This window comes from Manihot esculenta, chromosome 5 (assembly GCF_001659605.2).
Source record: "Manihot esculenta cultivar AM560-2 chromosome 5, M.esculenta_v8, whole genome shotgun sequence".
In the NCBI taxonomy this organism is placed as follows: Eukaryota; Viridiplantae; Streptophyta; class Magnoliopsida; order Malpighiales; family Euphorbiaceae; genus Manihot; species Manihot esculenta.
The window spans coordinates 9,330,958-9,388,277 of NC_035165.2; the positions used below are offsets into that span (position 1 = coordinate 9,330,958).

Genomic DNA, 57,320 nt, shown 5'->3' on the forward strand with positions numbered 1-57,320 from the left:
CCCCCTGAGGTATTACCAAATGTAAAAGACCTATTGTATTTTAAAGCATGATAATAAAACAGACGTTGATTATCGTCCTCATTCATTATTTGTCTCTACTAACATTACTTTCACGAAAGAAAGAAGAAAAAGAAAAATGAAACAGGCATAAATACCCGAGACCTCAAGGAGGTAGAAGACCGGGATCCCCAAGATCTCCTGGAGTAACAAGTCCAGGATCCCCAAGATCTCCTGGCATCACAAGCCGACCTGAGACATAGAGACCTCAGGGAGGTAGAAGACCGGGATCCCCAAGATCTCCCGGCACCAATACCAAACTGAGACATAGAGACCTCAGGGAGGTGGAAGACCGAGATCCCCAAGATCTCCCGACACCAACACCAAACTGAGACATAGAGACCTCAGGGAGGTGGAAGACCGGGATCCCCAAGATCTCCCGGCATCAACATACACCAAACTGAGATATAGAGACCTCAGGGAGGTAGAAGACTGGGATCCCCAAGATCTCCCGGCATCAACAACAAACCGAACTGAGACATCGAGACCTCAGGGAGGTAGAAGACCAGGATCCTCAAGATCTCCTGGCACAACAAATTGACCTGAGACATCGAGACCTCAGGGAGGTAGAAGACTGGGATCCCCAAGATCTCCCAGTGCAGGAAGCCGAGCTAAGAAGACAAAGGCAACAAGAGGCCAAAAGTGCCGACCTGAAAACAGGAACTCGGAAAGCCAAGCAAGAGAGAACCGAGCTCAAAAAGCTCAAAAACAAACTGAAGACAACAAACCTCCTATAAACTAAAAGGAAATCCAATGGCGTGAGCAGATAAGGCCCCAACTTCAATTCTCGTTAGAACAGAACTAAAAAACAAGAAGACCAGCCCTACTCATCACTTTAAAGGGTACGTGATACATTTCCCTTTGGTTATAAAGGCTATACGCCTAAGCTCGTATATATGAAATAATGGAAAGAAAATGAAAGATGTTGAGTCAGCTGTTAAAAACCGAGCTCGGGGGAAAGACCTAATGAGGTCAAAATCTATGAAAGAGTACAGCTTAAAAATTTTTTACCCTTAAAGTAAATCCAGCTCGGAAAAAGCCTGCAGATAAGAATACCCTTGTGAAATTGGAAAGTTATTAAGTCAGAGACTAAGTCTCTTGCTAAGTTTTAGCCCTGATTAACTGAGGGGCAAGGAATGAAAGGCGATTTAGTCAATTCCTTACAAAGTTTATTAGGCACAGCTTAAGTGTTTTATTCTCAAGTCTTTAAAATTAAACAAGTTAGACTGTTTTAACAGAATAAGTAGCCCGGTGAGTAGGGCTGAGCACTATTCGGTTTAAACCGAAATAACCGACCGAACCGAACCGAACTAAAAATTTGGTTCGGTTTTATTTTTAATTCGGTTCGGTTCGGGTTTAATTTTTTGAAAAATCGGTGATTTCGGTTCGGTTCGGTTTTAGATTCAAAAATTTCGATCAGACCGAACCGAACCGAAATCACTAAACTACGTCGGTTTTAGCTCTTCCCCGCTCTTCCAGCTCCCCGCTCCCCGCTCCCCGCCCCCGCCCCCGCCCCCGCCCCCGCCCCCGTCCCCTTCCCCGTCCCCGTCCCCGTCCCCCGTCCCCAGTCCCCAGTCCCCAGTCCCCAGTCCCCGTCCCCAGTCCCCGCTCCCCGCTCCCCGCCCCCGCTCCCCGCCCCCGTCCCCGTCCCCATCCCCGTCCCCAGTCCCAGGTCCCCAGTCCCCATTCCCCGTCCCCGTCCCCAGTCCCCGCTCCCCGTCCCCATCCCCTTCCCCAGTCCCCGTCCCCGTCCCCGTCCCCGTCCCCGTCCCCGTCCCCGTCCCCAGTCCCAGTATTGATTTTTTATTTATAAAAATTAAAATTAAAATATTTTAATTGGATTTTAGAATGAATGTGAAAAAAAAATTTTAAAAATCGAATCGAACCGATCGAACCGACCGAACCGAACCGAACCAAATCGGTTCGGTTCGATTCGGTTATTCCTCTTATTCGGTTCGGTTCGGTTTGTGTAAAATTCTGCAATTCGGTTTTCGGTTATTTCGGTTCGGTTCGGTTTTGAACCAAACCGACCGAATGCTCACCCCTACCGGTGAGGATGGAAGAACAAGCAGAGGTAAGAACAGCTCAAATATGAATGAAGCCAGAGAAATAAATAACAATCAAAATAACTCAAAATACCAACACAGTTCGAAAATTAAATTTCATTAAAAAGAAAAGTAATTACAGCCTACTTTACAGTCTACTCTACTGAAGGAAAAACAGTCCTTAAAGGACTTACATACCTAGGGGCATTATCATCTAGACTAGCATCTACATTATCCCCTGCACTATCTACAGTTATATTATTTACATTACTGTCTATGGGAGGCCCGACACCTTCTGGCTTAGACTCCCCAATGCCCACAAAAGGCACGATCTCCTGCCCTTGAGGCCCAGCATCTTCATTCCCCAGCTCGGCGCCTGCCTCAGAAGGCCTAGCTGCAGTACGAGGAGCCCCTTTGGGCAAAGGCCTATCGTCCTCCCCGTAAAGCACGTCCTCGCCATCAGAGTCTTCCTCTGCAGCTCGGAGTTCAGCCAACGGGGTAGAAGGAGCGTATCTGGCTGTCCTTAGGCCCCGGTTGTATCTAGAGACGAACATGCGAAAGCCCTTGTTCCATATGGCTATCTTCATTTCATCAGAAGCTTTAAACTCCGCAAGTCGCTTCTCGCAGGCCTCAGCAACCTCGGCTTTAAAATCAGAAGAACTCTTGAAATTCTGGAGGCGAGCTTCACAGGCCTGCTCGATCTCTTTCTTCAACTCGGGAGACTCCTTATATTCCATCAAACGCCTCTCACACTCCAGTTGGACCCTGTTTTCAGCAAGCCTGGCATCCTCGAGCAGGGCTGAGCATCTATGCTCCAAAGTCCTGACCTCATGGCAGAGCTTTTGATTATGAAGCTTAGACTCCTCTGCCGCTGAAGTCAGGTATCTGATACGATCAGAACTGTAATACCCGGCTAGACTCCGGTATCGGAATTCCTACCGTCCGGTGGAATCTCGGATGCCGGAGACCTCTAGAAGGGTAGAACCATGTTTTATAAAAAATGTTTTAATGTGTTTTATGGTTTTAAGTATGAAATTAAATGAGTTTTTGCATGAAAAGTCCTTGGAGGAAAACCCAGGTTCGGCCGCCGAAAGTCAAGTTCGGCCGCCGAACATGCATGCGTTTTGGAGGCACGTTAGGCCCCCGAAAGCATGAGTTAGGGAAGTCCAGTTTCGGCCGCCGAAAGTCAAGTTCGGCCGTCGAACATTGCATGGATGCGGGAGCGCATTCGGCCCCTGAACGTGGCCTGGCCAGCCACCTATAAAAGGGGCACTTAGCCGAAATGGGTGAGTTTTCTCCCATTTTCGGCCACAGCAAGCTTCCGACCTTCCTCTTGCAAATCTTGTGATCTTCCTCCAAATCTCTTCCATTTTTCTTGAGTTTTAAACTCACATTGCAAGTTTTGAGCATTTAAACCAAGTTTTGGAGCTTTGGGAACTCAGGAGCTCATTTTCTTGGATCTCCAAGTTTAGGTCGTCTCTCTCTCGATCTTCAAGAGGTAAGAGCCGATCTTAAGCTCCTTATGTGTTTTAAGTAAGTTTTATGCAAGATCTACGGGTAGGAATGCATGTTAGGTTATATGTTGAGTTATGGGTTAATATTGATGTTTTGAACAATGTGTGTTGATTGTGTGTGTTTGAAGTGTTGTAGTTGGGGTATATGACTTTTTGAGACCCCTAGGAACTTGTATGCATGTCTTGGTTGAGATTTATGCATGATTTGAGGTTTTGGGAGGCAAGGGGTTCATGTGAACCAAGTTTCTGCCCTTCTGGCGGAAACCAGGTTCGGCCGCCGAAGGGAGTTTCGGCCGCCGAACCCCCTTTGTGGAGGCAGCATTCGGCTGCCGAAGATGCCCCCGAAAAGAGACTTTCGTCTCTGTCTGGGACTTTCGGCCGCCGAAGGTGCCGCCGAAAGTGCCCTGTTCAGCCATTTCATGCATATCTCTATGTGATATTTTCAGGATGTTTTAGGGGGTTTTTGGGGAGTAGTTTAGAGTTATGTTCAAGTATGTTTGGTCCCTCATTTGAGTCCACCTGTGTAGGTTCGGACCCGAGGAACCGAGGACCCCAGCAGTGAGTTCAGCTGCTTCGGTGTTGTCAGAGTCAGCCAGAGGTGAGTGGAACTAAACTCAATCTTTTAAATTAAATGGTTTATCATGTTTCATGCATCATGATTATGCAATAGGATGATTGCATTAGTTTTCACGAATATGCCGCATTGCATAAATGGTTGTTGTTGTGGGTGAATGTCGGATGACCCAGTTAGTCCATGACAGGAAGACCAGGCCCTATGCTACAGGCCTGGCACAGAGTAAGAAAGACCAGGCCCCATTCTACAGGCCTGGCACAGAGTAAGGAAAGACCAGGATCCCATCCTATGGTCTAGCACGGTTACGGGACTCGAAGACCAGGAGCTCAGAGGAGGCCCTGGGAAAATGGTAAGTAAAGTATGTTCTGACAGGAAAGACCAGGACCCCATTCTACAGGCCTGGCACAGAGTTAACTTGGACTAATTGGTGACAAGTTCACCCAACCCTTATGTGAATTGTTTGTGTTATGATGCATTTCATAGAGCATAGTGTTAATGTGTTTTAATAGTTCAGCTCACTGGGCTTTTAGCTCACCCCTCTCCCTTTACCCCCAGGTTTGCAGGTACAGGATAGAAGAGGAGGTCGGTTAGAGTAAAGATTGCTTATGTAATAGCTAGTTATGGACATGATCAAATTGTAATATAAAGTCTTAATCAGTATAGTTATGTAATGAGATGAGGTTTATGGATGTTAGTGTGTGCTTGACCATAGAATGTTGTATCCCTTTTATACATGATCTTAGAGATTTTGATGATGTTTATGTAAACAAACTCAACGTATGTTATATCACCCATTGGGGGTACAGATGAGATCCCACAGAGGGATCAATGTTATGTTTATGTTATGCACAGGTTGAGTTTGGTTGATGTTCATGTAAAGAAAAGTTTTAATTTTTATGTATGTTGTGGATCATGTTTGGGATTATACAGGTTTACAGGTTTTATGTCAGGCTTGCTACGGGTCTCGGCGGCCTTAAGCCGATCTGGATCCTAGCGCCGGTAGCGGTCCGATTTTCGGGTCGTTACAAGAACTCTTACTCAGCTCCTGCTCGAGAACCTCCACCCGAGCTAGTGCTTCCTCTTTTTGAATCTTCACCTTATATTGGTGAGCCTGAGCTCCTTCAAAATTAGCCTTCAGGGCCTCATACTGACGCCGGACCTCGTCCCTCTGACTCACAGCCTCATCCCTTTCACGAAGGGTCTCCACTATAAAGGACAGCTGCTTCAAGACTTCTTCATAGCAGACCTCAGCTGCAGCTGCCCTCTCGTCAGATTCCTCAAGAACCCTTCGGGTGTGAGACAACTCTGCTTCCAGGGACTTGACATGCTCCTGTGCCTCAGCCGTCTTCCCGTCAGTCCTTTTTAAGGCCTCCAGTGCTGTGTGCAGCTCTATCTGGAGGGACCTAGAATGCTCTCGAGCTGCCGCAAGGTTGCTCCTGGCATCACTGGTTGTAGACAGGTTCTCCTCCAGACGCGCCTCCTCAATCTGACGATCAACAGATTCTCGGAGAGAGAGGTCATGAGCGTCCACCTCCATAGAGAGGCCCATCACCTAGTACAAGAAAGAAAACAACCGTAAGGGTAAAGAAATCAAGGAAATTAAAATGAAAACAAAAGGGATAACTTACCATCAGGAGCATCTCCCTGATCCTATCTCCGAGCTCCCCTCGAGGTAGAGACTGGAATGCTGCCTGCTCTCATGTGAAGCCAGCCAAATGGCCGGTCAAAGCAAGCAGACGAGAGTCCGAAGCCTCCGTGATTCCCCCGAACATCCGCTCCCGCAAGATCTCCACTACAACGCTCGCCGGAGTTTGATAAGTGATGTCCTCCGCATTCAAAATGTCGTTGTCAGGAGCAGACAACAGGGGTATCACGGGGACATCCTTCTTCTTTTCAAGAGAAGGGAGAGCTGGAGCTGATCCCTTGGAAGCTTCCTTTTTATTTCCAATAGGAGGGAGAGCTGGAGCTGATCCCTTGGAAGCCCTGGATTTCTTCCGAGCAGGAGCTGGGGCGGACATTTCAGGGGGGGCAGGACGCTTGTCCCCAGCCTTCTCTGTGACACCTCCGTCATTAACAGGGCCGGATCCAACCTCCTCAGGAGCAGGGGCATCTCCGGTAGGGGCCTCCTGGACATCTTCTTCCACAAGAAAAGCCTCCATTCTTTTCCCTGGAGCTTCCTCTTCAGTAATGGGGCCTCGAGCCTCACCTCGAGGACCTCCTCCTCAGCAACAGCGGAGACCTCAAGCCCCACATCAGAAGCGTCCACAGGAGGAAGGACAGGATCCGTCCTCGCCAGCCCGGCATCCTCAGCCACTTCAGAAATAACTCTTGGAGCCTCTCCCATCCTCTCAATAGAAGCACGTCAAGGCCGGGGGGCTTGAGAGGACTGGTGAGCCGAGCCCGACCTGCTGCGGATGGAGGGACGAGATGACTTGCTACGTCGAGAGCTCGGTCTAGGAGCCTGAGAGGAGACCGGAGGAGGAGGAGGAGGTCGGATAGCCGACCTGGAAGAGATAGCTTCGGCCACCCTTTGAGTAGCCTCCCTCACGGATTGCCCAGCCAGGAGGGCATCCAGAGCAGCGTCCATGCTCTCCCGAGACAGCACGAGATTCTTGGGGGGCTTAATCTAGTCCATTTTCACTGAAGAAGCTGCAAGAGCCACAAAAGTAAGACAGGTTAGGACCATTTTCAGCAAAACGTCATAAAGACAAAATTAACGCAGGCAGATAAAATAAGGTACCCGTGTCCTTAATATCCCGAAGGTTGGACACGAACAAGCACTTTTCGACGTCATACTTCTTCTCCACAGGAGTCAGTCGAAGGTATCCGAACTGGTCGGAAAGGCTCAGCTGGGGCAGGTCATTGCAACCTAGAGAGACATCCTCCCAGGAGAGATCAAACTCTCAAGCCAACCCCATCTCCTTCTTCAACTCTACCACCAAAAACCCCTCTACCCAGCCTTTGATAGAGTCCTTATAGCCTGTGAAGATGGACAGTCCTCCTCGAGGGGCAAAGTAGTAAAATTTTTGGCTCGCTTTGACCAACCTGAAGAAGCTGACGAACAGATGAACCGTGGGTGTGAACCCCCAGCTCAGACACACAGATTCGAAGGAAGACATGAAAAGAATGGAGTTAGGGGTTAGCATTCGAGGAGTGATCTTGAAATACCGGAAGACCTCTTTGAAGAACGGAGAAAAGGGGAAAGACAAACCATACTCCCTCTGCTTGAGGAAGAAGACTAGACTGACGTCCCTTTGAGGGTCGACTAGGCCAGGGGGAGAAGGATCAGGGAGAATGATCCTCTCATTCCGGTAAGGAGCCCGGATGTGAAAAAGAGGGGTATCAAGGTACTCCCTGGAGATGAAACTCCTAATGTTGGACGGAGTGATGCTACACTCTAGGTTGACGACATCGGGGAGGCTAGAGCTATCCATGGCAAAAGAAGAGGCGTACCTGGAGAATAAAGATAGGGAGGCAAAGACAGCAATGTGCTTGGGGAACATAGGAATGCAAGAATTTGGAGAAGACAGAGGAAATTTGAAATCTGAAATGACAATAAGGTGAAAGGGTGTTCTGAGGCAAATCGTACGTAGACGGTGCGGTCATAATGATTCTCGGTATTTACTCCCTCGCCAGTCGGGCAATAACTGGCGAAAAGGTAAAGGGGCAATTGATGACCGCTGGACTTCTTCACCCCGGTCTGGGGCCAGGCCCAGGGTACCAGTCTATTATTTGGAGGCCTTCAAGTCTCCCGCATGAACCAGGTCCGGTCCGCTCAGCTTTAAGACCGGACTCCAGTTATCTTCCTCAATCGGGCCGACCCAGTCCATACGGCCCATTAAACAAATTCTATCTGGGCTCAGCTTTAATCCTATCTTCAGGCCCAGTTCGACATTGGGAAGGGGATCAACCCATCTGTCTTGTGGGTCCATCCGCATGCGCGCCCGGAGAGAATCAGAGGCCGTTACGTATGGGACAGGGATCTGATATTCTCGTACGTCCGAATCAACATGGCAGGGACAGGTGGCCCAATGAGAGACAGTTTGTTATACGTCACTAACAGACAGAAGAAAACAGATAAAAGGAGAAACACTCTCCTCAGAGAGGGGGCTTTTTGGCTAATTTTATAGAACCCTTGTAAAATTCTATTTTCTAGATCTCAGATCATCACCTTTAAATTAATTCTTTTAGTTATATCAAAATTAACATATATATTTTAATTTTTAAAATTAATGATTTTTAATTATGTATTTAATTTTATTAATATAAAAGCTACCTGTTTCTAAATATAGAAAGAAGATGAATGTTTAATTTGATGAAATTAAAATAGAGCTACATATGTACCAAATATGAATAACTCAAGTGTAAAAAAAAATTTACAATTTAATTTTTATAGTATATAAAAATCCACCGATTAATCTCTCTAACTTTAAAAAATATATTAAAATATTTTTAAAATATTTTTAATATTTTAAAAAATTTACTAATTAGTCTATTATTAATTTTTTTATTAAATATTTTATTATTTTTTCTCTATAATTTTAAAAAATTTATTAATTAATTTTTCATATTATTAAAATATTTACTAATTAATCATTTTGTATTGACTTATTTTGAATTTTTTATAATATTTAATAATTATAATTTAATAAAAAAATTTAATTAATAGACTTTTTAAAATATTAGAAATGTTTTAATACAATATTTTAGTAATTTTTAAAAAAATATATATAAATTATGTGTTGGAAATGCAGCAGAGTTTTTAATTTTTTTTTTTAGACTGATATTGGGTTTTCATATTAAGAAAGGCCTTTTGGCCCATAGTACAACAATTACAGCTTAAAATAAAAGGCTATTATGGCCCAGCTTAGAAATTACAAGGACGACCAAGGCTTTACATCTAAAATTTCTATAGCTAGCTTCCGAGAGAAAAATGATATGCAAGCTTAAAAATCAAAGTTCTACATATATTCATATGCATCATCTGTGGCTTCCTTTTTCCGTAAAACTATTCAAATGATTCTGTGGTTTATTTTTATTTATTTATTTGTTTGTTTGGAGCATATTTCAATTGGAAGTGCCTTATTTCTTAATATCAATTAAAATTTCAAATTTATGTAATTTGAACGTCAAGGGGATGTAGCTCAGATGGTAGAGCGCTCGCTTAGCATGCGAGAGGTACGGGGATCGATACCCCGCTTCTCCAATCTTTTCCTTTTCTCCTTTTCATGTTCATCTTTCGATTTCTTTTTTCTCAATTTTTTCCACTAATTAACAACTTCATCCTTCGATTTTTATTTTTATCACTAATTAACAGTTCTCCTTTTCATGTTCATCTTTCGATTTTTTTTCTCAAATTTTCTCACTAATTAACAAGAACATACTGTAATTTGAAAACAAATAATCAAATTAATAAGCTGTTGATAGCTAAACTTAAAGAAACCACTTCCACACTTTTAAACACAGTCAATTACCTACCAATTAACAACTTATATAATTTTTTTTAAATAATGAGAATTTCATTATTGTAAGTCTAAAGAAAAAAATTTTAAATAAAAAGAGAGGGCACTGTGATGTGATCCCAAAGCAAACAATCAAATTAACAAGCTGTTGATAGCCAGACTTAAAGAAGACCAGCAAATAAAAAGAGGGGCACTGATCCCAAAGCAAATAATCTAATTAGAAAGAACATATAAGAGAACCACAATGTCTTAAATCATATTATGAAACTTCAATATAAAGGAAAAAATTAACTAACTAAACCAACAAGCTGCTGCAGCCAGACTTGAAGAACGTCACTGAAAATCTAATCGCAAGCTCTTTAACAATGAAGGCTGAAGGCTCAATAAGAATACTTGAACCTCGTTTAATTTTAAGAGATTACTTTTTAAAAAATTTAGTTTTCAAAAAATAACTGAAATAGAAAAAAAAAAACTTATTTCTTATATATTAAAAAAATTTTAACTTTTCAAAAAATTAATAAAAAATTATTAATTAAATAAATAAAATTTTAATATTTTCTAAAAATTTTAAATTTTTTATTTAAGTTATCTCCACCGCCTAGCGCCAGTGGCTGCCAGCCATGCCAAAGTGTGGGAGACTGGTTTTCGTTTTCTATAAAAATAAGTGAAAATATGAAAATTGTGTTGATTTATTAATAATAATAAATGTTTTTAGATTTAAAATAATAAAAAAATATTAATAATTTTCATAATTAAAAATAAATTATTTAAAACTTAATTAGTGTTACTTTTAAATTTTTTTTAACTTAATTAGTTTTACTACTAATTTTTTTTCGGTTAAAGAAGTGTTGTTTTGTATTTAAAAAATAATTAAAAATAAAATTTTTATTACGATAAATTACACTTTAGTCTCTGAATTTTAACGTAATTAATAGATCGATTCCTACATTTTTAAAATCGAACGCTTATATTTTTCTATAATCAATTTGTTCAAATTAAAAATCTTTTCATCTATAATTAAATTAGTCAACAGATTAAAAAAAAATTTTAAAAATCTAAACCGATATTATAAACACTTAAATATTTTTATCGATGTAGATGAAATATTTTATATTATATAAACTACTTTGATTCTTATATTTTAATATAATTAATAAATCGGTTTTTATTTTTTAAAATTAATTTTTTAAATTTTTTATATTTAATTCGTTTAAAATTACTGTTTGTTATTTATTATAAATATTAGTTTAAAATTAGTGGATGATGAAATATTTAAAAATATAATTTCTTTTTGTAATACTTTTTGTAAAATTTATAATCTATTTAAAAATAAAAATTATTTGGTATTACTTAAAAATAAAATTATTTGATATCACTTAAAAATAATTGAAATTGTAAATATTTTTTAAAAATTTTAAAATTACCAAATATTAAAGTATTTTAATAAATGAAAATTGAAAAATAAAAATATTAAAAATTAGTTGAATGGAATAATATGAATAAAAGTTAATGAGATTTAAGTGTTTTTTTAAATAAAAAATAAAAAATTTAAATATTAATAAATAAAAAAATAGATATAATCCTAATTTTTTAATATTTTTAATTTATTTTAATTTAGAAAGACACAATAAAAATATTTTAATTCCAAAAATGAATAAAAAGATTAGAATTTAAACTAATTATAAAAGAGTTTAAATATATAATTTTAAAAATATATAAATTTATCAATTAATTATATTATAATTTAATAATATATTTTATCTATTTAAAAAATAATAAAAATATTTTTATAATAATAAAAATAAATGAAAGAATCTCTTATTTGACCAGGGTAATTATAAAAAAATTTAAGTGTTAAATTTTAAAATATATGAATTGATAATTAATTAAATTTAAATTCATAAATGAAACTGTAATTTTTTCTTTTTATTATAAAGAAAAATTATGGGAAACATTTTAAAACTGTTTTCTGAATCATAGTTAAATTCATATTAACATATGTATAAGTATGTATTTATACCTTTTAAAAATGGTTGATATTTAAGTAATATTTTAAAAGAATTTTTCCTACATTAATTTTTTTTTTTAAATGTGTTTATAAATTTCAGAGGCAAATCGTTTATTAAATTAAAAACTTATTATATTCAAAATTAATAAGCAAACTTAACTATTTAAAATAATAATTAAGAGAAAAAGATTATTTGAAATATTAAAATTGAGATTTACAAATATCTATGATTACAATAATAATATTTAAAATGTAGTCTTCATTAATTTTTTATAACTACTATATATTATTATCAAAATCAATAAAATAAAAATAAAAAATGCAAAATCAGAAAGTTTTAAACATGATAAAAAAAAAATCAATTGTAAGTCTAAAGTGATTCCACCCCTTAAATTAATTTCACATATTTATTTATAATTATTAAATTTAAATACATATTTCATTAAATTTTAATTTGATAATGTAATGGGGACACAATAATCAATGATATTCCTTCAACGAATTTGCTAGAAATTTAATTTGGACTGAAAATTAAAAATAAAAAGCATGTGAATATGAAGATGAAGAAAAGTTAAATAAATGAGTTAAATAAGTCAACGATATATAATTCACACAAACAAAATGAGTTTTTTTCACCTCTATTTTTTAAAATTATTATATAAATTTTTATTGAAAGTAATAATCAAAATATAATTTAATATCAGATTTCTTTCTAAATACTTATAGATTTAATTTGGTGATAAATACATTTGAATAAATCTGAAAAATCTCAAATTCTACCCTTTCAATTTCTGAATTTCATTTCAAAAAAAAAAAGATTTATTGAAAGTAATAATTAAAAACAACTTAATATCAGATTTTTTTTTAAGTACTCATAAATTTAATATGGTGATAAATGTATCTGAATAAATCTGAAAAGTCTCAAATTCGATTTTTTCAATTTCTCAATCCCATTTCAATAAAAATATTTCTTTTTAAATATAAAAACGGCAGAGCATTTGCCTTCATGCCCGGCTTCACTCGATTGGTTTACATCTACATAAGCAATAGAGTATGGTAATATAAGATATTCTCCTAATTGCTCTAGGTGGTGGGCTCATGGTGGAGTTGACTAGAAATTGAAGTAGTGATTGATACTTAATGAGGAAATAGAAAAACATGAAATACTCTTTTGTTTCTATTGTAAGACGGACCACCATTCTTTTGGTAGAACATGAAACACTATCCTCTAGCAAAAACCTGAAACTCTCTTTTGATACTTAAGGTCAGTTTCATCCTTTTTGCTTTAAATAAATTAAAACTTTAAAGCAATGAGATATCTAATGTCTAAATTTTAGCAAGCATAAAACTCTCCCTGTGCCAATCACTCCAAGTTGCAGCCTACACACAAACAGCTAACCATCACATGCACCACCAGAGCCACTAAAGAGATCAATACAATTATTGTCTTCTTAAGCTGGCTCAGCAAGAATCTCTACAATGGAAACACTGAAACAATCCTAGAAAGCTCTGCTATTTCTTCAGTTGTTTAAAAGCTTTTAACGCTAGAGAGGCGAAGAGGTATAACGGTAAAAGCAGGATGTAACACAAATTTTAACTTTATTTAATTTTTATAATTATTTACGGACCATTCTGACCTTTTTATAAGATATATATGTGAAATGTAACCATTACAGTAATAGGATTAAAAGTAAACAGCAAAAAAAAAGGGAAATTTAAAAAAAGAAGAGATAAGCAAAAACAAATTCCTAGCTTCATCTTCTAACAAACGGCATCCAAAATCCAGCGAAAAAGCCCAAATCCCACAGCTCTGCCTCTTTTCAACATTCTCAATCATCCGCCTATACTGCTTCTGCACCTACACCTACACCTACAAACATTTTTTTTTATTTACTTAATTAATTAATTAATTTTTTCTTTCTTCTTCCTCTTTTTTTTTTACCCTCTTAATAATACTATATTTTTAGGCCCCATGCTTCATTAACTGATTTGATATTTTCTTCTCTCTTCTTTAATACTATCCCCCTTCCCCCCCTCCCTCCTCTTCCGTAAAACCACCTGTTTCAAACCCTAATATTCCGTCCACACGCCACCTTCCCGCTCAATCTAACGGCCTCCGGCTTGCATCTCATTTCGATTAACGTCTTCTCATCGCTTGCCTTTTTGTGGTTCGTTGATCATTCGATCATCGCCGTTGGAACAATCCTTTCGGTTTCGTTTGTTGTGGAATTTGAGGGGGAGATCGAGGTTTAGGTTTCGGATTCGGATCAGAGGGGAAAATTATGAGTAATCAGAAGAAGAGAAACTTTCAGATAGAAGCGTTTAAGCACCGGGTCGTTGTGGATCCGAAATATGCTGATAAGACCTGGAAGATTCTGGAGCATGCTATCCATGAGATTTATAATCACAACGCTAGTGGCCTTAGTTTTGAAGAGCTTTATAGGTTTACCTCTTCAATCTTGTCCTTTTTGTTTTGGCTTTGAGCTTAATTCTTTAGATTTTTTCATGTCTGTTAGATTATTTGAGATTAACGATGATTTGAAGCTCTCTTCGTCTTGTAGAAAGATGGCTGATTAGATTAACTTTTAAGCTTCAAATTTTTGTTGGTCGATAATTATTTGGTTATTATATATGTAACTGTAGTAAATATCGTGTTTGGTTTCCTTTTTTTTTTTTGCTTGTTTCATATTTTTTAAAACTTTAATCTTTTCTAGGTGTAGCTTGTGATTGCTTTTTGAGGGCTTTGATAGCCTTGGTGCTTAATTGGTGAAAAACTTATTAATAAGTTAATTTACCAATATATGTGAAGGATTTGATTGGATAAGATTATATGAGAAATTGATGTTGTAGTTTGTCAATTATGCTCGTCCTGAAATTTTTAGGGAATCATCTTAGTTAGTGGTTCTGAAATTTATCAGGAATCAGCTTACTTAGCAGATGACACACGTCTGGGGAAGATAGATAACTGATTGCTTGTTAAGAAAATTTCATGTGGCAGCAGACTTTAGGATGGATGATATGCAGGAAATGTACTGAATTCTTAAAAGCGAAAACAATATCAATCTAGAACAACCTTAAGAATTCTATTGAAGTGCAGTAAATATGGATTATGGGAGAACTAACTGTTGAAGTTCTATTATCTTATGCATTTTTTCCTCCCTTCCCCTTCTTCTCTGTATTCCTTCTCGTCTTTTTTTCAGATAAATATTTTGGTTAATGTGTGCACTAGGTTTAGACCGTTTCTTCCTAACTAAGTCATTGTTAGTACTGAAAAAAGACAACTTTCTCAATCCTCTTATGTTTGCAGGCACAAACTTTGTGATCGAGTTATCTGTGAAGTTTTTGTTTTTTTCTTTTTAATAATATTTTACACGCTTGAAGAGAAAGAGAGATATGGAAGTATTATAGTTCTGTCTCTATTCTTTAGCAAGCATTTTGATTGGGTTTTTAGGGTACTTAAGTTTATGTGTCTGCTTTTAATTTGCATGCTTATCTAGAATCGTCTAGTGTCTGGTTATTGTCTGACTTGCTGATTTTTTCTTCTTCACAAATCTATCTCTCCTCTATCCAAAACCATGAAAAAGAGAGGGGAAGGAGCAAAAGTACACAGAATTCAAGTGGTCGTGTGTCTAATGTTACAGTTTTGGCATAATTTCAGGAATGCCTATAATATGGTGCTGCACAAATTTGGTGAAAAGTTGTATTCTGGTCTGGTTTCAACGATGACATCGCATCTCAAAGAAATATCAAAATCTATTGAGGCTGCTCAGGGTGATTCGTTTTTGGAGGAGCTGAACAGGAAATGGAATGACCATAACAAAGCATTGCAAATGATTAGGGATATATTGATGTACATGGACCGGACTTATATTCCAAGCACCCATAAAACTCCTGTTCATGAGCTTGGATTGAACTTGTGGAGGGATAACATCATACACTCAAGCAAAATTCAGACAAGGCTTCTAAATACACTGCTTGCACTAGTTCATAGAGAACGGACTGGTGAAGTTATAGACCGAGGATTGATGAGGAACATAATCAAGATGCTTATGGATTTAGGTTCATTGGTTTACCAAGAGGACTTTGAGAAGCCATTTCTTGAGGTTTCAGCTGAGTTCTATAAGGTTGAATCACAGGAGTTCATTGAATGCTGTGATTGTGGTGAGTATTTGAAGAAAGCTGAGAAACGTTTGAATGAAGAGATAGAGCGAGTGACTCACTACTTGGATTCAAAGAGTGAAGTCAAGATAACTAACGTAGTTGAGAAGGAAATGATTGCTAACCATATGCTGAGCCTAGTCCACATGGAGAATTCAGGCCTGGTAAATATGCTTCTTGATGATAAATATGAAGACTTGGGAAGAATGTATAATTTGTTCCGTCGGGTTCCTAATGGTCTTCTCACAATACGAGAAGTGATGACTTCTCACCTTAGGGAGACTGGTAAGCAACTAGTTACTGATCCAGAAAGGTTGAAGGATCCGGTAGAATTTGTTCAGCGTTTGCTGGATGAGAAAGATAAATATGATAGCATCATAAGTCTGGCATTCAGCAATGACAAAACATTCCAGAATGCTTTGAATTCCTCCTTTGAGTATTTTATTAATTTGAATGCTCGCTCTCCTGAATTCATTTCATTATTCGTGGATGACAAGCTTAGAAAAGGTCTAAAGGGCGTTAGCGAGGAGGATGTGGAGGTTATTCTTGACAAGGTGATGATGCTGTTTCGTTACTTGCAGGAGAAAGATGTATTTGAGAAGTATTATAAACAGCATTTGGCTAAGAGGCTGTTATCAGGAAAAACGGTCTCTGATGATGCAGAGAGAAGTTTGATAGTCAAACTTAAGACTGAATGTGGATATCAATTCACCTCGAAATTAGAAGGCATGTTCACTGACATGAAGACCTCCCAGGATACCATGCAAGGGTTTTATGCAAGCCACCCTGAGCTAGGAGATGGGCCTACACTTGTTGTCCAGGTCTTGACGACAGGATCTTGGCCAACTCAGCCTAGTGTTACTTGCAACTTACCTGCTGAAATGTCAGTGCTATGTGAAAAGTTCAGGTCATATTACCTTGGGACTCATACTGGTCGGAGACTGTCCTGGCAAACTAACATGGGCACAGCAGACATCAAAGCGACGTTTGGGAAGGGCCAGAAACATGAGTTGAATGTATCTACATTCCAAATGTGTGTTCTCATGCTGTTTAACAATGCTGATCGGCTTAGCTACAAGGAGATTGAGCAGGCTACGGAGATTCCTGCTTCAGAGCTGAAGAGGTGCCTGCAATCAATGGCATGTGTAAAAGGGAAAAATGTACTTAGGAAGGAGCCCATGAGTAAAGATATTGGCGAGGAAGATGCCTTTTTCGTGAATGACAAGTTCACAAGCAAATTCTACAAGGTGAAGATAGGAACTGTAGTTGCTCAAAAGGAATCAGAACCAGAAAAGCAAGAGACTCGGCAGAGAGTGGAGGAGGACAGAAAGCCTCAGATAGAAGCAGCAATAGTTAGGATCATGAAATCAAGGAGGGTTTTGGATCATAACAATATAATTACTGAGGTCACAAAGCAGTTGCAGTCCCGATTTCTTGCAAACCCGACTGAGATTAAGAAACGTATTGAATCTCTTATTGAACGAGATTTCTTGGAGAGAGATAGTGTGGATAGAAAATTGTACCGGTATCTTGCTTGAAGGGATAGATTGAGCAGGTTACTCTCTTTTCTTCTTGTGGGTGGTTTAAGCATTACCAGTTGGACTTGTACCTTGGTAAGTGGAATATTGTTATAGTTCCGCAAGTTTATTGGATTTTAATGAATACCATTTTTCTGCTTTCATTAGTGCCTGCAATACTGTAACTGGTCTGAAAATTTTGGCCAAATTTATTCAGTTTCACCCTTGTCAATTTTCATAATTTAAAAGGATGTCAATAATTAGATTATTGCAGTCAGGGGTTATAGGCTTATAGTATTAGTACTGGAGGTAGAAGGGACTGTCCATTCTTTCTCGGCTCAAATAAACATTGGCAGAAGCAATTTTTTATGCTCATTATCGTTTAGTAATGTTCATGGAAGAAATGTATTAGATTTCTTATTGGCTACAATGAGAGGCAGTGTCTTCGACTTGGCCCTCAAGGGAACGTTATATATACCGGTGTTCCATATGCTAGGCAAATTTTGAAGCCTTGCTTCTGTGTCCTAGGAGCAGGAATTACATGTGTAAATTTTGTACGGGTATTACTTGTGCCTGAATTTTGTAAGCTTTGTATTTCAGAATGTGTTCGAAGTGATTAATATTGGTGTGTTGGATTCCAGTATTGCTTATTTCTTAGCTGCTTCATCCAGCAGATGGCAAAGAAGTATTAAGTGATTGTGGACCTTGTGGATCCTGTATCTTTAGCAAAAAGGGTGGTTGTGGACCTTCTGGTGAAATAGTTTCATTCTTGCTCAGCATGAAGAGTACTAGAGTTATTTTCACATACGTGATTGTGTGATGATTTTGGACCATCATCGATTGAAGTTGAAGGGCGGCCTGTGGCAATTGTTGGAGATGATATTGTGGGAAGTGCGAGTAAAGGAATTTGGAATCTGTCAGTTAGAAATGTCCCACGATCATTGATGGTGCGATAGACTCTGGCCATGGAGATACCAAGTACAGTCGTTTAACAATGGCCGCTTCATTGCCCAAGGCATCTCCCTTTAATTTCTTCTTTTTTCCTTTTTTCTTTTCCTTTGTCGACTTTGGTGGTCTCTTTTTCATCTCAATTGTATGACTCGGATGGAATCTCGATGTGTGTGTGTGTGTGTGTGTGTGTGTAAATACAGGATGTTAAATCTCTAACATTTCCCCAAGTTCAAATAAGAATGCGAATTTCGAGCAGGTTCATTGACAATGTTATTGCCAGTGACATCCGAACAAAAATCCAGTAATTCATAATACAGCAACAAGAATTAACGGGAAATTTTTATCACAGCTCAACTGTTTCCCCCTTCTCTTTGGGATGCATCTCCAATATGCCAATCTTTCGAGGGGTCTCTCCCACAGTTCATTTATTTATTTATATTTAATCAATGCTATAAAAAATTCTTAAAGAGATCTCAACTCTTACAACTTCAATCATACATGCTACCCGAAATATATCCTAGAATGTCACTAAGAACTGTTGGCACCTAATCACGTAGGAGCTATCATACAATGGCAAGGATGCGATTTTGTATATCTGTGAATGTCTTGACATCTTCTCCCCATAACCTGTTTATTCAGATACTAGCAACTGTTACTGTCCATATTCGAGGTTCTTCAGAAAGCTTATAAACCAAAGCGGAAAAATATCTATCATATTGACTTGTTTGAACTAATGTATATGGAATCATATATCAAAAAGAAAATCTCTGATATAACGTCTGATTGACACTAGGAATAAAAAAGCAAAGCTTGAATTACGTGAGTAAAGACATTCCACAGCAAGTGATTGATAAAAGAGCATAAGCTGCACTCACCAGCAATCAATCCCAATTGCATTGGCTCCATCCTTATCTGCCTTGAGATCATCTCCAACATGTACTGCCTTGCTAGCTTCCACATTTACTTGATCTAAAATAACCAAATATTCCAAGGAACATTTCATTAGGTTTTGCAGCATAAGATATTATGGGAGTTGGTGCTAAATTTATCTATTCTTTCAAAAGGATGAAGATGTAGCTCCAGTCCCTCCCCCATAGATAAAAAGAATGATTCAATATATTAACAACTGTTGAGCATCATGAAAGAACTATTTCATAACAAGCATGCCATTTAAACTTCAGCAGTATGGAAGATGAAATTGCTTTAGACATTCTGAGAGTTATCCACATAGACGGGATGTGTACACAGCCGATTGAATGAGTTGACTTCTTATATTACAGGTGCCTCCCTTCCCTGCCCCTCCCCACTATGTGAATAAGAACTGATAGCATGATATTTCATACCTAAAGCAGCTTTAAATATATTTGGATCTGGTTTTTCATACCCAACTTCTGAAGATATGATTAAAGCATCAAACCTGGAAAAAGTGCCAAAAAAAAAATCAGATCTTAAAGCGAATAAACACATCTGACTGCCTCATAATCATCTTTGATTTCCTAAATGAGTTTAGGTACATCAAGAACCTCCAGAAAGGGAAGAGGAAAGTATAAAATTTCAAATTTCAAAGTACTCTTTTAGACAAGTGAAGAGTATGATACTTATATATATTGTAGACATGGACAAATATGAAAGGACAATTACTTTAGACCTTATTAAGAGTTCAGCCAATGATGAACAGCACATTCAAGATCCATAAAGGAAGCTGTTCATTGGATAAATGTGAGAAAGCCAGTCACAAAAGGCAAAATAGACACACAGTGAGAATAAAAGGTTTGATGCTTACAAATCTATAACATTTAGGTCCTCTAATAGCTTCCTTAAGCGGGTGTCAAAATTGGATACAACAGCCAGCTTAACTGTGTCATTACTCACCAAGTTAAGAAAAGCAAGAAACAACTAATTTCAAGACAAGGGTTGTTGCTGGAATCAGTCCATGTAAAAAGGAGAAAACTTGATGAGTATAACCTCCATTATCTTTGAGTAAGAATAATGTTTCATAAGCCCCATCTGGAAGGCGCCATGCATCGCCATTTGCATAGTACTGCATAAATCAACCATTGGTATTTGAGACAAAAGCCTCCAAACATAGAAGTAATAATTAGAGTAATTTCACTTTTTGGTTTCTGCATATAATAAGAACTAGAGATATATGCGTTCAGTAAATCTATTAAAATACTAAAATTCCATTAGAGAGAGGAATGTTACCTTATAGACTTCTTCAAAATAATCATCATTAGTGCAACCAGTGGCTTCAGAAACAACAAGCTTCCAAAATGGCCTCCCATCTCCCTGTCAATGGTAGAAGAAACACAAAATGGACTGGACTTAGAGCTTCCAATTTACAAAAGATATTGCTGTTAAGTTTAAGAAAAACACCTGGCAAGCAACAAAGAATAAAAGGAGCAATATCAAATTTTACAGAAAATTATAAGAGCACAAATCAAGAGTTTTCAACAGTAGGATAAATGTCATCCAAGCCAGGTTGGGAAAAACTTCAGCATTTCTAATTAATAAACTTCTTTACTGTTACAGAATCACAACACTTAAAAAAAAATTATTGAAGAAATTTTAGCTTCTAACAAATCAGACCTTAAGCATCCTAAGCCTTTGATGGCTGCTTTTCATGAGGAAGGGCTTAGTGTTCCCTTCAATTCGTAGATTGTAATTGACAAATTGCCACAGATGTCAGCATAATACATAGTGTGAAATTGAAGATTGCTTCACAGAAATTCAGGAAAGTTATTTGATCTGTTATTTTACAATAGGAAGCACCAGTTGTGCTTTCTTGACCAAGCAAGAGGGTGGATCCGTTAGTTACCCATAAAAACGTATTGCCTATCTGTACATCTACCTCTTTCTAAGGTGAACTCTAGCAAGCACAAGAATTATCTAGTAATTCTTTTTTTTTTTTTTCTATTTTAAGTAATATGACTATTGAAGGTCAACAAGATAGTATCAATCATTTGGCGACCAAACTTATCCTCATAAACTTGCTTGAGATAGGAGAATCACGCAAGAAACCTATAAGATTAGTAAAAATGTGGGAATGGATAACCTTTGGAGTAAGATAGAGATAAATTTTGAAAATGAGGCATATACCTCAAGGAGAAAAGAAAGTTCCCCTTCAGAACTAAATGAAATCAAATTATGTAAGTTTTCTCTATTTGAAACTACAAAGGCAATGCAGAACATCAATGACCTGGTAACGTAGCTTTTCAGGCCATGGGGCAGCAAAAGCTCTTTTAAATCCCTTCTTTATTTCGACTGAAGTTGCAGTCAAACCTGGAACCATAACCAATAATAGTTTACAAATTAATTGCCAAAGCAGACTAATTTGGTTCACATGAACACGAATTACTTAAACAACCAGTGCAAAATTTACACAATTCACTCTAAAAATTGATCGTCAGCATGGTAACAATTTTGAGTCTTGTGAATGAAATATATAACAAGTGGAAAGTGTTCCCACCCAAAGCAAATCTACCACTTAAAAACAGAATAGCTGCAGATTACCAGAAAAGAAAGGGAAAAAGAGGAAAAATGAAACAAACCATATTTGGTGCCAATAGAAGCATAGGTTTCGTCAACGGGCTTTACCAATTGCAAAAGGGTTCCTCCAGCATCCAACAATAAAGCATCATATGCCTTTACAAGGGACTTTGTTCCTCCTACAACATGGGATGAAAAGAAAAAAAAAAAAGGATCTTTGGTGAGAGGATGAAATGCCCACACTAATGTAATAGGCGGAGACTCACCGGAAAGGATGGGCATGGAATAGCAGCGGCACGGAGGATTTGAGATTCTCAAATTGAGAGGTTTTAGAGCTCTGAGAAAAGCATTTCCATTACAGCACCTGGTCAAGCAAGCTTCCATTTCAACAAGCCAATGTTGGTTTCGACGGCTAACTCTGGCTTGTTTTTGGCAATTTAATCATCGTACAATTTGGTACTCCAGTATTAAAACACATCGATTGTTTGATTTTGTTAAGAAGTAAATTACAATTTAGTTTCTGAATTTTAATATAATTAATAAATTAATATTATTTTTTAAAATCGAAGACTTAAACTCTTATATTTTTATTTTTTTAAAATTGGAGGACCTTTCAATTTAAAATCTGTTAAAAAATATAAAAAAATATTTTAAATTTTTAAAATTGAAGGCCCTTCCATTCTAAAATCTGTTAAAATCTAGTGCTATACATTTATTTTTTTCTTATGCATTGCTGAAGCGGGACCTGGTTGCCAGGCCCGCGTATCATCATGAGTTCTCTTTATTGAAACTATCGTGGGCTTGGAAACCTACATATAGTTCAAGAGCTAAAGGATTTAATATGTATAAAGCAACTCAAATTTGTGTTTCTCATGGAAATATTGGTTCAACGAAGTAGAGTAGATCAGTTTTGAATATCTATTGGTTTTGTGGAATCTTTTGTTGTCAATCCAGTGGATAGGAGTGGTGGTATTTCTTTGCTATGGAAAAATTCAAATTTCGTTCAATTGTTGGGTTATTCATCAAATCATATTGATGTCTTTGTTCACCTACATAGTTTTGCTCCTTATCGCTTAACTCGTTATTACGGGTATTCGGAACATTATCGTCGTCGTTTGTCCCAGAATTTTCTTCGCACTCTCTCTCAATCATCTAATCTCCCATGGTATGTCTTGAGGAATTTTAATGATATTTTTAATAGCAGCTGAGAAGTATGAAGGTCGATTACAACCAAGGTGGCTTTTTACTGGTTTTCGTGATGCTATTTAAGATTGTGCATTAACTGACTTGAGTTTTAATGTCGTCCTTATACATGGGAAAAGGGACGTGCATAAGTACAGGAAAGGTTAGATCGTGTTTTTGGAAATTCTATATAGGGTGCGTTATTTTCAGCAGCATGTGTGTTGCATTTGGCATCCATTTCTTCATATCATATTCCTATTTTTGAGAACGCATGGTTATTATACCCAGGTTGTTGACAAGTGATATTGACAAGTTGCACTTCTTTTTCCTCTAGGTCTTTTGAATTTTATTAAATGGTTGTTGCACTGCATTGGACTCTTGGAGTCGTAACTTTAAACAATCCTTCCATATGCGAAAGGCTGCTTGTCGTCACAACATGAGTGTTTATACAGTGCTCGCAGTGCAAATTCACAAATGCAATATGCTGAAACCTATGTTCAATATAATATATTATTAGCTTAAGAGGAGTTATATTGGAAGCAGAGGTCTAAACAACATTGGTTGGATCATAGGGATTCTAATTCTTTTTATTTTCATTGCATGGTGAGTCGCTTGAAGAGAAAAAACTCATTTATTTAGTTAAAGAATGAATCTGATGCATAGGTTGATTGGGAATGTGGCCTATCTGATATTATTGTTAGATATTCTCAGTCTGTGTTCAGTTTCTCGGTGGGTGAAATGGATGAACTATTGAATTGTGTGGAACGTAAAGTGACTCCGATCATAATTTTTTACTCACCTGTCCTTATGCCCCTAATGAGGTGAAGGGTGCGATTTTTGCTATGCATTCGGATAAGTCACCTAGACCAGATGGCTTAACCTCGGGGTTTTATCAACATTTTTGGGATGTAATTAGTCCTGATGTTACTGCTGCATGCTTATAATTTTTATATTATGGTGGTGTACCTTTAGGTATGAATCAAACTTTTATTGTTCTAATTTTGAAGAAACAAAAGCTTGAATTTGTTTTTGATCTGCGACTAATTTCTTTGTGTAATATGATTGATAAAATTGTAACTAAAGTAATCGGTAATAGATTAAAATTGGTTTTGGGTGATGTTATTTTGGAAATACAAAGTGCTTTTGTCCCACATCATTTGATATCTGATAATTTTCTCATTGCCTATGAAGTGCATCACTATTTGCATCGTAAAACACAGGGTAGGGTGGGTTATGCAGCTATTAAAGCGGATATGAGTAAAGCTTATGACCGAGTTGAATGGCATTTTCTACATCAATTAATGCTATGGTTGGGTTTTGATGAACATTGGGTGCATTCTTTCATGTCTTTTATTACTTCAGCTCAATATTCAGTTTCTCATAACGGATTTTCTTATGGACACATTATCCCATCCCGTGGTCTACGATAAGGTGATTCATTATCTCCATATCTGTTTATTTTATATGCTGAAGGATTGAGTGCTTTATTGCATAATTGGCTTAGTAGGGACTTTTACATGGTGTTTGGGTGGCTCGTGGGGCTCCAATGGTAACTCATTTATTTTTTGCGAAGGATAGCTATTTCTTTTGTAAAGCCACTGTTGCCAAATTGCATGAAATTATAAAATGTTTGAGAATCTATGAAATGGGTTCTAGATAAAAGGTTAATTTGAATAAGTCATCAATGTGTTTTAGGCGTAAAATTGCCTCAGTTGAGCAGATGTTTTTATCCTCTTGTCTTGCTATTCTTGTTCAACAACAATCCTCTACATATCTTGGCTTGCCTTCCTTTGTTAGTCGTAATAAATAGGAGATTTTTCAATTTATATTGGATAAAGTACGAAAACAAGTACACAGTTGGGATCGTCAATTTTTATCACGTGCAGGAAAGGAGATATTGCTTAAGTCTGTTACACAGGCAATTCCATCTTATGTGATGAGTGTTTTCTTGTTACCTAAGGATCTAGTTCCAAAATTGAATGTCTTTTAAACAAATTTTGGTGATGTAATAAATCAAATACAGGTGGTGTTAGTTGGATGAGTTGGGAGGATTTATGTACATGCAAAGATGCTGGTAGTTTGAGTTTCCAAAAAATTCGTTTGTTCAATATTGCTATGTTTGCAAAACAAGGGTGGCATTTCATGACAAACTCTATATCATTAGTTTCCCAAATTTTTAAGGCTCATTACTATCCACATTGTTCTTTTTTGGAGTCTGAATTGAGAAATAATCCAAATTTCACTTGGTGCAGTATCTGGCAAGCTGGGTCCCTTTTGAAAATTGGATCACATTGCCGAATTGGAGATGGCTGTTCAACGTTAATATGGCATGATTCTTGATTACCGTCGACTGAGGATCCATATATTCATTCACCATATGTTCTAAGTGTAGCTGATATGCCTGTTAGTTTTCTTATTGATGCTCCAAGACGTTGCTGGAAGTTAGATGTTCTTCATGAGTTATTTGATGATATGGATGTAAGACTAATTTTGCAAATTCCTTTGCGATTGTCTATGCAATCTGATTTGTGGTATTGGTCTGCTTCACGTTCAGGTTCATATTCTGTTAAAAGTGGATATTATATATGGCTTGATCAATAAGGTGGGACATCTACAATGCCTTCTCTTTCTACTTGTTTATGGCATAAATTTTGGGCTGTTAAGGTGCTTAAGAAGGTGAAATTGGTAGTTTGGCGACTGTGTCGTGATCTATTGCCTGATACTTCAAAGTTGGTGATGCGTCATGTGGATATTCCTATTTCATGTCCAGTTTGTAATGGTGCACCAGAAACAAGATTGCATCTTTTCTTTCACTGTCCTCTTGCCTATCAGGTGTGGTCTCTCGATGTTTTCTTTATTTCGAATTCGATTCACTCAATTGATAATTGGTTAGTCTTTATTTTTAATTCGTGCCATATGGATGTTATCTCTTGCATTTTTATGTTAATATGGGGAACATGATGGAATCAAAATAATATGGTATAAGATTCAAAAAGTGCAGTGCACAACAAATTAATTCTTTTACTACTAATTATTACGAGGAATGGAGTGCATCACAACAATGTTTACATGTTTCTCGATCTACCATTACTTTGTCATATTCAAATAGTTGGGTAGCTCTTCCTGCAAATTATTTGAAGGGTAATGTGGATGTTGTTGTGCCTTTGAATGGAGACAGAATTGAATGTAAATGGATATTACGAGATCATTTTGGACAATATTTGCATGCAAGTATGAGTTGTTATGACATGGAGCAACTAGTCTTGGATTTTACAGCAGACTTGGACTGGGGCTAACTTTTGTATTTTAATTATTATTTTTGGATATTTTGAGTATTTTCATAATTTTGCACATTAGGGTTTTGTTTCTATTATAAATAGCCTCCCTTGGCTATTAGAAAATAACTTTTCAATCTTTGAGGAATTTCAATAAGACTTTTAGTCTTTCATCCTATCTTTTCTCTTATTTCGTCTTAGCCAAATGATATTGGTTGAAACTCCTGACGGAGTCTAAATAGTCCTTTATCATATTGGTATCAGAGCAAAGTTCGGCCATGGCAGATAACCAAGAGGCGCGACTTGCTACGATTGAGACATCCTTGGCAGAATTGAGGGAGATGATCGGACAGCTGACCCTGCAGCAGGGAATCCACCAACCCGCCGCCGCCGCACATCCCCATGTGGCCGCCAATCCTGTGGCCGCCAATCCTGAGGTCACCTATGTGGTGAAGAAAATCTTATGTTCAACAAAACAGGAAGATGAGACGCAAAGGAGGAAGATTTTCCAAGCAAAGTGTCGAGTAGGAGAGGCAATTTGCAGGCTAATCATAGATAGCTGCAGTTGTGAGAATCTGACAGCTAAGCAATTGGTGGAGAAATTGCAGTTTCCTACACAGCCGCACCCTTCGCCATACAAAGTCGGATGGATTAAGGAAGGTCCGACAATTGAGGTCAACAAAATCTGCAGCTGTAATACCCGGCTAGATTCCGGCATCGGAATTCCTACCTTCCGGCGGAATCTCCGTTGGAATCTGGAATTTCTGAAGAATGCCAAAGGCTTCTAGAGGGGTAAAATGTGTTTTCTAAAATGTTTTCACATGATTTCATGGTTTTAAATGAAAATGAATTGAGTTTGAAAAGAAAAGACCAATGAGGCGTTGCCAGGTTCGGCCGCCGAAAGTGAAGTTCGGCCGCCGAACATGGAAAGGTTTTGGGAGCGCTTTAGGCCTCCGAAAGTCTTGTTTGAACGAGCCAAGGTTCGGCTGCCGAAAGTCAAGTTCGGCCGCCGAACATGCATGAGTTTAGAGGGCACGTTAGGCTGCCGAAGGTCTTTGACCAGGCCACCTATAAAGGGCCCTCAGATCGGAAATGGGCGAGTTTTCTCCCCATTCTCGAGCTTAGGTGAGTTTTTGTCCTCCCTTGGCCGTTTTCATGTTTTTCTTCATCTCCTTCATGTTTTCATGAGTTCTATGGCGGTTTTGAAGAGTTTTCAAGCTTGGATCAAGGTTTGGAGAGCTTGAAGACTTTAAGAGTTTGGGTTCTCCACACCTCAAGCTTTGGGTCGCACCAACCCTCGATCTTCAAGAGGTAAGTGTGGATCTATGCTTTCTTTTACGATTCATGAAGTTTTAAGTAAGTTTAAGAAGTTTTAATGGAATTTTAATGGGTAGATATGCATGTTTAGGTTTATGTGGGTTTTATGCCCAATGTATGCTTATGCCTGTTTATATATGTTTATGTGATGATATGTTGAAGTTTTAAGCTAGTTTATGCATGTGGGGGAGTGTATGCATGATTGGGGAAGAGCAAGTGAGGTTTAAGCTAGTTTTGTTGGTTTTGGCTTATGTGGGTCATAAGCTGTTTATGCATGCTCTGGATGTTGTTTTTGGAGTTTAATCTAGTTGTTAAGCTCCTTTATGCATGGTTTAAGGTTTATGCATGTTTTGGTAAAGTTGGGTGCTTGTTTTGGGGTGTTTGGAAGGTTTGGGAGGCTTGAATGCATGAGAAGCTGAGTTCTGCCCTTCTGAGAAGAACTCAGGTTCGGCCGCCGAACCTGTCTGTGGATGCATGGTTTGGCTACCTAACCTTGCCCCCGAAAGTTGAGTTTTGGCTTGAAAGCAGACTTTCGGCCGCCGAAGGAAGGATTCGGCCGCCGAAAGTGCCTGACTTTCGTCTCTGGAGTGGGACTTTCGGCCGCCGAAGGTGCCGCCGAAGGTGCCCGAGTTTCGTCTCTGGAGGGAGGGTTCGGCCGCCGAAGGTGCCGCCGAAAGTGCCCTGTTCAGCCATTTCTTGGTTGTTTTCTATGCAGGTTTAAGTGATGTTTTAGGGGGTTTTTGGGGAGTTGTTTATGAGTTGTTTAGAGTGTGTTGGCACCTCATTTGAGTCCACCTGTGTAGGATCGGACCCGAGGGATCGAGGAGGCCATCAGCGTTAGCAGTTGCAGAGTCGGTCCAGCGTCTGCCAGAAGTGAGTAGAACTAAACTTAATCTTTATTTTATGAAATCAAATGCCTAAAGCATGCTCATGCATCATGTTTATATGTAATAGGTTGATTGCACTAGTTACACGAATATGAAGCATTGCATTATTTACTGTTGATGGAGATTGGACCAAGAACGACCCCATTAGCCCTAGAGATGTTGTGAGACCTGGCCGGGCCAGGCATACATATACAGTTGTTGTAAGACCTGGCCGGGCCAGGCATACGAAGGTTGTGAGACCCGGCCGGGCCGGGCATACTGAGACTGGAAGGGATGTTTTGGGGTTGGGTCCAATCCGTGATATGATTTGTTTGTGTTGTGACGCATTTCATGAAAGCATGTAATTAATGAACTGTTTTCTTTGTTTCTACTCACTGGGCTTTTTAGCTCACCCCTCTCCCCTAACCCCAGTCTTGCAGGTCAGTGGTAGGCCAGGAAGACGTCAAGAGTAAAAGTTTTGCTTATGTAATAGTTTTAGATTAGCACTTTCAGTGTGGACATGTATTGTACATTGATATAATGTTTTGTAAGAGAATGTAATGTAAAGTTAAGTGGAGTTATGTTTATGGTTTAGTACTGTGCTTGGCCCTAAGACTTGGTTAGTCCCTTTTTAGTACATGATGTATGTATGGTTTATTGTTGAGTTGAGTTTGAACTAATCTTGTGGCATGTGTTGTTTACCACGCTATGGTTTTTTTATGGAGGACCCTTAGTGGAGGTCTTATGTTTGTGGTTTGATGCATGCACAAGTTAGGTTCTAGTTCTTTGGATGTAATCCCAGCTTGATCTATGTTATGTTGACCCAGCTAGAGTTTTGATGAGGGCTCTAGTAGGGGGTTTCTTTATGTTTTCAATTATGTTGCATACAGGTCAGGCTCGGTATTTACATCAGATGTTTAAGTTTTTATGTTAATGTTTTGATCATGTATGGGATTTGACCAGGTGATAGGAGGTATGTTTGGCTTGCTACGGGTCCCGGCGGCCTTAAGCTGATCTGGATCCTAGCGCCGGTGATGGTTCGGGCCGCTACAGAGGGGTACCGGTTTCCGGGCTGTTACAGCAGCGTGCCTATCTCGATCAGTAAATCTTATGCTAAACTTGTTAATTGTGATATTGTGGATATGGATTGCTGTGGAATTTTGCTAGGTCACCCTTGGCAGTTCGATATTGATGCGTTGCACAAAGAAAAAAAGAATTCATACATGTTCACGTGGAATCAAAAGAAGATTACTATCTTGCCTTCCGGTTCTGTTAAACATTCTAAAGTGGAAGGGAAGAATGTTGTTGCTGTTTCCACAGGAGTACAGAGGCTATCAGGCACAGTTGAGAAATCTGAAGGCATACTGGCCTTATTGGTGAGAGCAAAAGGTACAATGAATGATGCACCATCTTTAACACCACCCGTCAAAGAGCTATTGAAGGAGTTTCCTAAGATAGTGGAGGAATCATTCAAGCTTCCACCTCAGCGGGATATTCAATATCAGATTGATCTCATTCCTAGATCAAAACTATTGAATCTGCCTCATTACAATATGAGTCCAAAGGAGAGTGAAATCCTCCAAGACTTGGTGGAATTTGCTAACAACAGTGTTGTCCATAACTCCGCAAGGATGTCACCATTTGCTGTTGCATACAGGAAAGTCCCAGCGCATACAGTTGATCTTGTTGCCGTTCCCATAGGTTCTCACAACAGTATTGTAGCAAGCAACTTGGCAAAGCAGCATGTGGATGTTTTCAAACAGGTACAACAATGCCTTACAAAAGCCAATGACAAATATAAAGCTACAGCTGATAAACATAGGCGTTTCAAGTCCTTCAATGTCGGTGACCAAGTTATGGTGTATTTACGCAAGGAGCGTGGTGGAGGACAGAAAAAACTTGACGCCAAGAAGATTGGTCCATTCCGGATCATTCAGAAGATCACTGACAATGCCTATGTTCTTGACCTCACACATGAGATAAAAATTTTCAAGACGTTTAATGTGGCAGATTTATTTCAATACTACCCTGCTGATGACAACTCGAGGTCGAGTTCTTTACAAGTGGAAGGGAATGACATGGAGCAACTAGTCTTGAATTTTACGGCAGACTTGGACCGGGGCTAACTTTTGTATTTTGATTATTATTTTTGGATATTTTGGGTATTTTCATAATTTTGCACATTAGGGTTTTGTTTTTATTATAAATAGCCTCCCTTGGTTATTAGAAAGCAACTTTTCAATCTTTGAGGAATTTCAATAAGACTTTTAGTCTTTCATCCTATTTTTTCTCTTATTTCGTCTTAGCCAAACGATATTGGTTGAAACTCCTAACAGAGTCTAAATAGTCCTTTATCATGTTATATGGGCTTACTTCCTTCTCCTGTTGCTGAAGCTATTACTACAAAGGAGACTTTAAGTTGGTTGAAGAATATGGGTATTGATGGTGTTCACCACTAGTCTAATGCATTGACTATTGTACAACCCCTTTCATTTTCTAGTTATAATTCTTACTTATGCGGTGTAACAGAAAATTATATTTATCTTTTATTTTCTTTTATTGATATTGTGTCTTTTTTATTCAACGATATGCGAATAATGTGCTAAAACTACTATTTTAGTATCAAATTCATATGTCTGAATAGTATACCTTCAACATTTCTCAATGATATAATTGCTTTGGATTTGATATAATGTGAGTTACTTTTTATTAAAAAAATACTGAATTTTTAAAGTGTTTTAATCAAATAAATTACTATAGTGTGTCATTAAATTTTAAAATTTTATTATATATTTTATTTAATATTTTTTACTAATTTAATAATTATTGTGCTTATAAACTACTTGTTATCAAGTATATGAATTACTTAATTTAATAATTTTAAATTTCTTAAAACCGCTTATAAATTAATTTTCACAGTTAAATACCTTTTGCACTCCGAGGCTTAGCCTGGTGGAAAGTGCATCCTGATAGACCTGAGAGGTCTAAGATTCGACTCTCCCAACCTCTATTTCAAAAAAAAAAAACCTTTTAAGAATAGTAAATTAAAAAAGAATGATTTATATGGAAATTAAATGATTGAATTTGATTAAAAAGTATTTGAATTTCAAATGTACACATTGATTTTCGTCTTTTATTCATTCCACTTTTTTTTTTTAAAAAATATTATTTAATTTTTAAATATTACTATTATTAATAAGTCAGGTTCTATAATTTTTAAAATATATTAAAATACATTTATTTTATTTCTCTATCAACAACAACATAGTTCTTAAATTTTCTTTTTCATTATTTACGTGACAAAAATAGAAAAATTTGATAAAACAATGAAAAATAAAAATATTTTAATAAATTTTTTTAAAATTGAATAACTAACTTATTAATAATGACACTAAATAGTAAATCTCTTTTTTTTTAATTGATGATCCATCAAGAAAACTTCTAAAAAAAAGTGTGATGAGAAAACTAAATCACACGGCAGATATTAACGTCCGTACACTCCCCAAAGTTTGTTACATGTCATTGTTTTATAGTTGCGAAGTTTTTCATTGTTGCCTAGTTATAGCTATTCTCAGGAAGGCCATAAATTAAGTTCGGTTTTTAATTTCCACGTTCGACATAGTCGCCTTGGCTGGAAATTTTAGCAGAACTTGCGAGATGAAAAGGCCAGATAAGAGATATTAGAGGAAATTAAACAAAAAACAAGAAGCACCATCAGCTTATTTAAATTTCTCCAATACTCCATACGACTTGGGCATGATTTATTTTAAGTCTTGTTGTAGGGTCTGTAAAAGATACAAACATGTGAAGTTCGTATATGAAATATTGGAGAAAACCAACAAACATAGAGAAAAAGGTGCTTATGGTTTAGTTTCCTCCAATTTTCACATGCAACATCTACAATGGAGTCTAGGGTAGAGTATTTGTTGGATCAAGCAAGCAACAATCAGGTATTTATAGACAGTTGAAAGAGCAGGATAACAGAGGTTACTCATGAAAAGATTGTAGAACCTTCAAGAAAGCATGACTTGCATTCTCATAGGTAGTTACAAGTGTCAGTGGACGAAGGACCCAGGAGTCATGAATTGAAAAATTAAACTAACATTAAAGCATTCTCAAGCAGTTACATACTCTACCCTCTGTGCATAAGCATACACATGCAATTACACAATTCTTGAACAGTCAGGTTAGTAAAATGCCAAGACCTTGACTACTGACCAGCAGTATCGCATACGCTCAAACAGTGAGGAGGATCCCCCCAACTTTCTTTCTCCCTCAACACAATGTGGCATTCTAACCTGCCACTAGAAAATATGTATATATATATAGAGAGAGAGAGAGAGGGTACAAAGAGGACAAAAAAATTTCTTCGAAAGTTAGCACTTTCCTTCCCTCCTAACAATTTGTTGATAAATATTCAAAAGAGAGAGATGTTGCAAACTATAGTGGAACTGGAACCAGTAATCAGCCTGTGTATGAGCATATGGGCACAAATATGGTACTAAGTAGGTCGGTGTTAAATTTGGAACTAAAATTTAGAATGATAATGTAGGGATGAAGCCCATAAATCTCCTCCTACATAATTCTGATGCCAAGGGCCACTCATGCAATCTCATTACTTTAGTCCAACAAAGCCCCAAGCTCTCCGTGCGGAAAACTACTTGCCGATAGAATAGAATCATTTACCATAGTTAATAAGGCATCCACCTAATCAAATCTCATCCTCTCGGAAGGGAGCTGACTGCTTAGGTCTGAGGTGTTACAAGCTTGAAAGATCCATTAAACTAGATTTTTCAACAAGGCAATCTGGAATTTTATGCTTCTCTTCTTTCAATACCTGTTCCTGCAAAGAGAATACAAAATCCATCAAAGACACGCATGGGTTTTTAAGTGAGAAGCTAGAGACCTCAGGAGTATAATGATCCTGTTATAGCAATCCTGGATTTTAGTTTACTCGGTTTGTACTTCACTATTTCTACCATTAGATATGCCTTTATCAATCCATCCAAAAGAAGTGAGATATACTTTGTTAAAATATAGTTGCTGAAAATTCCCCAACTTGCTGTTAGAAACAGCAGCTAAAGTGGTTAGGAATTCTATTTTGTAACTGATTCACACTTGGGAGGATTAGTTACTGATATTAATGTGCTATAAGCCACTGTAAGAGAACAAAAATTGAATCAATACAATTTCACTGCTTCCTTCTAAATTCTCCTAAATCTTCCCTTTCTCCTTATCTCTAACCTTCTTCACTTTCTTTGCTGCTTCTTCCTTCTTTCTTTCCTTTTATTTCTCATTATCTCTCTCTTTCTGGCTGCTCAAACACCTTGGTTAAGCCAGAAGACTCTTGAGGCATAACACTCGCCTAATAGTTTTATGTAAAATATCAATTTTTTGAAATGCAGACTCTGATACCAAATTTGATGTGTTGTATTAAATCATTCATGCAAACAGAAGCTCCTTAGGCAAGCATGTGTGCATAACCAGAAATGTTCTTTTTTTAATTCTTTTATTTTAATGTTTGTTTTGCTTCTTCAATTTTGATGGGGCAAAGTTGTAACTTCATTATGGCAGTTGCTGATTCATATAGACATGTAGGATGAAGACAACACATCTAGGTCTAGGATGAACTTCATTCTTTAGTGGTAAAATCAATGTGAAACAAGAGGTAATAGTTTAGTTACAAGAAATTCCTATTATCATCAGTATTAATGAGTACAAAAACTCCTTTCACACTTTAAAAGGACATAGACTTCATTTCATATTTCAGCATGCTACAGTTGCATAGTTCTAGATAATTCGCAGGCGTTTTATGTTGATAGCTACTCTATCTTGTACGATAAGAGATCAAATCAACCAACAAATCAAAAAAGAAATTGTTAAATTAAGACACTATTACTTTTTTATTAACATCTTATAGGTTCAGCTATTTCACTCATACACTTGACTTCTGACTAATTTCACCCATCATCCCTCAAGGCCTTCAATTTGTAACACAAAGACCCTTAAACTTTAATTTAATATACCACAAAGTCCTTTTGCCCCTAATACATTGGGAGCTTCAGCAAAAAGCTGACCTGGCATGTCCAAGTCGTTATTTTCATAATAAAAATTTATCTCCTTCACATGGCAGTGGCACTGACATTCCACCTCTATCTCTTTATCCATATGCTTTTTAATTTACAAAACTTATCTCTTTCATCGCTTACCCACCTCTGCTCACATTCCTTGCTATTCCCCCTTCTTCCCCTCTTTCATCCTCTTTACCTTCGCCCTGCACCACTCCACTTTTTACTACATCCTCTCCTTCCGCAAATATTCTAGAACACTCCTCACTGTCTCCCCAGATCTTGCCAAGTCCCCTCCCTCCAGGCGCCTCCATAGTTCTTGAAAAAAAATAAAGAACCTAATTCCCTAAAATGGAAAATTATTATGTGGTCCCTGTGATATAGAAAAACTCATTAGCTAGTCTCTTAATTTTAAAAAATATATTAAAACGTCCATGAGGTTTTTAAAATTTTACTAATTAATCACTCAGTTAATTTTAACCATTAAGTGTTGTAAAAAAGTTTAAAGTACCCTCAATACGAAGATATTAATTAGTACACATTTTTATAAAACTGAGAGATCAATGAGATCAACTAATGAATTTTTTCATACTACAGGAACTAAATAGTAAATTACCTAACGACTAAAATTAATGAAATGACTAATTAGTATATTTTTAAAATCTCATAGATATTTTAATGTATTTTTCAAAATCGAGGGACCAACTAATGAATTTTTCAATACTACAGGGACTAAATGATAAATTTTCCATCCCTAAAAAGTTGACTCTAATTTCACTCAATACAAGCAAGAGACTCTGAGAAATTCCAAATTTTCGCTCAAAACAAGTTTTTATGTGGTTCACATCCCAAAAGGCATTTCTCACTCTGATTTACTACAAGCAACCATGATAATTTGCTTCTTTTGAGTTGGATTCCAACTTGAGAGTAATATTTGATTTGAGTTAGGGAAAAAAAGAAATTTAATGAATAAAAAATGTGATATGATGCAATATCCAAAGGCTTAAGGGAGTACAAGGAGACCATTGAGGCCAAATGAACCATAGCAGCCTTGGAGGAGGAATTTGGTATGGGAGGTGATATTGGATGTACTAGTGAGCTCGGTAACATGGGCATCAATGAGATGAGGTATCCATGGAGCAGCAAATAGATTGTTGAAGACATCCTTGCTGATGATAAGATCAGTGAGGTACAAAAGGAGAGGAGTGTCCATGTGGAATGGCGGCCTGCCTAGCATCATCACTCAAAAAGGAAAGTGAATATGTCCTTTGCTTTTTCTCATGATTATGCCTCTCCCTCACTCACAACAATTCTTTTCAAACTGAAATGACTAAATTGTGAATTTGGATGCAGAATTTGGAGAAGAAAAGGGATGGTGATAGCAAGTGCTAGAGCTTGGGTGAGCCAACCATGAACAATGTCAAGCTTGGGTGAGTCATCAGCAGATGCTAGAGCTTCAGTTTGAGAATGGAATTTTGAAGAGTTTGATTAAGGCTTCCATTCAAGCAAATTCTGCATATTTTGATTGAGAATGGGTTTTTGTCATTTCCTTTTTGCAGAGTTTGAGAATGAAATTTTGCAGAGTTTGATTTAGGGTTCAATTCATGTGAATTATGAGTCTTATCAACTTCCATTAAGAGGGGTTTGGGAGGTTTTGTTAGCAAAGGATTAATAATGGTTTTCAAAGTCATGTGATTAAAATAATACAATTACTTCATTATTTAAACATGCTAACTACATGGGAGCTCTCAAATATAAAGACTGAAGGTGTCACACTCACACTACAATGACACTTAAGCCTACCCAAGCAAAAGTATGCTGACTTCAATCCTCGAAATCTATATATAGGTGTTCATTTATGATGGTGGTTTGGACATTATAATTTGGGTTATTAGCAGATGTTGCTCTCTATGGCACTTAAGGCAATCCATATGGAATAAGAAAAGGAAAAGTGCAGTGGGGTAAGGGGGCAAGAAGAAGCTTAATCTTACCAGGCAAGGCATAACTGCCAAAAGAAATTTCAATTATTAAGGACCAAGTGGAGGCGATGGCAATGCTCTATGATGGAAAAGCTTTGCTAGTGCCCTACGTTCACAATCCTGCAAATATTAGCATAAAATGTAATTACATTATGTATAATTGTTCATGAGGTTTTGCAAGGGCAACATCCAAATGAAATGGATTGCAAATAATTTCAAACAGAAACAAATGCATTCATTTAATGTTTTCTATCGCTATGTTTAATCATGTGTATCCAAGGCAAGAGTCAATAACATCTTTGAAATCATAGGCACTAGAGCGCAGGAAAGAATACCAAACAAATCCTAAACTAATGGTCCTCTATGATTCCTAATGTTCTAATAAAATTTCAACTAAGAGCAACTTTATGGCCAGAAAATTAACGTAACATAACATAAAAATCAGAGAAGAAAGTTGACCAGAGACAAAAAAGAATGTCAACTTATCCAATCCTTAATCCCAAAGTAGCTAGGGTGGGCTTGACAAAAGTTATTAAAGAAAAGGCGATTTTTTAAAAAAAAAAAAAAAAAGACCTTTGTATGCAGCATCAATTTTAGCCAGTTTTTTAATTTCGTCGATTTGATCCTCAACATTTCAAATTAGTAACAACTAATCTAAACTCAAATTATCAAATAAACAAAAGAAAAGGTATTATTTTATAATCTGAAGAATATTTAAATTGCAATTAAATGTTAATTTTACTTAGAGAAGGAAAGAAGAAAGAAAGATAATTAATACATATATACATACATACATACATATGTGTGTGTGTGTGTGTGTGTGTGTGCGTGTATATGTCAATTTGAGTTGAATAAAGTTATTACTAATGTGAAAGGTTAAGGATAAATTGATAAAATTAAAGAACTAGCTAAAACTAATAATGTGCCAAAGATCAGGATTTTATGGTTATTTAGAACTGAAAAAGGTGGCAATTACTCTCCTCATATGAAGTTGCATCAGACAAATCCTCATTAAATAACTGATAAATGACTTTGCAGACATTTAGTAACTAGATTGAAAATTGACATTGTACAATTTATGAAGTGAGCAACTCAAGTTGCTAAGCCAAAAGAACTCCCAGCATTTATCTACAAGATACCAGTATACTACAAAGATGCAATATGACATAATTGCAATCTAGTTATATATATATTCATTGATTCGTTAAGCTTTATATTACCTTGAACATATATAGGTGGAATGGTTGATCTGGATTTGATCTCCTTAGTTTCAAGTAAGTGTATGCAAAGCTAAGTTGATCACGTGAAGTGAATCGATCAACTTCATTGAACCAGAGGCATGAAAATAAATTGGACATTGGTGTATGGGCCCGCACAATAAATGAACCCTCTGGCACATCTGCATGATACAAGAAGCAGAATCAATGTCTTATATTTGAGGAATTCAGAAGAAAAAAATGGAAAAGGCAATCTTCACCACCAAAACACTTACAACTCGGAAGAGGAATATTTGGATCTGAAGGGTCAAACTTTGGAAGGCCATCAAACTGATAAAAGTTGAACTGTTCATCAATGGCTGTGTGATTGTACTTGTTTAGACGTTTATTTTGGAGTACCTCCTCCCAGACACAGTGACGGTCATAATGGTTTGAAATGGCATACTCTGATTTTGTTCGCCACAAAAAGTATTCAAGTATTAGCATTGGATCGGTGTTGAGTCTCATCTTACTATCGAGCCAAATTGAATATCTGGATAAATAATTGTGGATGTGAATAAAAAAAAATATTAAGAAATTTTAAGTTCTGGTCAGACTATGAAAAAGAAAAAATGTCCTAGAGCTATGAACTAAACCAAATGATAACATAACAATCACCTAGAAGAAGGGAAGAGGCGATGTGATAAAAATTTTGGCACCTTTCCAGTTCTCCGCATGTCATCATATGGCAGGTTCTTGACAACAACTATTCTCCATAGACCAATATATCCTTTATCATCACGTACATGTCCCTCCAAAGACACTTTGGACAGTGTTTGCTCATCCAAAAACATAACAAAACAAACAATGTTCTTGGAAAACTGGCTGATCTGGAACAAGCAAGAATGTATAATATCACTGTAAGAACTGAGAACATGATTAACACCCAAGAAGAGCTAAAGCAATGGGTAAAATACACCATTAATCTCTGATATAAAGTGTGCTGCATTGTAATGAAGGAGGTCAAAAGTTCAATCCTTGATACCTAGCTCTCTGATGTAAAAGAATAAGAAAAACATCATTGGCTAGTGATATTAGAGGCAATTTAACCTGAATCAATCACCAAACCTTTTTTTGGGTCCCACTTTCATTACTGAACTTTGGTTTCATTTTCAAAGTCACCTGAAAGCTGATTGTGGTGAACAACTTCATCTGAAATTAGGGATTCCACTAAGCATCGCTTCCACAGCAGTTTTCAGGTGAGATTGTTCACTGGAGTTTTGGAATTTGGGCAATGATGATTACATGGTAGATGGAATTAAAGCTCATAATGAAGTTAACACTAAAAGTTAAAACTAATTAAATTTATGGAGGTGAAATTACCCAACAATCCATCTAGTCCCTTAAACAGCTCAAAAGCATAATCTCGTAATTCTCTTTTGAGTTTTGACCGAAGGTCTTCCAATATAAAATTATCCTAAGAAAGTTCTACTGTCACCAGCTTTGTGGGCTTTCTTTTTGTATAGAATTTAAAGTGCTAAGAATAAGTAGATTGAGATATATGATAATTCCCATCTAGAATAGCTTTAACATGCAAACATATAAAACACAAAATGTTTTTTAAAAAATAGTACATATGATTAATTTTTATATTTATAAGGAGGTAGGTACCTTCCTACTTGTAGGCCTCCTCAGAAAGTCAGAGGTTCCAAAAATGCAAGAAGAAACCACTACCAGACAATTACTCATGTATGCCTTGTCCTTCTCATCCAAATCAAATCCAGTACTAGGAAGTCCACTAGGCCCCTTAACAAAACCACAGTGAACTGTTTGATTTCTAGCATAGAAAGATTTCTCTCTTTCCTGGAGGGTCTGATGTCCTCCAAATCTAGGTTGAAATGAAGTTATTCCCAAAGTTTTCTCCTCTGTATCCACATAATGAAGTGAAAATTGTGTGAAATTTCTTAAATCTTGGGGCTCAATGAGATAATCAACTGCTTCCGAAAACCCAACTTCACAAGGAAAATCTGAGAGAGCAACATATATGAAAAAGGCACATAAGTCATGATAAAATGACAAATGGATTAGCATTTACGCCTGGAATTTCAGAAAATTAGATTCTTCAATCATGAGTAATATCAATAGGAGTATTGTTTATGAAATATGAGATAAAGGATTCTCCTTATTATTAAGAAAGTAATGTTATATTAATTACCTTGTGGTTAATAAGACCATTATGCACTTCTCCTAATATTGATATATCTATATCCTACCTATATATATATATATATATATATATTCCATATCAAAAAATATAATATAACAGCAAAGATAAAGTTGAATTTCCACTGTCACAAGATCATCCTTGAGTTCCAAACCTTCTGGCAACAGGACAATTAAAAAGTAGCAAAGACTCAAAACAACAGAGTTAATGTTTCTAACAAAAATAATGAAATTATCATATGCCAAAACACATGTAGAAATTAATGGTATAGAAGCCAACTTCTCTTACGCTGTTTACGGCGCTTGCTTCTTAGTGTTTTTTCAACGTCATAAGACCCAGAAAATTCTTGCTGGACTTCATTCGAAAACTTGACGCTTCTTTCTCCATCACCACTAGTATCAAATTTATGTGAAGATGAACTGCTCCTCTCCAAAATTTCAAAATTACCTACCGAATAACCATAATAATAGTGAAAAAATAAACAAGCAGGTATTTGTGAAAAAAAAAAAAAAAAACAAAACAAAGGATAATTAATAGAGTACGTAGTGGGTGGCTCACCTGGAAGTTGAAATTTGAGGCCAAAGGCAGCAAAAGAAATCAAGAAGATAGCAAAAAGCAGTAATACCCAAATAAAAAAACTGGGTTTAGTAAAGCGAGCAATCCTCCTTCCTCGACGAACGACCCGAAAACTGTGGTCGGTTCGACCGAGAGAATTGAAAATTTCACCGATAAAGCTTCTTTTCTCCAGTAAAAAGTCTGCATTAAATTTGTAAAAAGCCATTGAAGCAGCTGAGATTGAAAACCTCCAAGGAAAGACAGCAGTTCATCCTCTGTTCGAAAATTAACCAGTTCATTCAAATTCAGCAAGTGAGAAAATTCAACATAATTCACAAATTGCCAAGAAAAATCACATATGAGTGATCCAGTGCAGTTAGTGATGTGCGAAGTATTAAGCATTGGAGAATTTGCAATACCTGATTGAAGATCTCAGTAAGCCAATGTCAGGAACGCGGGAAATCGATTATGGAGAAGTAATACAGTGGATCCATAATGTGAATGTAGCAACGTAGGCTTACTCTGATCTGGGGGTTAAACTGCGTAGATGCGACTCTTGCTGGTAGTGTGGTATACTATACTCTGATGGTGTATGGGTCGGGTTAAATTAGTTTAATTAAAGGTCGGCTCATGGACCTTGAGGTCCGCAAGCAGTCTCTCTCTTTTTTTTTTTTTTATTTTTTTTTTTTTTTTAATTTCCTTTTATGAGAATCACCATCTCACTATTGGACTTTCTGTTTAGGATTTAGATTTAAATTCAATTAATATTATCAATATTTGCATTTATCTTAAATCAAAATTTATCTTAAATTTTTTAAATTTCATTATTGTTATTCTAATAATATAAAAGCTATTTAATTTTATAGATTTTAATTAATAAACTATATAAAAATATTTTTTCATTTTAAAAAATAAATATTTCTACAAAAATTATATTTAAATTCTAATTTTAAAATGAAATATATAAAAATTTAAAAATATAATTATAAAATATATATTTTATATTAAATTAATTATTTTTATAAAATAATTCAAGTAATTAATACTCGATATATAAAATTTATATATGATTTAAACCCACATTAATTTTTAAATTTGAATTCATTATAAATCTAATTATATTATCCAAACTTATCATAATAAGATTTAATCAAATTGAATATCTAAAATTGTTCTACATGATTTGTTTTCTAAACCCTTATTTAATTAGGATAACTCAGTTAAAAAACTTAAATTTTTAATAAATATAAAAATTATTTCTATTTAATTAATATTTATTTTACTTTTTCGAGAAATCAAAAGTTTTTTAAAAAAAAATCAATAGTTTTTTTAGTAAAGAGAAATTAATTTATTTATTTCAATTCAATAAATTACTTAATAAAAAATAATTATTTTAAAAAATAACACATATAAAGTAAATAAAATTTAAATTTTTTAATTTGATTTTAAGTTAACATGGTACAAGGAGAACGTTTTACTGTAATTATTGAAATTGTATAAATGGTCAATGACAGCTATTATTGTTGATTTAACTAATAAATCTTCAAGTATCTTAACAAAATTATCAATGATGGTGGCTCTAATGCTCTTCACAGCTGTTTTTATTATTATTTTTTTTTGACCTTTTTCTTTGGTGCTTTAAAGCTTCCCAAGGGAAAAATACCGTTGAAATTTAATATCTTAGATCTTTTACATCATGAGAGGGACATAGACATTTATGGTATTCATGCAATTTGGTGGGTTGTGAAGCTACGATTGTCCTTGTGTCTTTCAGCATTTCTAGATGTTACGTAATGGGTGGGATGGGGACATATTAGCTAGCCAGTGGGAGAAAAGTCCGATGGTTGAAATTATGAGCTTATTTGGTTGTATTAGACTATTAGTTGATTTGGTAGTTTTTAACAATTTTAGCCGTTATTAGATGGGTCAGTGTTTAATTAAAAAAAACTAAGTCTTTCTTGTTTTTTAATGAAAAATATTTTTTATATTTTTTAAAAGACTTATAATTTAATTTTTAAATATTACCATTATTTATAAATCAATTTTTTATTTTTAAAAATTTATTAAAATATTTTTAAATACTATCTCCATTAATAAAATAGTCTTTTTATTTATTTATAATCAATTTTCCGTTAAATTATTTCCAAATAAAAGATAAACCTTTAAAACTTCTCAATTTACCATTTTTTTATAGTTTATTAAGAAAATTTTTAATTTTTCTTTTCGTATGGTTCCATCTTTATTATACTTCTTTCTCAAAATTTTTTTTTTCAATTTTAAAGTGACTGGAGAGGGATTTTTCAATAATGGTTAGCCATGCATGTTCCAGTAGGTTAATTTATTTACATAACCGAATATCTTAATTGAGTTTATGTATCCCTCCATTGCAATCAGCACCCACAATTTTAGCTAGCCATGTTTGGAAAAGAAGCCTATAAACAAAAACCCATCTCTCTATTTTCTTTCTGAAAAAAGTGAGGAATTTTAAATAGAGAAGATGGCAATGATGATTTGCTACAAATTTAATGGCATTGGAGAAATTGAAAAATCTTAAACTAAGAGAGAGAAAGCAAAAGTCCAAAAGCCAAGAGTGTTTCAGAGATCAATTCACTGTAAGTTTTAATTTTCTAAATCTAAAGTTTTGAGTTACTATACTTATTTTTATTTAGATTTGGGGCTTAAATATTAATTGATGTGTTATTTTTGAATCTAGGATAAATCGACATCTGTGTATTAATCATACTTTATCTAATGAATAGCATATGGGCATTAAGTAGAATGATCATCATTTGTAAAGGAATGTGCCAATCAACATTTGATTTAGCTGCATTGCCTTGTTGTAAGACATGCGGAGTCAATTGCCTTTTTTTCTTTATGTTTCTATGGGGAGAGATGGAAATTTTAGAGAGGAAAATCGTGGAAGAGGACAATTTTAGGTTTTTAATTTCTTCCCTATAATTTGATCAGTTTTTTTAACTGAAAATACATTAAAATTGAATGAAATGTCTAAATTGTTAACAAATGAAAAAAATAAGAATATTTTAATAAATTTTTAAAATTATGAAAACTAACTTGTAAATAATGGTAATATATATGGATTAAATAATAAATTTTTTTAATACTTAAATATTTAAAAATTTAATTAATAAAAAATATTTTTTTAATCAAATAAAAAATTAACTCATTTTATGAAAAATAATTTTTTTAAATTTTTTTATTAATACTTATATATATAAATTTATTAATATATTTAATTTTTTAAATTAAAATTAAAATTAAATAATAAAAAATAAATTATTTTACCAAAAGAAATTTTCACTAAAATATTTTGTGTAAAAAATTAAAAAATAACTTAACTATTTTTTAACTATAAAGTTATATTTTAAAATTTTTATGAGTGACTTAAATGCTATGAAATAATTTTTCAAGTGAAATAAATGGAAATTTGGATTCTGTTTATTTTACAGAAAATATTATTTAAAAAATATTTTTTGATATTTAAAATATTTAAAAATTTAATTAATAAAAAATATTTTCTTAATTAAAAAAATTAAGTTATTCTAAAAAAAATGATTTAATATTTTTTTAAAAAAAATTATTTTTCCTACTTTAAAATTTTTATTAAAATATCTATATATAAATTTATGAATAAATTTTAATTTTTAAATTAAAATTAACAATAAAAAATAAATTATCTTATTAAAAAATATTTTTTTAAAAAAATATTTTATATAAAAATATTTTTTAATTATAAATTATTTTTTATAAACTAAAGTTCCATGTGGAAAATATTTTTCTTATTTTTTATAACCGGAATATTTTAAAATTTTAAATAATAAAAATATTTTTTTAATAAAAGAAAATATTTTTAAAAAATAATTTTTAATAATAAAAAAATAAATTATTTTATTTTTATAAAAATATTTTACATAATTTTTTTAAATACCGGGATATTGTAGTTATTCATTGAAATTTAAATCGTATGATTATTATCAGATTCCTTGCGCTTTGCCAGATCAACCAATGCAATTAAACAAAGTTGACGCAGGACAGTATTGTGCTTCTCAAATATGTATTGTTTGCAAGTTTTATAAGAAGTTAATTGAATTAATTTTTTAATTATTTTATTTAAAATAAAAATTAAATCCTTTTAATCGAAAACAATTTAATTTAATTCAATTATTTTTAAAAAATTCTTTAAAAAGAAAAAATAAGAGTAATTTGTAATGTATAAATATTTATTTAAATTATTTTTTCCTATATGTAGAAAATATTTTATTTTCTGAAAAAAATTATAAAATTGTATGATTTAATTGCAATATTAAAATTAGATGATATTATAGTACATTAAATAATGTTATTAATATTTTAAAATCCAAAAATAACTACATTTTTCTTTATTAGAAAAAATATTTTTCACGTATATCCACTTTTTTTTAAGAACATATAAGCAAAATTATATATTGAAAAAAGAGAGAGATTGCCTATTAATATTGATTTTTTTTAAACGTTAGAATCAAGATAAATATGTTGAACAGGAAAAAATACCAAAGTTTATTGGGCCAATCAATAAATAAAAAAATGCAAATATATATTTTTTATAATATTTTTTTTCTTTATTAATTAAAATATTATTTGTGCGTATTTATCTGCTTTTGAGGGGGAAAAAAAAAATTATGTAGAGGAACATTGGCCATTTGTTTTTTTGCCAGAGTAGGCTAAGTTATAGCTGACGTGGCTTAATCTTGTTAGAAAAATTCATCGTGTTGTCTTCCGGTCCAAATAAGCATGATGACATGTATGTAAAAATATCAAACAAGAGCCCGCTAACGTACTTTCCACTTTATTTTACTACGTTACAAACCCCTTGTTTTCCCAGTCAAAGTCGGCGTCGTTTTATCCTACCCCTGCAAACACTCAAAGTATTAAAAAAAAAAATTAAATATCTATATTTTTACTTAATTATCAAATAAAGTCAATTTAAATATTATTATTTTAATATTAAAATATAAAAATTTAAATATTTTAATTAATATAAATTAAAAAATAAAACTAATAATAATTTTTGAAATTATAAAAATAAAATTTTAAAAATAATATTATATTAAATATAAATTAAAACTTGCGCTTCAATAAAAATATAAGAAATTAATTGTAAGAAAATAAACTTAGATTTATTTATCTTTTGGAGAAAATTATAAGGTTTAATTGCACAACTTATTAAAAAAATCAAACCTCTTCGGTCTCCACCCAGCTCGTGGGTTGATTTTTCTTTTAGGTCTGTCTCTAATTTCTCCTCTCTCTGTCTCTCCTCTTCGATTCCGACGACCACATGGAATCTTCTTCTCCCACTCAAACTCTAATTGTGTGAGCCCACCGCCACAACAACCCATGTTTTATTATTTATTTCAATAATCACCACTCATTGCGAAGAACCAAAAGATTCAAACTTTCCTTTGCGGGTTGTTGTTATGATGTTAGTCGGCAACATGGGTTTTCAAATCTCTGATGAACTGTTGGGTACTTTTGTCCCAATTATTCTCTACTGGGTTTATTCGGGGCTGTATTTGGGTTTAGGTTATTTTGAAAATTATAGATTGCACTCCAAGCAGGATGAAGATGTGAAGAATTTGGTCTCTAAAACCACTGTTGTTAAAGGTGTTATTCTTCAACAGTCTATACAAGCTGTTGTTGCTATCCTCTTGTTTACGGTATGCTTCTTCTTCTTTTTTCTTTTGATTTTTTTGTTTTAATTTCGTCCCATGATGATTTGATTTTTATTTTTTTTTTCCATGCTTGATCATTATTGTTTATCTTTTGAATTTTGTTTATGTTTGGAATTTTGATTTTCTGTTATCTTTGGGAAAGTGGTGAAGTGGTCAGAGGATGAAATCCGCCGATCATACCCTGTTCTCAATATTTTTTCATGTCTGTTTTGACTTTTCTGATCGAGTTTTCCATGGATCAGAAACTTCTGAATAAGCAAAAACTAATACTTTTCCCCCTTTCTGTGATTAAAATTTGACTTTCTCATAACACAACTGTTCATGTAATTTCCCTTCTGTAATACTATGAATTGAGGGAAACTTCCTTTTATTTCCTTTTGGGAAATCTGTTCAATTATGGGAAACGTGTCTTACTATATGAGTTTTGTTTAGCCCTAAATAGCTACATGCCACTCCACAAGTTCATCAATAGTTAATAAGAGGAGAGGCTGAATTATTTAGTACATATTGTCAGGAAGCAATTTAGGTGTCTCTCATATCAGGTGGGAGCCTTTGAATAGCTTGTTTTGTTACCTTTCCCAAGTAGCAAAGGGAAGATCAAGTAAATTTATGTGAGATGAATAAATTGACAAATAAAGGGAAAATCTTGCAGTTCTTAGTATGGCTGTTGGTTGAAATCAGAGCATGAATTAATAAATTTGAGTAACATGGAGAGTGATTTTGGTTATTTATTTCACTGAAAGTGTTTTTTTAGTACTTTATGTTGTTGCAGAACTTGTTCATGATTGAGATTTTTACAATTTTAGTTTACCTTAACCTGCAGCCAGCTGTTATCAGATCTTATTTTGTTCATATGTATGCAGCTTTATCATTTTTAGTGATCTTGATGTTCATTAAGTCAACCAAAGAACAATTATAGATATTAAGATTAAATATGAGATACTAATTTTGTAAAGGGATTTTGCTTTTCCAATAGGTAACTGCAGATGATTCTCAGGCTGCTATAAATCAACGAACTTCCCTGATGGTTCTAGCCAGACAGTTCGTTATGGCAATGCTGGTTTTGGATACTTGGCAGTATTTCATGCATAGATACATGCATCACAACAAGTTTCTCTATAGGCACATTCATTCCCAACATCATCGTCTTGTTGTCCCATATGCGTTTGGAGCTCTATACAATCATCCACTGGAGGGGCTTCTGCTTGACACGATCGGTGGGGCCTTATCTTTTCTCCTCTCAGGGATGTCTCCTCGATCCTCCATTTTCTTCTTCTCATTTGCTACCATCAAAACAGTGGATGACCATTGTGGATTATGGCTTCCTGGGAATCTTTTCCATGCCTTCTTTAAAAATAATACTGCTTATCATGATATCCATCATCAGCTTTATGGCAGCAAATACAACTTTTCACAGCCATTCTTTGTCATGTGGGATAGAATTCTTGGAACATACATGCCTTACACCCTTGAGAAGAGAGTAGAGGGTGGCTTTGAAGCACGGCCTGCTAAAGAGTACAAGGACGATTAAGTCTTACTGATGAATGCCTTGTTTCAACAATGTACCAAAACCACTATTAGTTTTTGCTCTATTAATCAACTACACCGGTTTTGTGATATGTATATATTTACATACTGCTGTGCTTTTTTTTTTTTTGTTCATATAGTTATCACAAAATGATAATTTTTAGCGGTGGATTATCTCTACGGTTCTATATTTTATTGTGTTTTTTTGGTGGATGGTTTAGGACATAAGTGCACCTAGTATCTCAGCTTGCTTTCTGGAAAAAAACACTTGTTTCCTGCGGTTGATCCATGCCATGGTGAGAGTAGCTGTTTATCTCAGCATCCTCTCTAGAAGCTTTTGCAGGCTTGATTGTTATCCTGAATGCATAGTTGAAAATGGTTCTATTGTGCATGGATTTGGAATTTGACTCTTGAATATTGTAAATGGAAGTGTCTGTTGGATGCTTCTGCCTTTGGGGAAACATCTAAGGTGTAGTGTTCCACATAGACTACCATGCATAGCCAGCTTTATTGGACTTTGATATGTCAACTGCTTGCAAAAAGTCTGCTGGATGTTCCTTGCTTTGTATTTCATTGACCTGGCACTGCATATTTTAATAGAATTCTGTGTGCCATTAGTCTGAAAAATTCTAAAAGTGCAGGAGACTCCAGGATTTTTAAATTGTCATGTCAATGTCTTGTGATAAATAGAAAGCTCATCTATGTCTTCTAAATAAAAAATAATACAGTTTGATAAAATCACATATATCAATATCATTGTAAACTATTAAACACGAAAAGAATAGTCTTCCCTCATGGAAATAAGTCTAGAAGAAGCTATGACATCTCCAATATAATTAGACTGATTATGTAATGTGTGTATCATCTAGTTCTAACGAATTATACCAACATTAAGTTCTAAATTTCCAATTTATGCATCAAAGATTCTTAGAGGTAGGAACCCCTTCACAATTTTCTTTTTGTGATTTTAGGTTCCAATGAAATTAGAAATTTCACTACTTTTATATTACGTCATGGGTTTTCAATAGCCATCATAATATACTATTCATAAAGTAAAAAAAGAGGTTGTATATAACAAAAAGTGTGTAATATTTGATTTAAATTAAAATAATCGATCATGAGAAATAAATTTAGAATTTCTATTTGGTAGCTAAAAAATGTAGTAAAATCAGAATCGGATAGTTTTGTATGAATAAATATATAAATTTGAAAGTTTTTACAAAAGAAAAAAATTATAGTTTTAAATTTGAATTTTATTATTTTTTTCTTGTTCATATTATTTAATTGTTATTATTAAAAAAAATTGAAACATTTTAATTGAATATTAGAATATTAAAAATAAAAATTAAATTAAAAATTAATTAAATCAAATTGAATCACAAAATTCGATTCGATTTAATTTTTATAAATTTTTAAAGTTTAATTTTTAATTTATTCAATTTGATGCACGGTACCTTTCAGATCGAATGAACTGAATGCTCGGGCAATGTACTACTTGCTAATGAAAAGGATGCTGTGCAGTGGAATAAAAAACAGCAAGGGTTAAGATTGTGAAAAGGAAGCTTATACATTAAAGGATGCTAAGAGATATTGCAAGTAAAAGCTGTCCAGTACATATCTAACAATTCAAAAAGTTCATTTCAAATGCATAAAGAAAATTTGTACTTGTGGAAAATTTATCTTTCAATTTCAAATAGATTAAGATTGATGCCAGTCAAGCTGCTGAATGTTATCTACTTGTGGAGAGCTTAAAATGTTGATCTTGTCATGAGAACTGTGACTTAACTTATATAAATAGAAATAAATGTTTAGATTCTGAAGCTTTTCTGTAATTTATTAATAGCAAATTCTTTGTTCTATATATCTTGCCATTGAAAATGGATTCTTGGTGTTGATGGGGATCTTTTGGAATTTCTTTTTAAATTTATCTAATTAATATAATTCCCATCAAGTGTAAAATGGCTTAAATTATATAGAAAAATTAGCAAAAATCAATAAAAAGAACATTAAATAACTAATTACATAAAATTGATGCAAAACATATTCTAAATACCTATAAAATATTTTATTAATTTTTTTTCCTTCAAACATATATTTTACATAAAAAAATAGAAAATGCCTGATGAATTGCATAAAAATCTGCATATTTCAAAATTTTGGTAACAAACTCTTCATCTTCTTATTAAGAGATTCTTTAGACCAATTTAAACAACAAATGAAGCATCTTTCCAACAATAATAAAATCTAAGTATTTATTTAGAGGTTTTTATGAGTCTGTGTCAGACTGTCACCTAATTGACCATCCGTTGCATGGTTATCAATTTACTTGGGAGAAAGGTCGGCCTTCGTTTGGTTGAGAGGATTGATCGAGCTTTTGCCAATCCTGCCTAGCTTGACGCTCTTCCATTTTGTAAGTTATCGAACCTTAATGCTTCTATTTCTAATCAACTCTTTTATTCTGATGGAGTCTAATAATATTAGATGGATGAGCAAGAAGAGAAGATTTAAGTTTGAAATTTTTTTAGCCGTCTAAACCTGATATTTTTTATATAATTTAGGAGTTATGGGATGCAATTCTAAGGATAAATTGATTGGAATAGAATTACTTTGTGTGCCCAAAATTTATTGTCTTGGAGCAAAACGTTTCATAATAATTTTCGTAAGATAACTAGACAGATTCACAATGAGATTGAGGAGTATAGGGGTAAGCCTCATGATATTTTTGTATATATTATGCATGGTTTGAAAGTTGGTCCAAAAATTTCTGATTGCAAGATGGGAATAAAAATATAAAATATTTTCATTCTCAAGTTTTAGATTGCAGAATGATAAATTCTTTTTTTTTTTGAAAATGTTAAGAAAGAAGAGAAAGAGTATGAGTAGAAAATGAGTAGAAAGCATATGCAGGGTTCTTTACAGGAGTTTAGAGAGAGACCAGCTAAGAGAGGAGGTAGTTCATTTCAGTCTAAAACTGAATATAGTGGTAGTGGTAGTGGTAGTAGTAGAGGTTCTTCTGTCAATACAGAGCAGCAGGTTACCCGACCATAGTTTAGTCAGAGTTCATTAGCACAACCAGTGGGTAGTTCCTTTAGGGCATAGAGACAGAGGCAAGGGCAAGTATATAATTTTGGGTTTGAACAAAAGAAGAGACATTTTCCTCAATATGCGTCTTGTGATAGATATCATGTTGGGGAGTGCAAAAAATTCAACAAAGGTTGTTTTGAATGTGGGTTTTCGGGACATTTTAAGAAAGATTGTCTGTTACTGATAGCTAGAGACAGTGGTTCACAGCAAGGATCAGTGGCGCCTCAGAATCTAAAGTATGGTACAATACCATCACAGGGTGGACCTACAACACAAGTTGGGCCTAGTACTAGCAAAGCCAGGGGAGCTACTTTATCTTCTCAGTTTAGATCTACGATACAACTTGGTAAACCCCGCACTCAGGGTAGAGTCTTTGAAGTGGTGACTAGTACGTTAACTATTTTTTATAAAGATACACAAATTCTTATAGATCCTGATTTCACTCACTCCTTTATATCTCAATCATTCTGTGTGCATGTTGATAGAGAACTAAAACCCTTAGATTGTGGATTAGCTGTGGGTACTCCAGTTGGAGATTCTGTTGTATGTGAACATGTGTAAGGGATTATATTGTTAAGTTGGGCAATCATGAGTTGTTAGTGGATTTAATTCCTTTGTATCTACAAAATCTTGATGATATCATAGGTATGGATTGGTTATCCCGTCATCATGCCACAGCAAATTGCTTTGAGAAATCAGTGATATTTAATAGTTCAGAAGGATCCAAGTTCACCTTTTATGGAGAGATAGGTGTTTACTCCCTTCTTATGTGATTTCTGCCATGACCACTAGGAATATGCTTCGGAAGGGTTGTCAAGCATATCTAGCCCATGTGCGAGTTTCCTGATGTATTCCCTAAAGAGCTTCCCGGGTTGCCTCTAAATAGAGAAATTGAATTCTTTATTGATTTAAATCTAGGTACAGCTTCTATTTCTATGGCACCATATAGAATGGCTTCAGCAGAATTAAAAGAGTTAAAAGTACAATTGCAATAGTTGCTTGATAAAAGTTTCATAAGACCTAGTGTTTCACCTTGGAGAGCCCTTGTGTTGTTTGTGAAGAAGAATGATGGTTCCTTGAGGCTGTGTATTGACTACAGATAATTAAATCGAGTTACAGTGTGAAATAAGTATCATTTACCCCGCATTGAAGATCTCTTTGATCAGCTTCAAGGTGCTAAGGTGTTCTCTAAGATTGATTTGCGGTCTGGATATCATCAATTAAAGATCAAACCAAAATACCTAAGACAACTTTTAGAACTCGTTATGGGCATTATGAGTTTTTCGTTATGCCTTTTGGGTTAACTAATGCACCCGCTGCTTTTATGGATCTCATGAATAGGGTATTCAAGCCCTACTTGAATAGCTTTGTTATTATGTTTATTGATAATATCTTAGTGTATTCTCGTAGCAAGGAAGAGCATGAGATGCATTTACGGATAATACTGCAAATTTTGAGAAATAAGCAATTGTATGCTAAATTGAGTAAATGTAAGTTCTAGCTTGATCAGGTGGTCTTTTTGGGACATGTTATCTTAGCAAATGGAGTTTTGGTTGATCCTAAGAAGATTGAAGCAACAATCAATTGGGACCTTTCAACTAATGCTACAGAGGTTAGGAGTTTTCTAGGCTTAGCAGGGTATTATCATCGCTTTGTTCAGGATTTCTCCATCATTACAGCACCATTAATTAAACTGCTTAAAAAGAATATGATATTTGAATGGACATATAAATGTCAAAGAGAGCTTTGAAAAGCTTAAGACGTCTCGTACATCAACTCCAGTCCTTACCTTACCCTTAGGTACAAGTGGGTTTGTGGTGTGTAATAATGCTTCTCGCAAGGGTTTAGCCTGTGTACTAATGCAATATGGGAAGGTGATAGCTTATACTTCTAGACAGCTTAGACCACATAAATTAAATTATCCTATCTATGACCTAGAATTAGTTGCAGTTGTGTTTGCATCAAAGACATAGAGGAATTATCTTTATGGCAGAACTTGTCAGATTTTTACAGATCACAAGAGTTTGAAGTATCTTCTTATATAGAAGGAGTTGAATTTAAAGCATAGACGGTGGATTGAGTTACTTAAGCACTACGACTGTACCATTGAATATCATCTAGGCAACGCTAATGTGGTAGCTGATGTCTTAGTCACAAGTCCTTTAGTAATTTAGATTATCTCAAAACAGTTCGGCTTCCCTTGTTACTAGAGATCAGATCCTTAAGGGTAGAACTAGCAGTGAATGATGTAGGAGCATTATTGGCAACTCTCAAAGTATGACCAGTTTTGATAGAAAAAGTCAAAGAAGCCTAAAATCAAGATGAGTAGTTGAGCAAGATCAATAATGAAGTAAGAGATGGCATTCGTACCGACCTTTCTTTAAGGGAGGATGGAACTTTAATGCTTGGTGATAGATTTTGTATACCCAAGGTGGAAAGCTTGAAGAGAGAGATTATGGAGAAAGCTCATTGTTCTGCTTACTCTATGCATCCGGATAGCACAAAAATATATAGAGATCTTAAAGAAAATTATTGGTGGTCAGGCATGAAGAAAGAAATAGCTGACTTTGTATCAACATGCTTAGTATGCTAACAGATTAAAGCAGAACATCAACATCCAATAAAAAAACTGCAATCGCTCTCTATTCCAGAATGAAAGTGGGAACACATTACAACCTATCGAGTTGAGAGAAATTTTAATATATGAAGAGCCAATAGAAATCATTGCCAAAGAAAAGAAGATTCTAAGGAACAAAATAATACCCCTAGTTAAAGTTTGACAGAGTAATCACTCTAATAAAGAAACCATTTGGGATAAAAAAGAAGATATGCGAATTCAGTTCCCACATTTGTTTTCTTCACTAGGCATGTAAAATTTCTAGGACGAAATTTCTTTTAGGAGGAGAGACTTATCATGCCTGACCCATTTATAAAAAAAAAAAAAGAAAGAAAGAAGATCAGCCTGTGAAAAAAAAATAAAAACAAAATTGAAACAAAAAAAACATAAATAGAGCTTTGGATTCGGGAAGGGTGCCGAAACCAGAGCCCTTCTTCTTTCCCAAAATAGAGCTTTGCTATGCTTTTAAAAAAAGTTCCATTTTAATCCCAAATTTTCTCCTCATCAACCTAATCAATCCATAAACTTTCAAAATTCTCAGTTAGATCCTTATTTAAACCAATATTTTGATAATAAATTCAATAATTTATTTCAAAAACTCCAATATTTGAATATGTGAGTTTTATTTATTTTATTCGGATTATTACGATTTAATTTATTTTCTCCACCATTAAATAGTGATTTTTGTGATTCGAGAGTTAAAAGAAGATAAGTTTTAATTAAATCATTTAATGAGATTCTATTTTTAGGATTAATAATTTTCATAAGTTGATATAAATAATATTTATAGTTTATTGAGTATTATTGAGTCTGTGTAATTTTGAGATATTTAATTATGCTAAAACACTATCGAAATTTTTTTCTTCAAAATATATATATATATATATATATATATATATATATATATATATATAATATTTAAATTAGCACTTCACATTTTCTTAGAATATTTGTTTATCCTTAATATATTATTTTCCTTCTTAATTTTAAGAGAGGATCCAGCTTTCAGTATATATAATAGGAGTGTTCCTACAATCTAACATTATTTTGTCCTCAGTATAGGTGAGTGAATAAATATATAATATTGATATTTTTCATATATATATATATATATATATATATATATATATATATATTATTTATTTATTTAAAATGAAAATGGATAAAATAATTTGTATTTCTTGAATTAATGAAAATGGAATTTAAAGTACAGTTGAATAAATAGTTGATTACACTCTGTATATATGCCGAACAGATAACATTCTGATGACAGATGATTTATTTTCAACTTAGCATATATTTATATGGTCTTTGGGACAGTGCTCGAGATACACACAGCCTTTTAAGGTGTATGTCAGGTGGTCACCCTTTAGGGTAGCTCTGCACGTGTATGACCAATATTTTATTTGCTCTTGGGCCAATATTGTCACTTTAAAGCCTAAAATGCCAACATTACTCTTAGGTTGTTATTCTTTTTTTTATTTTATCATACCTGATATGCCAACATTATCTATAAGAAATATGTTATGAGTGTATGCAGATTTTATTTACTATATTTATGATTTTGGATTCATTATTCCAGCAGTGATATCTTATCAAAATTTTTATTCAGCTTAATGTATGTTAATTGAATTACATTGTATTTATTCGGCTGACCTATTTTATCTTAATATTAAGTACTATTAAGTATCAAAACCTTATTTATTCCCCTTTATTATTTATTTATCCATTCACTAAGTAAATTATGCTCACCCTTATATTTTTAATATTATAGATTTTTTTGGGTGATCCACTCCTAACGGTCTACATCTTCTAATATTGTCTTTTCTTCCACTTCATTAGCTTCAGAGTCTAGTAGAGGTTAGGCCAATTCTAAGTTCTTTATAACTTTTTTGCTATTATGGAGAATAATATATAAATTATATGTTCATACCGTTGTTTGTATTTGATTGATGTATATATATGATCTTTTGATTCTCATAGAGGAAACAGTAGTGTAAATATATTATGAATTAATTAGATCAGCCACCAATCCTCTCATTTATTTTTTTATATTTTAAAATTATAGCATATTATATGTATTCAGTATATATACATTTAGGGGAAATTTTGTCAGTTTTTTGAATCATATCCGTCTTTATAGGTTAAAAAGCAGGTGTGACATAATTTTTTGTGGATACTCCTTGTGTTGATAATTTAGAGGATTTTAGTGTTTTGGGGTTGGTTAATGATACTGGTATTGGTTAGAATTTACAGTTATTATCTGAGCTTTTTTGCGTATTGATGTTGGTTGTATTTCTAGTATTCCTCTAAATTTGTTTAGACAAATTGTAAACAAATTTGGTACTTTACAAAAAACGGACTGTATTCAATTAAACCGGAGTTATAATCTTTTGGTTCAGATAAATGATAATCTTGCTCAATTCTCTGTTGCCCTAGAAAAAAATTGTGGAACTTACATGTACCATCAAAAGTAAAGAATTTTTTTTAAAGGACTTATTCAACCTTCTAATATGAGTTTAATAGTTAAGGGTCTAGATATTACACCCGATGTCAGGTTTGTGGTGTTGAGGGGATGCTTTGAATGCTTTCATTGTATTGGAGCGCATAATTGTTGGTCACGATTGGGTGTTCATTTTCCAGCATGATCTGTTATGAGTCTTCCTGACTTTATTTTCTTTTTTTTGGATATTTCTAATGATGTTTTATAGGGAATATGTATGGTTGTTTGGAATATTTGGAATACCAGAAATGCATATTTTTGGAATGGTGTCCACCCAAATCCAGACTGTATTCTTTCCTCTTCCGAGGACTTAGTTGCTTCGTGGAATTGCGCTCACAATGCTCAAAATGATCACAGCTTACGATCTTCTCCTATTAGATTAAAATATAATATTAATGCAGAAGTCTTTTAACCAAATGGTCAGGTTAATTATGGAGCTGTTTATGTGATTTCATAAGTTCTTTTCTTGTAAGAGTCTTGGGATATATTAATAGTAGTAATATGTCTATAATAGATGAGATCCCTTGTGTGGTACTACAAGAGTAATGTGGACATTGAAGTGGATGCTAAATGAGTTGTGGATGCAATTTGTTCCACGCATGAGGACTTTTCTGAGCTTGTGAATTATATCCACATATTTTGTTCTAAACTTTTAATTATTAGAATAGGCATGGCCTTTTTCTAAAAAGATTTTTTTCCTTTCTTTTTAGAAAAGATATTTTTCAAAGTAAAAATTCTTAAATTTATTTTTAGAGGATATAAGATTTTTTAAAATAGTAACTCCCATTTCCAATCCCACACAAATCGATTCATTAAAAAGGGTTTTTTTATAATTTTTTTTAAAAAAATTATTTTTATTTAATAAAAGTTATTGATTAAATTATAAAAAAATAATTAATAAAATAAATTACCGACATTAATATATTGATCGTTTAACAACTGTTGTTTTACTTTCTTATAATTTTCAGTTAAAAAAATTGAAAAGTTTTAATTATAAAAATCTTAAATTTATTTAATGAAAATATTTTTTCTATAATATAATATTTGAGAGCACTCAAAAAATTGATTGACTGACAAAATTTTACTTATCCAAAAGAAAATTAAATTATTTTTAAAGAAATAACAACCTTTAAAATTTTAAAAAGAAAGTTTAAACTTAATAATATTATTAACACTATTATATATAAATTTATTAATATTTTTAATTTTTAAATTATAATCAAAATAAAAAATAAAATAATTTTTTGATAATTTTTTTCCTAAAAAATATTTCTTGTAAAAAATCTTTTTCATATGCGCAAAACAAGGAGAGTATTACTTTACAAAAGTTCACTTTTTAAAAAAATAAAATAAAATAAAATAAAGGTACTTTGTTTATCTTCTTAGAAATCCCCTTTTATATTTTCTGTAGTTACTGATTGCATCA

The 57,320-nt window shown here is 34.4% G+C and overlaps 5 protein-coding genes and 1 non-coding gene across 12 annotated transcripts; 4 read left to right on the forward strand and 2 right to left on the reverse strand.

The window, feature by feature from the left end:
• Nucleotides 1-9,323: 9,323 nt before the first annotated feature.
• On the forward strand, nucleotides 9,324-9,396 carry TRNAA-AGC. The gene has a single exon. It is a non-coding gene; the product is annotated as a tRNA-Ala (tRNA).
• A 4,104-nt stretch (nucleotides 9,397-13,500) lies between these two features.
• Nucleotides 13,501-18,554, forward strand: LOC110615837 (cullin-3A). 5 transcript variants are annotated; one of them, XR_002488101.2, is made up of 3 exons: nucleotides 13,501-14,103; nucleotides 15,319-17,431; nucleotides 17,936-18,554. XR_002488101.2 is itself a non-coding variant. In XM_021757994.2 (2 exons), exons 1-2 carry the CDS (start codon nucleotides 13,943-13,945, stop codon nucleotides 17,354-17,356), a joined length of 2,199 nt encoding a protein of 732 aa, XP_021613686.1. In that variant the 5' UTR covers nucleotides 13,501-13,942; the 3' UTR covers nucleotides 17,357-17,499. The 5 variants fall into 5 exon arrangements, 1 of the variants encoding a protein (XP_021613686.1); XR_002488100.2 differs by having other exon boundaries at nucleotides 17,977-18,554; XR_002488103.2 differs by having other exon boundaries at nucleotides 18,007-18,554.
• On the reverse strand, nucleotides 18,524-22,241 carry LOC110615838 (haloacid dehalogenase-like hydrolase domain-containing protein 3). Its single transcript, XM_021757995.2, has 9 exons — nucleotides 22,042-22,241; nucleotides 21,838-21,954; nucleotides 21,486-21,568; nucleotides 20,492-20,575; nucleotides 20,252-20,327; nucleotides 20,070-20,142; nucleotides 19,630-19,703; nucleotides 19,162-19,255; nucleotides 18,524-18,913 (listed from the first exon to the last, which is right to left on the reverse strand). Exons 1-9 carry the CDS (start codon nucleotides 22,157-22,159, stop codon nucleotides 18,850-18,852), a joined length of 783 nt encoding a protein of 260 aa, XP_021613687.1. The 5' UTR covers nucleotides 22,160-22,241; the 3' UTR covers nucleotides 18,524-18,849.
• A 1,690-nt stretch (nucleotides 22,242-23,931) lies between these two features.
• LOC110615349 lies at nucleotides 23,932-24,387 on the forward strand. The gene has a single exon (XM_021757192.1). It carries the CDS (start codon nucleotides 23,932-23,934, stop codon nucleotides 24,385-24,387), a length of 456 nt encoding a protein of 151 aa, XP_021612884.1.
• Nucleotides 24,388-32,419: 8,032 nt separating this feature from the next.
• LOC110616187 (probable hexosyltransferase MUCI70) lies at nucleotides 32,420-41,028 on the reverse strand. 3 transcript variants are annotated; one of them, XM_043957069.1, is made up of 9 exons: nucleotides 40,857-41,028; nucleotides 40,441-40,712; nucleotides 40,162-40,329; nucleotides 39,330-39,685; nucleotides 38,337-38,548; nucleotides 37,955-38,211; nucleotides 37,683-37,861; nucleotides 36,475-36,582; nucleotides 32,420-33,258 (listed from the first exon to the last, which is right to left on the reverse strand). In XM_043957069.1, the coding sequence occupies exons 2-8, from the start codon at nucleotides 40,661-40,663 to the stop codon at nucleotides 36,511-36,513; spliced, it is 1,467 nt and encodes a 488-aa protein (XP_043813004.1). In that variant the 5' UTR covers nucleotides 40,664-40,712; nucleotides 40,857-41,028; the 3' UTR covers nucleotides 32,420-33,258; nucleotides 36,475-36,510. The 3 variants fall into 3 exon arrangements, with proteins under 3 accessions (XP_043813004.1, XP_021614228.1, XP_021614227.1); XM_021758536.2 differs by having other exon boundaries at nucleotides 39,330-39,583; nucleotides 40,171-40,329; nucleotides 40,857-41,027; XM_021758535.2 differs by having other exon boundaries at nucleotides 40,171-40,329; nucleotides 40,857-41,026.
• Nucleotides 41,029-45,663: 4,635 nt separating this feature from the next.
• LOC110616289 (sphinganine C4-monooxygenase 1) lies at nucleotides 45,664-47,870 on the forward strand. Its single transcript, XM_021758668.2, has 2 exons — nucleotides 45,664-46,148; nucleotides 47,140-47,870. The coding sequence occupies exons 1-2, from the start codon at nucleotides 45,909-45,911 to the stop codon at nucleotides 47,692-47,694; spliced, it is 795 nt and encodes a 264-aa protein (XP_021614360.1). The 5' UTR covers nucleotides 45,664-45,908; the 3' UTR covers nucleotides 47,695-47,870.
• Nucleotides 47,871-57,320: the final 9,450 nt, after the last annotated feature.

What these genes read in the sequence shown, in the direction of transcription:
- LOC110615837 (XM_021757994.2), top strand. Translation starts at nt 13,943, where the DNA reads ATGAGTAATCAGAAGAAGAGAAACTTTCAGATAGAAGCGTTTAAGCAC. An exon ending in AGTTTTGAAGAGCTTTATAG is followed by an intron (nt 14,104 to 15,318) that starts GTTTACCTCTTC and finishes GCATAATTTCAG; the next exon opens with GAATGCCTATAATATGGTGC.
- LOC110615838 (XM_021757995.2), bottom strand. Translation starts at nt 22,159, where the DNA reads ATGGAAGCTTGCTTGACCAGGTGCTGTAATGGAAATGCTTTTCTCAGA. An exon ending in CTGAAAAGCTACGTTACCAG is followed by an intron (nt 20,576 to 21,485) that starts GTCATTGATGTT and finishes TACCATTGACAG; the next exon opens with GGAGATGGGAGGCCATTTTG. An exon ending in GACCTAAATGTTATAGATTT is followed by an intron (nt 19,704 to 20,069) that starts GTAAGCATCAAA and finishes CACTTTTTCCAG; the next exon opens with GTTTGATGCTTTAATCATAT.
- LOC110615349 (XM_021757192.1), top strand. Translation starts at nt 23,932, where the DNA reads ATGAATCAAACTTTTATTGTTCTAATTTTGAAGAAACAAAAGCTTGAA.
- LOC110616187 (XM_043957069.1), bottom strand. Translation starts at nt 40,663, where the DNA reads ATGGCTTTTTACAAATTTAATGCAGACTTTTTACTGGAGAAAAGAAGC. An exon ending in CCGTAAACAGCGTAAGAGAA is followed by an intron (nt 39,686 to 40,161) that starts GTTGGCTTCTAT and finishes TTGCTCTCTCAG; the next exon opens with ATTTTCCTTGTGAAGTTGGG. An exon ending in GGAGGCCTACAAGTAGGAAG is followed by an intron (nt 38,549 to 39,329) that starts GTACCTACCTCC and finishes TGCTTGTTCCAG; the next exon opens with ATCAGCCAGTTTTCCAAGAA.
- LOC110616289 (XM_021758668.2), top strand. Translation starts at nt 45,909, where the DNA reads ATGATGTTAGTCGGCAACATGGGTTTTCAAATCTCTGATGAACTGTTG. An exon ending in TTGCTATCCTCTTGTTTACG is followed by an intron (nt 46,149 to 47,139) that starts GTATGCTTCTTC and finishes CTTTTCCAATAG; the next exon opens with GTAACTGCAGATGATTCTCA.